Consider the following 68946-nt stretch of genomic DNA (forward strand, 5'->3'; position numbering starts at 1 on the left):
GGGGCTTGAGGCTCATGTAATCTATATTTTTCTTTTAATTTTAAAGCTAAAATTATAGAGATAGGGGCTTGCCAAGAGATTGAAGTTCCTTCCAAAGAGAAGCTTATTTGGGCTTTTAATTTTGATAGTAAGTCTCTCCCCAACAATGGGGTGGGGCATTCAGGAATGATGAAGGAATGAGTTACTTGGCTTCTTAAATTAACTTTCTTATCAGTGGTCCAAGAGTATGGTTTCTGACCAGTAGCCCCGATTACTACGTTTTTGTTTTTTTTTTTGTTGTTGTTGTTGTTTTTTGTTGTTGTTCCTCAATTTCTCCAGTGGCTCTTTCAGGACTGAAAACTCTGCTCCAGTATCAACAAGGAAACCCTCCACAGTTAGGGTTACCCTAGGCTAGGGGAGGGAGTCCGAGCCCCTTCTCCCCTAGTCATCATCTTCCAGGGTAAGGACCTTGGGCAGTCTGGTGTCTGTTTTTTTCTTGGGGCAGTCTATTGCCCAGTGTCCCTTTTCTTTACAGTATGCACATTGATCCTTATCTAGAGGTGGTCATGAAGGTCCTCCGGAGCTCTGAGGTTTTCTCGGTTCTGTGTTGCTGAGGTACCCTGTCTATTTCCTCCTCCTTTTCTATGAACTTCCTTATCACCTGCAAATGTAGCCAAAATCTTAGTTAAATTTCTTTTCTGCCTTCTATCTCATCTACTTTTTCTTTCCTCGGCCTCTCTGTTTTCTCTTTTTCTTTTTTCTTCTTCAGTCTCTCTCTTATGGTACACTTTCTCTGCCTCCTTAACCAGACATTGCAAAGATAATGTTTGTAGACTCTCTAGATGCTGTAACCTTCTCCTAATGTCAGAAGCAGACTGCCCAGTGAAAGCCATGGCAACTGCTGCCTGCTGGCCCTCTGACGTAGGGTCAAAGGGAGTGTAACGCTTGTATGCCTCTAAGAGGCGCTCTAAAAACACTGCTGGGGGCTCCTTTTCCTCTTGTAGGATCTCTCTTACCTTGGCCAAATTGATGGGGCGCCTGTCCTGCTACCAGAGCCCGGAAGAAAATTGTCAACTGCTCCCTACCTTCAAGCCTGTTAGGGTCCCTCCCAGTCAGGATGTGTCAGAGGGAAGCCTGCATCTATTTCATTTGGAAGTTGTGTTGGCCGTCCATTGGCCCCCAGCACGTTCTTTCTTGCCTCTAGCAGAATCCTCTCCTTTTCCTCTGTGGTGAAAAGAACCTTTAAAAGCTGCTGACAATCATCCCATGTGGGCTGATGAAAGAACATAAGAGATTCCATTAGATTAGTAAGGCTAGAGGGGTTTTCAGAGAAGGAGGCATGATTTGCCTTCTAATTATAGAGATCAGAGGAGGAAAAAGGCCAGTACTGAAGGGGGGCCATAAGTACATAAAGGCAGTGCAGTGGTTGAGTCTGGTCCCTCTGGACTCTGAGCTTGCCGGCTTTGGGTTCTAGCAGTTGGTCTCTCTGCTGCGTCTCTAGCAGCACCCTGTTGAGAGATCTGGGAGGGAACCGGTTAGAGATATATGGGGGTGGGGTGTTACACCATTTTGGAGGTTCTTCTATCTCTGGATAGACCTTGGGAGGAGCCAAGGGTTGTGGTTCAGCCCCCGCCATTTTTATCTTAGTTTTTTTCTCTGAGTCACGGATAGCTAGGACTTGGGAGCCCGGCTTGTTCTTTTGAACCCAAGGCTTCAACCAGGATGGGGGGTCCTGTGCTAAATTTTTCCAGATGAGAATGTAGGGCACTTGATCTGGCTGAGACCCTGGTATCCTCTGCAAAACAACAACTTTAACAGCAGAAATCACAACCAAACCAAGAGTGACCTCTGGTGGCCAACCAACATCAAAAGCTGGCCATTCCGTAGAGCAGAAAGTTCTCCAAAATCTCTTTCTGACATCCACAGACAGATTGTGAGCCCTAGTCTTAATTTCAGTCCAATGCTCGAAAGTCAGTCCAAGAGGAGTGCTAATAGTCTGTCCCATCGTCAGAGTCACATACAGGGAAACAAACAATATATACACACAAAAAGACTACGATAACTGAGACCAGGACCCAATCAGACGGCCGAGTGAGCACACTCTCACTTGGCACCCAGTAACAGAAACAGACGGCCAAGTGAGCACACTCTCACTTGGCACCCCGATGGGAGATCTCCAGGTGTCCCTGGAGCTCCCTCAGACCTCCTGGGACGTCTCCTAGGGTGGCAGCCGGTTACTCCTGACACATCTGTCAGTAACCCTCCCCTCCATCCTGGACAAGGAGTTCGTTGCTCTCACAAGCACGGACGACTGCAAACTGAGAATACCGAATTCAAACACAGTCGGCAGACAAAGGCACAGACAAAGACATAGACAAAGATAGGATCCTACCTCCAAGCGGGGTCTCTGAGAACTGGGGTAGGCCACAAATCCCGGACGAGCCCCCACATGTAAGACCCCTGAAGCTGGGCCTTGGCTCAAGTCCCAGGATGAGCTGGCCAGCACCCCAGTAACCCGAGAGAAAACCAGACCTGATGCAAACTGCAAGAGGTTTTATTATCAGATAGCTGAGGATGAACTCCTCATGCCTTGCAGGGCAGGGGAGTTCGACCCTGAGTGGTGACAGTAGGGGGCTTTTAACAGCTAGCTGAGGAATTGGGAGGAGTTGGGAAGAGTTGGGAAGAGTTGGGAGGAGAGTTCTTCTCTTTTAGGTGTTCTTGGTGAAATTTACAAGGCAGGAGTGGGGAGTGAGTTCTTTCTGAATTTTTATCTCCGTGTCCTCAGCACAGGAAGGCAGGCATCTCTGGTTGTAAAGTATAGAAACAAAAAGGCTTTTTGCTGGCTATAGAGAACAAAGAGCTTCTTTCTAGCTGTATTTTTAGAGATGGGGAAAACAAGCTTGGGGAATGTACAGGGGCTTCACCTTCTAGGGAGAAACGCTCTAAGTCGGGGTCTCACACTCATACACTTGATCTTTATGCTTCTCCATTTTCACAGCAGAATGTCCTGTTGCTCTAATAGTTGCTTTTCCCATAATGTAACCAAATAGTAGGCAGAGCAACAAAAGGGAGGATGATTTGTTAGGCTTATGGCTACCAGAAATGCAGGGGAATGAAGTCAGTCAGTCATGGTGAGAAAGTGTGACAGTGGGGTTTCTGTCTGTGATACTGTGTGCACTGGGGGTGTGACAGTGGCATTCCTGTTTGTGACACTGGGTATGCACTGGGGTGTGACACTGGGTGTGCACTGGGGTGTGACAGTGGGATTCCTGTCTGTGACACTGGGTGTGCACTGTGGTTTGCTCATTTCTGGACAGACCAGAAAGACTGGGCAGGAATCAGAAGCAGATGTCAACCCACTTCTACCTAAGTCACACCTAAAGCTTCCAGAGACTCCCAAAACAGTGTGGAGAGCAGAGATTAAGGATTCAAACACAGTCTGTGAGGAACTTCCTACATTTGGACATTGCTTGTCCACTCCACCATTATGCACCAAGAAGACTCTGTGCCTTAAGTCTAAGCCATCAGAGATTGATGTATCTCTTCAAACATCTGGAATTTCTTCAACCCCCTCCCCTCCATCCCTAATCTACTGCTCCCTCCTACACAGGAGCTACAAGACCTTTAAGAAAAAAGATCCAGAGACAGCTGAAATCTGAGGAGTTCTGACACCAGCAGAATCACAGGAAGGACAGGCTCCAGTCAGATATAGCGAGGGCAGGTGGCACTAGAGATAATTAGATGGCAGGAGGCAAGTGTAAGAACATAAGCAACAGAAACCAAGGTTACTTGACATCATTGGAACCCAATTCTCCCACCATAGCAAGTCCTGGATACACCATCACACCGGAAAAGCAAGACTGGGATCTAAAATCACTTCTCATGATGATGACAGAGGACTTTAAGAAGGACATAAATAACTCCCTTTAAAAATGTAAGAGAACACAGGTAAACAGCTAGAAGCCCTTAAAGAGAAAACACAAAAGTCCCTTAAAGAATTACAGGAAAACACAATCAACAGGCGAAGGATATGAATAAAACCATTCAAGATCTAAAAATGGAAATAGAAACAATAAAGAAATCACAAAGGGAGACGACCCTGGAGATAGAAAACCTAGGAACGAGATCAGGAGTCATAAATTCAAGCATCACCAACAGAATACAAGAAGAGTGCAGAAGATTCCATAGAAAACATTGACACAACAGTCAAAGAAAACACAAAATGCAAAAAGCTTCTAACCCAAAACATCCAGGAAATCCAGGACACAATGAGAAGACCAAACCTAAGGATAATAGTCATAGAAGAGAGTGAAGATTCCCAACGTAAAGGGCCAGTAATACCTTCAACAAAAGAAGAAAACTTCCCTAACCTAAAGAAAGAGATGCCCATGAACATACAAGAAGCCTACAGAACTTCAAGTAGACTGAACCAAAAAAGAAATTCCTCCAGTCACATAATAATTAAAACACCAAATACACTAGGCAAAGAAAGAATATTAAAAGCAGTAGGGGAAAAGGTCAAGTAACATATAAAGGTAGACCTATCTGAATTACACCAGACTTCTCGCCAGAGACCATGAAAGCTAGAAGATCCTGGGCAGATGTCATACAGACCCTAAGAGAACACAAATGCTGACCCAGACTACTATACCCAGAAAAACTCTCAGTTACCATAGACAGAAAAACTAAGATATTCCATGACAAAACCAAATTTACACCATATCTTTTCATAAATCCAGTCCTCAAAGGATAATAGGTGGAAAGCACCAACACAAGGAGGGAAACTACACCCTAGCAAAAGCAAGAAAGTAATCTTTCAACAAACCCAAAAGAAGATAGCCACACAAACATAATTCCACCTCTAACAACAAAAAAATAACAGGAACTAACGATCACTTTTCCTTAACATCTTAATCTCTTAACATCAATGGACTCAATTCCCCAATAAAAAGACATAGACTAACAGACTGGATATGTAAACAGGATCCAGCGTTTTGCTGCAAACAGGAAACACACCTCAGTGACAAAGACAGACACTATCTCAGAGTAAAAGGCTGGAAAACAGTTTTCCAAGCAAATGGTCCCAAGAAACAAGCTGGAGTAGCCATTCTAATATCAAATAAAATCAACTTTCAACCAAAAATTATCAAAAAAGATAAGGAAGGACACTTCACACTGGTCAAAGGAAAAATCTACCAAGATGAGCTCTCAATTCTGAACATATATGCTCTAAATGAAAGGGCACCCGCATTCATAAAAGAAACTTTACTAAAGCTCAACATATTGCACCCCATAATAGCACTCTCAGCAATGGACAGATATTGAAAACAGAAACTAAACAGAGACACAGTGAAGCTAACAGAAGTTATAAACCAAATGGATCTAACAGATATTTATAGAACATTACATCCTAAAGCAAAAGAATATACCTTCTTCTCAGCACCTCATGGTACCTTCTCCAAAATTGACCATATAATCGGTCACAACACAGGCCTCAACAGATACAAGAAGATTGAAATAATCTCATGCACCCTATCAGATCACCATGGACTAAGGCTGGTCTTAAACACCGACAAAAACAACGGAAGCACACATACACACGAAAGCCGAACAACGCTCTACTCAACGATAACTTGGCTAAGAAAGAAAGAAAGAAAAAATTAAAGGCTTTTTAGAATTTAATGAAAATGAAGACACATCATACCAAAATTTATGGGACACAATGAAAGCAGTAAGAGGAAAACTTCATAGCTCTAAGTGCCTCCAAAAAGAAACTGGAGAGAGCTTACACTAGCAGCTGGACAGCACACCTGAAAGCTCTAGAACAAAAAGAAGCAAATACACCCAAGAGGAGTCGATGGCAGGAAATAATCAAACTCAGGTCTGAAATCAACAAAAAGAACGATACAAAAAAAATCAACAAAACCAGGAGCTGGTTCTCTGAGAAAATCAACAAGATAGATAAACCCTTAGCCAGACTTACCAGAGGGCACAGAAACAGTATCCAAATTAATAAAATCAGAAATGAAAGGGGAGATGTATCAATGAAATATATTTTAAAATTATTATTCTGTTTGTTGAGTATTAACTGCTGAAAATATTAAAATCATGTTCTACAAGAAAAGAAAGAAACAAACAAACAAGATCCAGATGAAACCCCAGTGTCTTAGTACTCAGGAGGCAGAGGCAGATCTTTGTGAGTTTGAGGCCAGCCTGGTCTATATAGGGAGTTCCGGGACAGTCAGGGCTATGTAGTGAGATCCTGTCTAAAACAAAACAAACAATAAAGAAGAACCCACAGTCTCTCTTATGTTCTCCAAAGACCCTACAGTGTCCATGGACACTTCTCTACTTCTTTCCTTGTTCTCTTCCCTTTCTTCTTTCTTTCTTTCTTTCTTTCTTTCTTTCTTTCTTTCTTTCTTTCTTTCTTTCTTTCTCTCTCTCTCTCTCTCTCTCTCTCTCTCTTTCTCTCTCTCTCTTTCTTTCTTTTGTTTTTGTTTGCTTTTTGTCTTTTGGAGACAGGGTTTCTCTGTGTAGCTCTGACTGTCCTGGAACTCACTCTGTAGACCAGGATGGCCTTGAACTCAGAAATCTGCCTGCCTCTGCCTCCCAAGTGCTGGGATTAAAGGCGTATGCCACCACTGCCTCTTTCCTTAAAAAAAAAAAAAAGGTTTACAGTTTCTGGTTCTCTTTTCAGACATTGGTGCCACCCCAGAGAATGAGTCTCGGAAGAGTCTCCACTCCCTTTGCCACCATCCAGTCCCCATTGGCCTTGGCATCTCTTCTCCCTTCTCCACAATTCCGTTCTGCTGCCCTTCCTGGTATCTCAAGGTCTTTTGCTTCTCATAAAGGCCATGTCATACAAGTCTGTGTTAGGCTCATGCATAATCACAAAGCCCATTATCCAAATTCAAAGATAACAACTGGTGTGGCTGTGTACATTCAGCTTTAGCTGAATTGTCTGAATGTGTTTGGCATGTTGCCTTCCCGGGATGAAGGACATTCACGACTATTTGTTTCCTTGGTAGTAGACACTTACTTAGTCATGAACTTCCTGGCCTGGACAGCAACTGAGCCATCCGTGATGACACCAGTCCTCCAGCAGCCAAGGAGGGGAAGGAAAGGCTGCCAGTTTGAGTTTTGACTAAACTGTCTCTCTTGTTTGCTAGACACTGGACTCCTGGAAGTTAAGTATCAGTTTCTAGAAGTTCTTGCTTAGGTGGCCCATATAACTAAAGCTGGAACAAGACAGAGGAGATGAGCATGACTGCAAAGGATGTGTTCCATATTTCCTGAACACAGTTGTCCTGAGTACTGCAATAAATCTAGGTAGACAGACAGACAGACAGAAAGACAGACGGACCTGCAGACCGGTAAAAGAAATAAGTCACTTTTGTAACTCAGATTGAGCACAAACGTGATACGCAGCTGTATTGAAGGAATGAGTTAGTGATCTCATATCCTGTTCAAATCTCTTGCTGATCATCAATCAATCCTGCATGCTGTGTTCTGTGCACACTTCACTGCTGTAACCAGTCTTATGAAAGACTGTATTTCTCATCATGTACGTTAGTGGGGGAGGTCTGATGGCCCAGATTCTCCACACTGTTGGGAACGCAGACTTCTTCAATTCCATGGCTGTGACTATTCCCTAAAGCCAATGGCTGTCTGCATCTAGCCAGGAAGAGGCAGGCAGAGATATTCTCTTCTTAAGCATGTGGACCTGAAAATTGTACAGTCACTCACATTCTATGGAGCCAGCTTGCAAGGAAGAAGGCTGAGAAACACATGGTAGCCAGGAGCTCAGCATCGTCACCAGCGTGGGAAAAGGGGTCAATGACCATGGAAAATGATCTCTTCCATTGTCCACTCTTCTGTGTGCTTCAGTTCACAATCCCATGCACACTTTCTTCTCACACATGGAATGTGCATCAACCAATGCAGTTCCTGCATTCAAAGCAAAGTACGGGATGTGGGAGGCCGGAGATGGGGCTCTCCATGCATTGTAGATAGTGCCACTAATTGGTTGTCATCATAAATGAAAAACTAGCAATCTACCGTGGGATATGGGAACTTGGGTAGGGGATCTTCATTAGGTTTCCATCACTGCCAGAAATATTTGGTATAATCATCTTATACAAAGAAAAGGTTTAATTTAGCTCACAGATTTTAAACTGTCCCCATTTTTGACTGGTTAGTCCTGCTCCTTGGCACTTGTGACACAGTCCTGATATGAGATCACCATGGAGTGACACGTGGCTAGAAAGTCAAAGAAAGAAGAGGAAGGGCTGGACTCATGCTCTGCCCTCATGGGGCACCCCCACCCATGACGGAAAGGGTTCTCTATCCCTATAGGATCTTGGGGGGACATTTAGGAACCAAACTTAAGTGTCAGCTTCCATTCAGAAAGAGAAAGTGAGAAAAACAAATGCGTAGCACTGAGATGTAGCAGGACCTGGATGGACCGGACAAGTGTAGACCTTGAGAACACTTGATCGTCCTCTGTGGAGAGCTCACATCCTCCCCAGCCCCAGCCCCACCTTTGGGAGACTGGTGGGCACTCAGTGTGCACTGTCCTTTCATGACCCACTCCCCACTGATAAATTATGGGTCCCAAGAATTATCTTTTGGTTTGGATAATCAAAGACTTCGTTTCAAGCCAAGCTTATAGGGTTTTCATGAGAAGCTGCCAATGGCTCCTCCCACCCTAGCTTTTAGATCAATCTTCTCCTAACAGTGGGACTTCAAGGCATCTGGAATAGCACATTGGGGTAAGAAGTCACAGCAAATTAATCTTCAGCCAGTGTGAGTCCCTTTGTTTAAGTGAGAACCTAAGCTAACCTTTGCCATGGCTTCCTTGGGAATAGCTTCAGTTTTGGGACAGTCAAGAAGTACTTAACTGCCCTGGCGCTGTTTTTAGGTGCCACACGGTACCTGTAGTATCAGCAACTATGCAAAGCACCTGCCAGTGAACATGTCGAATGGGAGAACAGAGCGTGATTGTGATTGAGGGAGTAAAAAACCCGCTTACGATGAAAAGAGAATGCTTTGTAGTCAGTCTCTTCCTTTCCTGTGATGAAACCCTTAGAACCTGAGTTACAGATCACTGTGAGCCACCTAGTGTGAGTTCTGAGAACCAAATCCAGCCTCTGGAAAAGCAGCAAGCAGTCCTAACGACTGAGCCATCTCTCCAAGACCCATTTTAACCATTTTTAAAACTATAATTTGGTGGCATTAATTACCAACGACATTGTATAACTCCTCACTACTTCCAAAATGATTTTATCACTCCATTCAGAAATGCACTAACTTCCTACCCCCACACCGAGGCAAGCACCACTCCTTCTATTTCAATGAACTTAGTGTTTTTTATTTACAAAACGGGAATCGTCATATATCTTTTTATATAAAGTTTATTTTGCTTATCATAATGTTGTCGAGGTTGATCTATGTTATGTCATGCATCATAACGTTTCTCTTTTTCATGGCTAAATAGCATTTTCTGGTTTACAGACACCTGTTCTTTCATTCATTTATCAATTGATAGGTAGTTGGGATTTGTCTACCTTTCTGCTGTTGTGAACAGCACTCCTATGATTGATCACTGGTATGCAGGAATTTGTTTGAGTCCCCACTTCAGGTTTTTAAAAGCGTGTACTTGGGTGTGCAATTGCTGGGTTGTATGGTATCCTCTGTTTAACTTTACAATGAATCACCAAGCTTGTTTTTGCACAGCAACTGAATTATTCACACGTTTGCATGTGCATTTGTGTGCATATTTGCATACACATTTACATATGAGGGACCAAACTCTCTCCTCTGCCAATACTTCATCATGGCCAACAACTCTTGTTATTTTCTGTCCTCCTTCCCAGGCCCCTTTTAAGATAAGTGTTTTAGTGGGTGGAGGAGGGACTTCACAGTTATGATTAGCATTTCCACCAATGATTACCAACATCTGTTCGTGTGTTTTTGTCTACTCTGAAATCTTCTTCAGAAAAGGGTCCTAATTTTTTCCCCCAATACATGGGGTTGTTTGCCTTTTTGTTGGCATTGTTGAGTTGTAAGAATTTTTCTTATTGATAGATGTGAATTAAGCCACTCCTTACTAGATAGATGCAAGATTAACAAATAACTTCTTCCATTCAACGCTCTCTTAAAGGTGCCCTTCTGCCTACTGAGTCTGTTGTTGTTTGCTGCCATTGTTATCTGAGAGGTACTCTTGCTATGTTGCCCAGATTGGCCTCAAACTCCTAGGTACAAATGGCCTTCCTGCTTCCGTCTCCTGAGCCTCTAGGAGTACTTACTGGAGCAGACCACCATACATGGCTCAAAACGTTTATGAAGTCTGGTTGATCTGTGACCTCTTATTACAGTGCCCTTCGTGTCAGTCACATTATGCCAGGGCTGGGTATGTGGCTCAGTGGCAGAGCTCTTGCCTAGCATCAAGACCTAGACTGCATCCTCAACACTAGAAAAAAGTTCAAAAGAGGCCATTGTTAAAATCCAAGATTTATCCCATATCTTCTAAGAATGTTCTATTTTCACCATTTCAATCCATTTGTTTTTAAATTAAGGGTTTGGTATTTTTGGCTTTTTGTTTTGGTTTGTTTTGTTTTGGTTTGTTTTGTTTTGGTTTGGTTTTTCAAGACAGGGTTTTGCTGTATAGCCCTGGCTGTCCTGGAGCTCACTTTGTAGACCAGGCTGACCCGAACTCAGAAATCCGCCTGCCTCTGCCTCCCGAGTGCTGGGATTAAAGGCATGCACCACCATGCCTGGCCTTTAAATTAAGTTTTGATTGGCATACAAAGTAATGGGTTTCATTGTGCTATCGCCACACACACACCTGATTCTACCCTCCCTTTGATCCACGACAAGGTAATTTTGTTATAGTATTGGGAAAGAATTCAGCTTTTTTCTTATGTGCATGGATGTCAAATTCACACAACATCTTTTGGCTGAAGGGATTGGTTTTCTTCCCCTGTATTGTCTTAGCACCTTTGTCAAAACACAAGCCATATGCTGGGAAACATTGTTACTGGGCACAGTACTCTGTGTCACTGAGATGTCTGTCTGCCATTAAGCCAACATCTATCATGATTCTCTTGGTTACTTTGACACTTTGTAGTTACTTTGAAACTGGGACTATTTGGTGTGTTTTTTTTTTTTTCAAAATTGCTTTGAATATTCAGGGATCTTTGAGATTCCATATTGATTTCAAAATAGGAGTCATAATTTGGAGAGTTAGGGAGTGCCGAGCACCCGTGGATCACGTGGGGCAGTGTAGTTTTCCCAGGACTAGTGTCTTCCATTTGCTGAGGTGCCCTCCTTCCTTTCAGCACTGGTTTGCAGTTGTGATGACTTCCTTATCAAGGAACTCCTTTTTGGTGCTGTTGTAAATGGAGTTGCTTTTACATGGTTTGGTTTGTTGTTGTTGTTGTTGTTGTTGTTTTCAGTTACTTGCTGCTGGTGTATAAAAATACAACTGACTTTTGTGTAATTTGTATATGCTGCAACTTTGGTGAATGAGAGGATTTTTACGGATTAGCTGTGACCTTCTACAGATACGGTGATGTCTTCTGAATTAGAGGTAGTTGAAGGTCCATTTGAATACTGTAGAAAATTTATAAATTCAGCCACTTGAAAACAGCAGACTCTTTTTTTTTTTTTCACAGTTCTGGAGTCTGGGGAGTCCAAGCTCCTTCTGTCATGTGGTCAGGGCCCATTCCTCAAGTCTCATTTTCAGTATCACACCGTGCAAGGTCTAGAAGCTCTTGGGACCTCTTACATAGTTGAATCCCTGATGGCTCCGCCCTTGTGACCTAATTAGCTTTGAGAGGCCTCACCCTAAGATCATCCCACTGGTAATTAGGATTTTACAGATGGGCTCTGAGGGTAAAACACATCAGCACTCCAGCCCTTCATAGTTTGGTTATCTTTTATTTGTTTTTCCTTCCCCAATTGTTCTGGCTAGAGATGTCAGTACTGTGATGTTTAGAAGTGGGTCTCCTTGTCATGTTCCTGACTTAGTGGAGAAAAATGTGAGTATTTTACTGCTGAGTATGACATCAGCTGTGTGCTGTCATCTGTGCCACATGAAGTGACATACTCACAGGTACCTTGGACTTTATAGGAACGACAACTCTATCTTCTTAAGATGTCCTAACCCACGCTGGGTCCCTTCTCAACCAAAAGGGACCCAGCTTTCTGTCTAGAATATCTCCCTGTAGCGTTTCTATAGGGCAGGCTCACAGGGGCACTCATCTATCCGTTTCTGTTCACCTGAAATATCTTAGTGGCTCCTTTCTGTGGGAGACTAGTTTTGGAGACCACAGAAGTCTCAGTTACAGCTTTTTCTTCCAATGCTTTAAGAATGCTGCTGGCTGGCCCGGGCAGCTTCTGATGAGAAACAGCTTCCCAGTCTCCCTGAAGATCCCTAATGTGGGTAGAGCAGGTTTCAAGCATCTCTTTGTCTTTTGACACTGTGACTACAATGTCTCTCAACCGGGGTCACTTGGAGTCTCTCCTGCTAGGAGCTCCACTGTGTGTTTGTATTTTTCATTAGACTTGGAAACTGTTTTACCACTATTTCTCCAACTATTCTCTGCCCCTCATCACCTTCTTCTCCTTCTAGAAGCAGTTGTCTTTATAATGACATGTTCGATGGGTCCCCTGGGATGGTCTGCAGAGGTCTGCAGAGGTGGCTCAGTGCAGAGGACTCAGGTTTGATTTCCAGCACTCACGTGGTGGCTTACAAGGTTGTCAGTAAAGCCAGTCCCACGGGATCCAGTGCCTTCTTTCTGGCCTCTAAGGGTCCCTCCCCAGCGCACAGGTGGTTCAAGCACAGACATACATGCTCTTAAAACATTCCAACATATAAAATAAAAATAGATAGCTTTAAAAATCTGACATTGAGCCCTTCAATGACGTTTCCACATCTGTTATACTTTTAAGCCCTCAAATTTCTATTGAGTTTTTAATACCTTCCATGCTTTTATGATCGATCATCTCTTATCTGTTGATCTGTTGATACATGTCTCTCCTGACGTCCCCGAATCCTCCATCTACTAATCATGTCTAAGACATTTGACTCCAGAGTCTGAGTTCCTGATTAATAGTTTCCTTCTTTTTTTTTTTTTTTTTCGTGATCCCTATTTCTTCACATACTGTATCAGAGTTCCCTGAAGAAACATGACTGATAGAATTATATATTAAAAGGGGATTTACTAGCGTGGCTTGCACCATATGGTCTGGGTGATACAACAGTGCCTGTTGGTCACACTGGAGAGGCTGAAAATCTGATAGCTACTCAAGTCTAGATATCTCCACTGCCCTGGAATGGGGCTGGAGGAAAGGCTGACTTCTGGAGAGGCCCAGCTCTGATATCAGTGAAGAAAGGCAACTGCAGTGGGCAGCAGCAGAGTAGCTGAAGTTGGCATCCAGACAGAACCGCTCTGCTCCATTCCCACCCAATTCTCCGCCCCTGCTCCCTCCTCACATTCTGCCCCATTCCACGCCCCGCCCCCTCACCCGCCCCACGCTTTGCACTCTGCCCCGCCCCCATGCCGTGCCCCGCCCCCATGCCCCATCTCCACCCCATGTAGAGTTCTGGCTTCTCAGACCTTCATCCCCTCCTGCTCTCAGAGACAAGCAGACCAGCCACCATATCCCCTCACCTGCCAGCGGAAGCCGAAGCCTCCTTTACATCTGTTTCCCACGGGAGCAGCTCTGAGGTTGTTTCCTGACCCATGTGTGCTTAGTCCTAGAATGCACCCTCCACATCTAGTCCGGAAGAACGAAGTCTTGGACAAATGATCCCAGCACCTGGGAGGAGGCAGTATGAGGATCATGGGTCTGAGGGCATCATAGCTATACAGCAAGACAAAGGAGGAGAAGCAAGAGGCGCTTAAATCTTAACAATCTTGGAATTAGAATGGCCTGAGTATGAATCCCACTGAGTGGTTTGAGGCTGGAGCGTCCTTCTAAGCCTCTTAAATGTCATGGGCCGCAGTCTCCAAAGAGCATGCAACCTGTAATTTGGTCAAAACTCTGCCACAGTATCCTACAAAAGGTTGTCGATGATCTCAGATAGCTGTGGCATTTGTCAGGGTGGGTTCTGCTGTCTCTTAGTCTATCTCCCTCCTGTTCTCCATCCCCCAACACCCTGGTCACAGACCATTTCCTACCTTCTGACACCTCCCACTCACCAGGCCTATGGCCTGCCCCTTTACACAAAGGCCCGGCCAATTTCTAGTTCACTCTGCGCTAAGCAAACACTTGCAACACTCATTGGCCTCCATACCCCATTGCATCAGGGTGCCTGTACCTGGAACTAGACTAATACTGAGTGCAGCCAGAGAACAAGCCAGTTGGGGGGTGGTCTGGCATTGTGGACTCCCTGGCATCTGCTTCATTTTCCTCTAGATAAGGAGCCTGGAAATGTGGCCAATTTAACTGAGAATCTGGGCCTTGGACCTTTTGTTCAAAAAAAAAAATAGCTATACCTCTCTAATCTGTTATTTTTTAAACTTAATTTTAAAATAATATTCAAGCGATGTGTCCTGATTCCTGCCTTTAATCCCAGCACTTGGAGCAGGGCAGGTGAGTCTCCATGAGTTTGAGGCCAGCCTAGTCTACATAACAAGTTGAAGAAAATACACACACACACACACACACACACACACACACACATATATATATATATATATATATATACTCATTCACATCATTATGGTATAATATTTGTCATATTTCCTTCAACAAGCCCAGTTATGTTTTTAAAAATTACTTTCAAGGCGTGGAGACTTAAGACAAGTGGACTTTGCTCTCCTGCATGGTTTCTGTGGGTCCAGCAGGTGGCCTGCCTTACGGTCTCTCCTGAGATTTAGTCAAGAGAGTGGCTGGGCAGCAGCATCAGGGAGTAGGCTTGTGGCTGGTAGATCTGCTGCCAACATGGCAGATTATCAGTGTCTTCACTTTTTCCTCCCAATGTTATGGGGACACCTTCTTCCCATGTCATGTTCTCACCTGATGGCACTTGGCCTCCCTCAGAGGGAACAGACTAAGAGAAAGACAGGAACCACGGTGTTTTGTGGCATAGCTGCCATCATTTCTGCAAAATCCTATCCAATACCCAAGACAGACCTATGCACACAGGAGCTATAGCCTAAGTGTATGCCACGCCAGTGTCTAGTAGAAAATTACAGGATGGTGGCTGTAATCCCTTTAAACAGACCGTCATTGACATCTTTGCATACTGTGTTAGTTACCTTTTGCTGTGACAGTGTCTGCTAAGAAACAACTTAAAAGGAGTCTTATTTTGGCTTCTGGTTTTAGGGGACACATTCCATCATGGCAGGGAAGGAATAGCTCTAGGTCAGGAAGCAGCTGGTTTCACACTGAGTCCACAGTCAGGAAGCAAAGAGAAGACAGGAAGTGGGGTTGTTCTGGGGTCTGTTTAAATCCAATATAACTCAGACACCAGGCCAGTGCATATGATAAAACTGTGTTACAATCAAGCCAATACTACTGTATCAGAGCAGCAGAACAGACTCTGGAGTTAAACCACAACAGTGAGCCAGAATATTTAAGCTTGCAAATCACAAACATCTGTGCCAAGTTGTTACATTTTTCCATCGATCAGGATGGGAGTTGATTCCTGAACCTGAGAACATGAACTTAGTCTCACCTTGCCTGCAAGACGGAAGCTACCCTTGAGATGACTGAACTCAGACAACTCTGCCCTAACACGAGAAGCTGTTCAGCTGTTGGAAAGTCCCCTAGCACCTAGCACCGATCTCCCCTAGCACCTAGCACCGATCTCCCCTAGTACCTAGCACTGATCTCCCCTAGCACCTAGGACCTTGAACTTAGTTTCCCCCAAGATTAAATGGAGTCTGAAAACAAAATGGCAGTACTTAAAACAAGTTTCTTTTGCTTGTCCCTAACAGGGTCTGGCTATCAAACCATAAGACCTGCCGCCCAGGGACTCACTTCCTCTATGAGACTCCATCTCCTAGAGGTTCCACAGCATCCCAAAATAGATAGCACCCCCAGTTGTGAGGGACATTTCATGTGCTAACTTTAGAGATCAGCCTGACAAGCTGGAGAGAGGGCCTGTCACTGGCTGTTCTTCTGGGTTCCATCCCATATACATTTAAAAAAAAAAAAAGGTAGACCAACCTTACCTTTTGAAAACTATTTTTGACTTAAAATTTTAACTTATTATTATTATTATATGTGCTTATGGCACACTTGTCCAGCTCAGACAACAGCTCTGTGGAATACCCGCTCTATGGTATACACACATGAGTGTACACATACACAACCATGCAGTTCTCTCCATCTTTCTTTTTCTTTATTTTATGTTTTTGGATGCTTTGCCTGCATGTATGTCTATGCACTATGCGTGTGCCTGGTGCCCAGAGAGGCTAGAAGAGGGAAATGGAGTTAGAGAAAGTTGTGAGTTATTTCCATGTGGATGCTAGGAGTTGACCTTTGGAAGAGCATCAGAGTTCTACACTGCTAAGCCATCTTCCCAGCTCCCTCCCCTTCATCTTTACGTGGTTCCAGAGATCAGACTAAAGTCACCAGGCTTCCATGGTAAGTGCTCTACCTGCTGAGCTATCCTGTCAGCTTTCACGTGACCTTTGTTATAACTGCACGGAAGTGCTGCCCAATGCTGATTTTTTTTAATATTAGAATGAATAAGCTTGATTATCAGTTACTATCCTTGTCCTGCTGTTACCCCTTGAGGTAAATGAATAGAAAATGCAGCCACGCGTATGAAGTGACTTCTTGAACAAGGCACAGGGACAGGGGTGGGGAAGGGGATGCTCACTGAGCGAGAGCACTTGATGTGCAAGTGAGAGAACCTGAGTTTGAATCCCCAGCACCACGTAAAAACCAAGCATGGCTCTACATTACTAAAACACCAGAACTTGGAGGACAGGGACAGACAGAGCCCCGCAGTTCACTGGGCAGCCAGCTTAGCTGAAAACATAAACTTCATGTTCACTTCTGTCTCAAACAGAGAAGATGGCAAGTGATAGACAAGACACACATATTCTCCTCCTTTGTCCTCTTCTGCATGGCAGTGCATAGGTGCATGCACGCGCATATGAACACCACACACACACACACACACACACACATACACACACACACACACATGCTTGCATACACATGAGAGGAGAAAAAAGGAGGTGGAAGTCTACCAACTAGGACAGAAAATGATCCCTTCAGTCTACTCACTCCCTCTATCAAATGAAAGATGAAGATGGGAAAATGCTCTAACTCATGGCTGCAAAGCTCTGTTTTTCTCCAAATCCAAAGCAGACACAGTGTTCACGCAGCTTCCCGTGTCCTGTGCGTCCATCATGAGATCTCGTCCCTAAGGCACCTTCTGTCCTGTCCCCTCCTCTCCAGTCATGACTGTTGAGTGTAGGAAGAACATCGAGTTACGTGTCCTTACTGCAGAATGGTTCTCCTGGACGCCGTGGATTCACGGGGGGGGGGGGGGGGGAGATGCCAGAGTTGTCCTGGGTGCTTAGCCAGCTAGATCCCATTCTTCCCTCAAAGGTGCAGTGACTGGAGAGAGACCACTCCCTGGGACATGTTCTGGGAGGATGCTTGCTGCTCATGCACAGTCTGGCTGAGACAGAAATCTGCTCCGTTTGTCTCTGGCTTTGCATTGGTTCACACCCTTCCTCCCACCTCCCAGAGATTAGAGCTTGAAGATTTGCCTCCTCCTCCTCCTCCTCTCCCTTCTCTTCCTCTTCTTCCTCTTCCTCTTCTGTGCCGTGACTTGCCCAGGAGATGGGAGCAAGGCTCCCAGGCAGCTCCAAGACCAGCCACCCCAAATTCAGGCATGAGCTCAACCCCCAAAGCAAAAAGGGCTCAGAGCCAGGGGTTGGGTAGTCAGAGACTTGTCATATGAGTTCTGGTGAGGCCAGCTTTGCTCTATTTTGGGAAAGTGATCAATCGTGTCAAGGGGTGACCATACTGACCAATCTTGGGAAAACCTGGCATTCTGACAGGCACCCTATGTACCCTGACATACTTGCCAATGGCAGCTAATTTTAGCAGGGCTTGGAAATGCCAGCAAGAGCAGAGTATGTTGGGTCACTCCTGGCCAAACCCAAAGAAAGGTCTAGGAGGTGTCTGAACCCCGTAGAAGAGCCCAGAGTGTCCTGAGCATTACTGTCACAAAATTTAACGACCTCTTCTATTCTATTTCTTGCTGTTTGGGTTAAAGGAAATTTAAGAAGATTCCACAACAATTAAAAAAAATATTGTTTTACTTGCAGGGGAGGGGGTGTCAGGGAAGCCAGAGGACCTGAATCTTCTCCAGCTTGTATGTGCACAGATGTCCTTCCCATCTGCCCCAGCCCATGCTGTGACCAAACTCTCCCTTCCACAAACACTTGGCTTCCTTCCTTCCTCCAGCTTCTCCTTCCCAGCCAAGTTCTATGGTGGAGCCCCAGACTGTGTGGCTGTGCATAGTCAACCCTCCATAGATGAAACCCCATGAGGATCTCCACTAGTCTGAAGCCTCACTGGCACACACGGCTCCTCGTGCCTACCTGTTTGAAGGCATCCGATCATCATCTTCTGTGACAAGTCTGGAAGGTGGCATGTGAGTGGGCTAGCTCCAGCCACTTCATCAACCTCTCCACAGCAACTCCAACCAGTGTTCAGAGAACATGGTAGCCTGTCTCATAGCCCTGTCCCTGTGGCCTTTGTCAAACCTGATCCCACGTGGTTCTTTGTCCTGGCCCTGGCCCTGGCCCTGACCCTGACCCTGTGACAGTAGGCAGGGTATTTTAGGAGCCACCTCTCAGACTGACCCATTAGTGCAGAAGTTCTTGGCTGCCTGTCTTTTGCAACACTCAGCCAGACAGTCCTCACCCACAGCAGGTGGCCTCTGGAGTCAGGAACATCTCTACTTCCCCAAAGACTCCTACTTATCCTCAGATGGCTGTGGATACTACAAGGAGGGGAGCCCAGTCGTTGACTCTGGTAAGGGCCCCTCACAGGCCAAAGGCCTTGAATTGGGGGAGACCTGGAGGGCAGCATGCTCAGGTTGGGGAGAGGGATTGGTTCAAGGATGGGTGTGATCCTGTAGGAGACCTGGATTTGTCCCTTCTTCCCTGCATCCCTTCTCATTGGTGCTACGATTGTCCAGCTCTTGAGGAGTCCACCAGGGCTTGTTTCTGGAATGACAGTGCCTAGCCTCGGGATGTTTTCTGAGTGCTGCTCATCTCTAAGGGGCACCTCATGGCTGTACTCAGTAGAGTGTGGGGCTCTCTTCTCCGGGAGTATGTGGATGGCTGACCTAGGGTCGCTCACTCCTTTGTATAAAGCCACCACAGGACCTGGGAAAAGAGGATCCAGGCTAAGACTGGGCATGCGGGTGCTGACACTATCTCTGGACCTTCAGAACTGTAGCTTTGGTCTGCAGGCTGCTATGGCCATTGCCCAGATCCCTCTGTGGTCTACAGTTCCCTGGGGCCACCTCTCCCAGTGCTAAGATGGTAAACACAGCACTTGATGGTGTCTTCTTTTTTTTTTTTTTCCTGCATTATAAGGTGGGCAATCAGAGTGTGCTCAGCTCTACCCTGCCAGCTCTATCCCTCCTACTTTTGCTATTAGTTCCCTGTGACCTAATCCAGACTTGTAGCCTTAAGAACATCTCCATGCTAAGGGCTTGTTTCCCCACTGTTTCCCTGAACTGTGTCTGCACACAGCCAGCCACACATACTTGGGGCAGCTTTGTGCAGGCAGATGGGTTGTTTAGATGGGCTTCCCAGGATGCCCAGTCCCAGTGGATCCCTGCTGCAGCTGCTCAGGCTAGTCCATGTGATCCTCCTAATGTGTCTCTTCCTAACCCCCCTAGGCCAAGCTGTCACCAGATGTCTGTATGTTCTCTAGACCTTACCACATCTCTGTCCTGTGTGCACTGTCACAATACACAGATTCTGGAGACAGCCTAATGTCACCCAGTTTCACCCTATCTCAAGAAGTCCGAATTCTGTAGCCAGGCATCTCTAGCCTTCTCATGGTTGTCGGGGTTACTCCTTTCTCCCCTCTATGCAACTTCCTCACTTTCTAGGAAAGTGAAGAGTTGCATTCCCTCAGCCCACCCTGACACCCACTTCCTTCTCACCACCTAACCCAACTCTACTGTCATGTAATTCTCTTCCGTGACTCTCCGTGAGCACTGGCCTCGTGTGGTACTGTGCTTGGACAGACAGACAGACAGACAGACAGACAGACAGACAGCAAATGCTCTCAGCTCTTCTCTAACATCCCACACACCACATAGCACACTGGCTAGAACTGGCATCAGCTCAGGAAACCTGCCAGTGCTCTTCAGGGGATTCAGGGGAAGGGAGTCCTCCCACAGGAAAACCCCTGTTTGCTCGTGGCCATGAACCTTGGTTATGTGTCCTGTGACTTTTCAGACAAGGCCCACAAGAGAATCTAGTGAGCTACCAGGGTCTCCCTGCAGTACGAGGTACTTCTAGAGACACGTAAGAATGGCTAACTGGACACCTGCCAAAGCCAGCTCCTGAAGTCCTGCAGGAAGGATCCCAATGGGCGAGTGTCGGCTCCGAGTCCAGGCTCCTGCTTACAACCCAGCTCCACACTCTTGGCTCTGTAGGCTCTGCACACCGTGGCTTTGTGGGGGTGGGTTGTACAGTGTGTGTTCAGCAACCTGGGATTGTCTTGGAATGATTCAGGAATATGGGGTGTCCCAGGGATACCCACGATGGGCCTGGCCCACAATCCTTGCTCCTGTTCACAACTCACAGAGACTGTTGAGACTGACACAATGCCCGTTTCCCCCTCCCAAACCTACAGCCTGAGGGCTATGAAGCCTCTCCCCAGGGTTGCACACTGAGCTGGTGCCAGGAGTATGGGCATCTTCAGACCCAGTGCACACGAAGGGAAGAGGCGCTGTCTCCGAGGATGAGACTCGCCTTTAGAAGGCACTCTCCACAGAAGAGCAGAGCCCGTTAGCTACTGCAGCCTAAGCCTCTTCCAGCACCCACCCTCCAACCTGCATCGCCTGCATTAGGGAAGACAACGTGGGGAACGGGAGGTGTCCTTCTAGCCACAGTGGTCTGGGTCAGTATGGAAAGTACTGAAGCTTACCTGGTTTGGCCAAGGCTCAGAATGAGGGTTCTGTGGCCAGGTTCTACCACTTGGGGGCAGCCTCTCCACTTCCCTAAAGCCTCGTGAGCATGCAGACCTAGTTTGTTGGAGACTTCTGTAGAAGGATCTCAATTTTAAATAGATTTTTAAATGTTGGCAGATCCACAGGCCAGATGCAGTCCTGTTTATGAGAGTGGGGCTGGGCTCTCAGAAGGTCCTTTCTCACTTCCTCAATGCCAGAAAATTCTACCCTCTTCTCTGGAAAGGCTGCAGAAGGTGGCATGGTGGTGGTATGTGTCTTGGGTTTCTTCGTCATGGCCTTGTGAGTGAATGCAGTCTTAGGGTTTGTTTGTGGGTCTTCTTTCATTGTAGAGGAGGTCCTTGTGTCCTTCCTGTGATGTGTTCATATATTCTATGTCCTGAAGTTGCTGAATCAAAATTAAATTTTGATAGAAACAATACCTGGTCTTCTGGACATTTGGCATCAGTTTGGCTTCAGTCATGTCCAGGCCTTCAAGGTACAGTGGCATAGAAGCTGCAGAACCTGGGACCAGCCAGGACACGTGCTCTTTCCAACATCTGTATAAAGATGATGACACAAACCTATTGGCCCTGCCAATCCCTCGCCACAGTGAAATAAGAAACAGCAGGTACCATTCGCTACATTCTCACCGGGATGCTCTAAGCTCTGGGCAAGTTCTCCTCAACTCCAAGAGGAAAGTACAAGTCACTTGAAGCCCTCATCAGCCAGAGCGTCCAGCCATGTATTTACCCCGTCACCCTGAGCCATCTCCCTAGCCCTCATCCTTTGCAGAGACCCCAGCCTAAAGTGTTGGCTCCTTTTATGGAGAATCCTGAACTGAAGGCAACCTTAACCCTCACCTCCAACCTCAGCCTCAGCCAGGGCCCAGGCCTCTACGCACTAGGAGGAACTGCCACTACAGAGAGGCAGGGATGGGGCCCACCATGGCCAGAGGATTGAACCCTTGTTAAGATCAGCCCTCCTTGTTCCCCAAGACCACAAATATCTTACAATTGGGTCCCTTTTGGTTTTTGGTTTGTTTTTTTTTTTTTAAGATTTATTTATTTATTATATGTAAGTACACTGTAGCTGTCTTCAGACACTCCAGAAGAGGGCGCCAGGTCTTGTTGCGGATGGTTGAGAGCCACCATGTGGTTGCTGGGATTTGAACTCTGGACCTTTGGAGGAGCAGTCAGGTGTTCTTACCCACTGAGCCATCTCACCAGCCCTTTGGTTTGGTTTTTGAGACAGGGTTTCCTGCCATTGACTCCCAAGTACTGGGATCAAAGGCATGTGCCACCACACTTGGGCAGTCACTGGGTTCCTTTGCACTGCTGTACCTGAAGGGAGAAGACAAGTGTCCTGTGGCTGCTAGTTCTCAGGAAATCTTACAAATCTAGGAAAGAAACAGAGGAGGCCATCCACATGCAGGAATGGCAGTGTTGGATCTGAGCTATTCACACACAGGTCTCCCATGTCAGTATCCAGGGTGCCCTCCCTCTCCACTGAAAGCCTGCACACTGTGGGTGGCCATGCTTTGCTAGCCAGACCCGTTTGGCGCTAGAGGTCACTCCAGTTACTCTAGTCTTGGCTACCCTGTGCATCCTGACTGGCCTATTCATTCCATAAAGCCTTACAGCAGAAAAATATTGACTCTCCACAGTGATGCCAGCTCCAGTTCTGCCTCACCAAATTCCCACTTACAGCATCTTCTCCCCTCATCCACACTCTTAGGGACAATGGGAGGCAAGTCAAGTCATCGTGCTGTCAAGGTCCTGTTAAGGGCAAAGGCTACCCAGCTCCCTGGGCTCACCACCCCAGAGCTCCCAGGCCAATAACCATTGAGGGGCTGGCCTTGGAATGTTTGAAATCAACGATGGTAAATAGTCTGAGATGTAGACCATCCTGCATCGGGAGTCAGAGGACCAAAAGAGACCCTTGGTGTGTGGTGGCTTCTAGTGGCAGCCACAGCTGCTCCCATCCCCTCCCTCCCCGAATAGGTAGAGCAGATCCTGGCAGAGTTCCAGCTGCAGGAGGAAGACCTGAAGAAGGTGATGAGCCGGATGCAGAAGGAGATGGACCGTGGCCTGAGGCTGGAGACCCATCAGGAGGCCAGTGTAAAGATGTTGCCCACCTACGTGCGTTCCACCCCAGAAGGCTCAGGTACCTCAGGGCTCATCTGTCCCTAGACAGGACCCTCTAGGCAAATGATGACATCCTCAAATCACTGGACCTGTGTCTGTCCAGCTACCTGAAGCCCTGGGGTGCTCAGGTCCAGCCTAAAGCTATCAGTCCCTAGGAGAATTGGCTTCTTTTGTCTCTGAGGTCACCTGGGGAATCTCCTCCTCATCTAGAGTCTGGTCTGTTACTTTAGGTCTTGTGTAGCTCCCTACGTTCTGGCTGCCTCTACCTAAGGCAGGGTTTTCCCGCTGGTGCCCCTACTTCACCTTTGACCCTTCCACAGGTTGTTCTAGCATTACCCCACCCCCAGTGTCTAGGCTAGCACCCCCTCACCCACATTGTCTGGGCTCCCCATACCTAGTCCACCTGTCAGGTAGGCCACGAGACTGAACATCTCTCCCTTTGCCTGCAGAAGTTGGAGACTTTCTCTCCTTAGACCTGGGAGGAACCAACTTCAGGGTGATGCTGGTGAAGGTGGGGGAGGGGGAGGCAGGACAGTGGAGCGTGAAGACGAAACACCAGATGTATTCCATCCCTGAGGACGCCATGACGGGCACTGCGGAGATGGTGAGCAGCCAGAGGGGCTGGCAAAGGAGGGCTAGGGGTCAACATCACCCAGAACCTCAGGAGAATTGGTCCTGATGAGAAGGTTCCAAGGACAGGAGTGATGGAGGTCCACCCAACTTCAGAGACTCAAGAAGGTGTCTCAGAGGCTTAAAGTATCCCAAGTTGCGGGGGTGGGGGTGGGTATGGGGGACTTTTGGGATAGCATTGGAAATGTAAATGAGGAAAATACCTAATAAAAAATGAAAAAAAAATGTATCCCAAGTCCCAATCCCAGTCTGCCCAGAACAAGAAGGGGCTGAAGAAAGGTCAGCAGCAAGAGAAAACCCCAGCTTCTGTCCAATTTCCTAGTGGAAAATCAAAGCTTAGGACTGAGCAGCCAGAGCCATACTTGCCCCGCCTTCCTCACCCAATGCCATTACCCAGCAACAGGATATGCCAAGTGGCATGGCTGAAGCCACATTGCCTAAGCAGCAAGGGTCCCTAAGCATGAGAAAGACCCAGATGGGAGACCAGGAAATAGAAGGAGCCCGGGTTAAGATAGAGCCCCCCACAGACATCCCCAGGGACAAGGCAAAACCCTTTACCAGAGGGGCAACCAGGCAAGAGGTCGCCTGTAGCCACTCAGCCTTCCCTTAGCAGACCTTGAACCAGGCATGTCATGACCCAGCTCCCTCATCCATCTGCAGTGTGTCAGCAATGCCCAGTGATTGAGTGGTCCCACTTGAAGGGATTAGGATGGGCCTTCAGCGGGGGCAGGGGGCCAGGATACCTGGGAAACAGCAAAAGAGACAGAAATCATAGTCACAGCCAAGAATGGACTCCACCCAGAGCTTCACAGGACAGTCATCCAGGTTTAACACCAGCCAGTCCTGTGCTGTGTCACCTTGCTCTGGAGACTGCAATGTGCAGGGTTCTCCACCCAGGGAAGTGTAGGGCCTTAGTCCTGTTGAGAAGCAAACTCCAGACAGGTCCAGCATACAGTTGCAGGCTCAGGGGTCAAATGTCACTTTGGTACAGTCCCTGGAGAGAGAGAACTGCTACTGTCCCAGCCCTGACCTAATGCCACACTGGTGCACCTCCTAGCTCTTTGACTACATCTCTGAGTGCATCTCTGACTTCCTGGACAAGCATCAGATGAAACACAAGAAACTACCCCTGGGCTTCACCTTCTCCTTCCCTGTAAGGCACGAAGACATAGACAAGGTGAGCAGGTGGAGGAGAGAGGAGGGGATGAATGGGTGGAAACAGTCGGGAAGAACTGCCGAGACTGCCTTCAGTTGCAGCTCCCCAACCCATGCTGAGAAAGAGCCCAAGCCCAGTGGGGATTGCAACTGTGGCCCTGTCACTTCCTATCAGTAAAGCTTTGGCAAATAGACATAAATCAGCTGATTCTTACTGTGTGGCAAAGCCTCTCAGGAGACATGCTATGGTCACCCCAGTACCCATAAAGAAACAGGTCAAGCAAGTCGCTTGTAGTGGGAGGTGGCAACAGGCTGTAAGAGATACCGAGCTGCTTCACTCTGAGTCAGAAGTGGGAAAGCTCTGAGAATCTACCCACCAGCAAGCACAACCTTATGAGTTACATCACAAAGACACACAGACACACATAGACACAGACAGGCACACACAGAGACACAAACACACAGACACAGACACACAGACACAAACACACACAGAGACACAGACACACAGACACAAACACACACACACAGACACAAACACACACACAAAGATACAGACAGACACTCATGCACACATACACACACATATGTAAATGTAACTTTTATTCTCCTGATGTAACTGTTGTCTGGAGGCTTACCACCTCTGTCTGCTAACCTAGCTCTGTCTGCTAACCTAGGCCTAGTCCTAGAAGCTTCTAGCCTTCATACAATCTAACCTAGGCCTAGAATATTTTCAGCCTCTGGGAGTTACTGCTGAATAAGCTCACCCTTTCTTGTTCTTTCTGAACTCTAGCTGGCTCAACTCAGCTGTTCTGGCTCAAACTTCTCTCCAAGCTGACTGATTCAATTTGGCTTCTCTCTCCTCCTCTCTTAAATTACTCTGCATGGCCTCAAACTACCTCTAGCAACTTGTTCCAATCTTCAGGCTCCTTCTCATTCTCTGGCTTGTTCTATCTCTACCTGTGTCTAGCTTGTTCTCTCTGTAATCTGTCTCTGTAAAACTCTTGTAAAACTGACACTTTGTTCTCTTCTTTTCTCTTTCTGTGCTCTCTCAAGTAGCTTCCCTTTCCTCTCTCTTCTCTAATAACTGGGCAGATCCTATTCTGTCAAATCTTTCTCTGATTCGTCACTTTGTCTGCCACTCAATTCGACACCACTTTCAAACATGGGTGCTTCCTTTTACAAACTAACATCACCTTCATTGTTTGGGATCAAAAGTGTGAAAGTGTGTCCTAAGAGTATGTCTGTATTCCAGCCAGAAAGACTAAAGGTGCGTGAGCCACATCTTAACTGAATATAGGTTTATTTTTTTCTTCAGTAAATAACATAATCTCAGGGTTCACAGTATGATAAAATATCCTACAACAAACACACACACACACATACACACACACACACACACACGCACGCACACATATCATAAGATCTCTGCTTTAGCTTCCTTCGTAGTTACCGTGAATAAGTAGTCTTCTGACAACAGAGCTGTAGGGGAGAAAGGGCTCAATTTAGCTCACTGTTCAGGTTATCACAGCAAGGAAGTCTCAGAGGCAGGAGCTTAAAGGTTGGTTGTAGCACATCCACAATCAGAAACAAAGAGCAAAGAATGCATGCTTGCTTTTACTGAGACTCTGAGACTCCCTTCCCAGGTGATTCCTCACTGCGGACAAGTTGACAAAGCAAATCATTACAACCTCTGTCTGAGACAAAACCAGGTCACACCCACAGGGACAAAAGCAACAGCCAACCTCCCACCTCCTGTCGTTTTTAAAGCCCTGAGATCCACAGAGAAAGGCACATTTGGTTCATCCATGTGCATCAGGGTTCAGTGTAAGAGAGGAGCCCAGTGTCATTCAGCACTGCTCTCCCAGGCTCTGCCTGGCTCTGCCTGGCTCTGCTCTGAAGTCGTATCCCTGAGCTTTCCTGCTCAGCATTCTTAGACTGGAGTTATAGAGCATTTACTCCAAATTCTCACGGTCCTGGGTTCACTCTTTGTGTGTGTGTATGTGTGTGTGTGTTTGTGTGTGTGTATGTGTGTGTGTGTGTGTGTATAGAAAATTGCTCCCAGTGCCTCTCAAAGCTGCGTGAATCTACTTCCTCAAATGTGAAACAAGGCGTTGGGAGTGTCATGGCCTTATGGCCTGGTTGGTTGAAGGCCACAGCTCCCTGTCAGTGCAGCAGCCATGAGGCTATCCTACCCTACAGGGCATCCTGCTCAACTGGACCAAGGGCTTCAAGGCCTCCGGAGCAGAAGGGAACAACATCGTGGGACTTCTCCGAGATGCTATCAAGAGGAGAGGGGTGAGCATAGCTTTGCCTGCCCTGAGGGGCTGTCCGCGGATGTTCTCCCTCACCACAGGGCCCTCTCCTCAGCTCCATGTCCACAGTCTCTGTACTTCTTGGCAGGACTTTGAGATGGATGTGGTGGCAATGGTAAATGACACGGTGGCCACAATGATCTCCTGCTACTATGAAGACCGCCAATGTGAGGTCGGCATGATTGTGGGTAAGGGCTTCTCCCCCTTGCAAACCTTGCAGGCTGCACAGGCTCATAGCACTCAATGCCAAAGCATTAAGAAGAGCCAGTCAGAACAGGCCTGGTGCCTGAGCCAGGCGGCCGGCCGTTGGGTGCGGTGACCTGGGAACTGGATGCTGACAGGAAGCACTTCAACGTGTGCAGCATCGAGGCGTTAGGTGGCCTGCCAGCTGCACACCTGCCCTGCCCATCTGGATGTAATTAAACCTCTTTATCTAGTCAAGTGACCACACTGTACAAATCTGTGCGAGTGGGAGAGAATCGGCAGAAATGGCGCCATTCATGTGGCTTGTCACCCCTGCCCCAGCCTGGCCCTGCCGCCAACAGCAGACCTAGCTCTGAATCTATGAACTGCCAGATCCTAAATCTACTCTGGAGGGAAGGAGATTCTAGAAAAAGAAACCAAAGCTAGCTCAAGCTCATCCCGCCCACCTCAATCAGGGGTCAGAGCTCCACACCAATGCCCTTCTCCCGCCCTGCCTCCCACTGTCTCAGAAGTTCCTGAGTTCTTCCAAAGCAGTATTTCAACCAAATCAGTTATCTGCTCTGCACACCGGTGTAGGGATGTATGTTTGGACTCTCTGGGCACTGATTACCCAGAAAACCCGTGTTTTAGGTGCTTCAGAGACAGATCTCCAATAATGTGTTTATATTCATAGGCTCTCATCTGTACTTACACTTGTGCAATAAATCCTGGAACTCATTTTGTAGACCAGGCTGGCCTCGAACTCAGAAATCTGCCTGCCTCTGCCTCCCAAGTGCTGGGATTAAAGGTGTGCGCCACCACACCTGGCTTTATAAACATCATTCATCTTATATTCATACATATATAAAACATTATAGGTGTACATATACACATACACACACATACATATACATATATTTGTTGCTGTTGTTGTTCTGAGACAGGGTCTCATTGTATAACCCTAGCTGTCCTAGAACTCACTCTGTAGACCAGGCCTCGAACTCACAGAGATCTATCTGTCTCAGCCTCCAGAGTGTTGAGACTAAAGGTACGTGCCACCACACCCGGCTACGTGCATATATTTTAGGCTCTAGCCTGACCCCTCTGCATCTCTTCTTATTTCCTACTTTTTTTAAAGATTTATTTATTTATAAATAAGTACACTGTATATAAGTACACTGTAGCTGTCTTCAGACACACCAGAAGAGGGAGTCAGATCTTGTTACGGATGGTTGTGAGCCACCATGTGGTTGCTGGGATTTGAACTCTGGACCTTCAGAAGAGCAGTCGGGTGCTCTTACCTGCTGAGCCATCTCACCAGCCCCCTATTTCCTACTTTTACTTTCAAACTTGGTAGTGAAAATTTCTCTCTCCAGATGTCCTTGGCTGTCCCTGCCTCTATGTTTCCTCCTTAACTTCTCCTGGGGCTCCCAAGACACTTCAATCTGAACTTAGCCCAGCCACCCGCAGCTACTCTGCCCAGGCACAGCTCCTCTGTGGCATGATCTGAAAGTGATGGGTATCTTTTGTTGGCACATGACAAACTGCAGCAGGCCCTGCCTACAGTGGCTTCTGGATGGTTCTGAGGTACCTACATGGTGCCTCACCATGGGGGGTTCAGGAGAGAGACTTCAAGATGTGCCTGCAGCGTGCTAGAGAGCAAGGGGCTGGAGAGATGGCTGAGCTGTTAAGAGCACTCAGTGTTCTTCCAGAGGACCTGGGTTCGATTCCAAGCACCCACATGGTGACCCACAACTGTCTGTAACTCTAGTTCCAGGGGATCTATACCCTCCACTGGCTTCTCTAGGAGTCAGACAGACACACATGTAGTGTGCAGACAGAACACTTATATACAGAACATTTTTAAAAATTTAAAACTATGACACCTCACATTCATTTCTGGTGTCAAACCCACATTGGCACACCTGGTTTTTCCTCCATCCCCCTGACTTTCCAGGTAAGGAGCTCTTGTTGGAGTGGAGGGCCATCTGCAGACTGACCCAGCTACTCTTCACTGCACAGCTGCTCCAGCCATCCAGCATCCACCCCGCCCCCTGGGTCTTATACCGTAAATGTGCCCCATCCTGTAGGCACTGGCTGCAAAGCCTGCTACATGGTCTTATAGCATAAATGTGCCCATCCCGTAGGCACTGGCTGCAACGCCTGCTACATGGAAGAGATGCAGAACGTGGAGCTGGTGGAAGGCGATGAGGGGCGCATGTGTGTCAACACAGAGTGGGGCGCCTTCGGGGACTCCGGTGAGCTGGACGAGTTCCTGCTGGAGTACGACCGGATGGTGGATGAGAGCTCAGTGAACCCCGGTCAGCAGCTGTAAGGATGCCCCCCCCCCGCCCTCCTAGCCCACCCCGGTGGCTGTGCTGGCTGGGCATGCCAAAGCTGACTCACAGCACATGATAAGTAGCCTGCTTTTAAGCAGCTCTGGGGAGAAGCAAGTTGATGAGCCGTCTGTGAGCTGGCTCTTTTCTTCAGCTCAGTTATCCCCTGACCTGTGAGGTGTGGAGCTGTCGTGGTGGTTAGTATAAAGTCCCACCTCTCTACTCCTATAGGTGGCCTGCCACCAGATGGCCCTGAAAGACCCTTAGCAAGGTTTATCTGGTTTAAGGAAGAAACCCCCAAAGTACATATGCATGCCAGTTCCACAAAATAAGTATTGGCATTTAGGGGAATGCTGTGGGTTGGCAGAGCATAGCTTGGGAACCAGCTGCCTTGAGTCATAGCTACTGCGGGGTATTGAGGTATACTCCTCTAATCTTGCCACTTAGGAGGCAGTCAGACAGATTTCTTTGTGTGCCAGGCCAGCCAGGATATATAGTAAGACCCTGTCTCAAAATAAAAGTAACTCAGTAAATAAAATGAATCGTGCCTGTTACCAGTTAGTCACCTATGTGGTACCATTCTCATGCTAACTATTTAATGAGTTTCCTCACAGACCCTCACGGGCCTCTGTTAGGTCATTTAATATCTGCTGGATTTCAAGACGAAAATATGGAGCCTCACACATTAGACAAAAATATACCAGGCTGCATGTGCCGTGCCGGGCACCAACCCTGTGAGCCACTGAGAATGGTTGTCACTAAATTCCAGGGTGTGGGCTTCGCACAAGGCCTGTCACCAGTAAGCTTTCAAAGGACCAGTGGCTCCTTAACTCTTTGTCCCTTTAATATGCCAGGGTCAGCACAGGGCCAGTTGTGCCCCTCAACTGGGTTAAAACTGTGCACGTTCTTAGGACCTGAGGTTTCTGAAGCCTCTATTTACAAATTGGGGGGTGGGGCAGGTTGTGAGGACAAGGACCTTGGATAATGGCTTGGGGGTGGGGATGAGAGGGATCAGTGCCCCACGTGGCCACCTCCTAACCAGAATAGGGCGCTTGGGGATTTCCCGATGGTCAGCTGGCATAACCGACTGTTGTGTATCCAGGTACGAAAAGATCATTGGTGGAAAGTACATGGGCGAGCTGGTACGACTTGTGCTGCTGAAGCTGGTGGACGAGAATCTTCTGTTCCACGGAGAGGCCTCAGAACAGCTGCGCACACGTGGCGCTTTTGAGACCCGTTTTGTGTCGCAGGTGGAGAGGTGCCGAAAAGGGGCAGGAGCAGGGGCCGAGTGCGGGAGGAGAAGGGATGGGGTGGGGACAGAGACTGGCTCAGTGGACACAGAGGGATGGAGCGGGGTTCTAAGGGAAGCAGAGTGTTACGTCAGGGGCGGGGGGGGGGGGGACATGAAGCTAGGGCCAGCGCTCCTGGGCCTCTGAGTGTAGGGTTTTATAAAAAAAAAAAAAAAAAAAAAAAAAAAAAAAAACTAAGGATATGTTTTGTAGAGCGTGGTATGGTGAGGTGGGAGGGGTGCCTCGGTGGGTCCACGCTGAGGCATCCCTTCCCCGTGAGGTACCAGCCACATGACGATGGGTATAGTGTATAGTAGAGTTTATTAAGGGAAAAGGAGTTAAGAAAGGAGGAGAGAGACAGAGAGTCACAGAGAGAAGAGGCCGCCAGGAACACGTGGAGAGAGAGGGGAGGGGAGAAAGGGACAAAGGGATGAGGAGATGAGAGTCTGAGAGAGAGCTGAGGAGAGCCCAAACAGTCCCTTTTATAGCAAGCCAGGCCTATCTAGCTGTTACCAGGTAACTGTTAGGCAGAGCCTAAAAGGAATGCTAACACTGAGTGTCCAGTGACTCAGTGTCCACGTTCCCCAGTCACTCCTCATTACCCAGAGTCAGCGTCTTTCAATTTCATGCTACAGCTCGGAGAATGTGGCATTGTCATCCTCACGACAGAGAAAATCCGAGGCTGACCAAAGGACTGCTGGGCAAGGCAGGGCATTCCCATTCCCCCAGGACCCTCAGTGACTTCCCTCCCCAATACCGCCCGCAGCGACTCTGGGGACCGAAGGCAGATTCGTAACATCCTGAGCACTCTGGGGCTTCGACCCTCTGTCGCCGACTGCGACATTGTGCGCCGTGCCTGTGAAAGCGTGTCCACTCGCGCCGCCCACATGTGCTCAGCAGGACTAGCGGGGGTCATAAATCGCATGCGCGAAAGCCGCAGTGAGGACGTGATGCGCATCACGGTGGGCGTGGATGGCTCCGTGTACAAGCTGCACCCGAGGTCAGCCTCCACCTTAGCTCGCGCTCCAACCTCCCGGGCTTCAAGGGAGGCTCCAAGGGTGCGGCTTTCAACTCCAGGCTTTTGTAGGCCGATCCTGCTTGATTCTCCCAGGGCCTGGAATACTGAATATACTGCAGTCTGGGGTGAGGGGTGGGAGTGAAGAGGTGGGGCGTGGGCTGCCGTGGCGTGGCGGGGTGGCAAAGGTGGAATCTAAAGGATGGGAGTAGAAATAGCAGCCCCATTTTCCTCCTGTTCAGCTTCAAGGAGCGGTTTCACGCCAGTGTGCGCAGGCTGACACCCAACTGCGAAATCACCTTCATCGAATCAGAGGAGGGCAGCGGCAGGGGAGCCGCACTGGTCTCTGCAGTGGCCTGCAAGAAGGCTTGCATGCTGGGCCAGTGAAATCCAGGCAAGGACAGGGACCTGAGTTCCACGGGGACTCCACACCCCGCAAATGCTCCCAGCCCACTAGGGCAGGAGACCTATTCTGCTGCTACCCCTGGAAAATGGGGAGAGGTCCCTGCAAGCTGAGTCAGCCAGTGAGACAGCCCTAGGGCTATCAGCCTGGGACGAGGGGCAAGAGGATCAGCGGCACCAAAAGCCTTTCTTGCTAGAATCAACTACAGAGAAAGGTGGAACACACTCAGGACTTGCTCTTCCAGCTTCTGGCCTCCCACAGCTGTGGGTCTGGCCTCCCAAGGGAGTGCCTCCTGGACTTGCAATGGCCTGGCTTCCCTGGGAACACACCTCCATGGGGAGGTAGCTTCAGCAGCTTTGCCAGACCAGACCTGGGCCCCCAGAAGAGTAAGGGCTGCTGGCCACCCAGACCTGGCTGTTTTCTTGCCTGTGGCTGAAGAGGCTGGGAAACCATGGGAGACCAACTCTCCAGCTACATGGAGGGGACTTTCCAGGCCACGAACATTCCAGAGACAGTCTCCTTCATATACCTCCACCCCTGAGTGGCTTACAGTTCCGGGATGAACCCTCCGAGAAGATGCCAGAGGATAGAGGCTCAGAGTCCTTGCTCTAGGGGACCTGAAGGGGGCGCCTCACTCTGCACTGTTAGGCGCTACCCCCTCCCTCAAGCAGGATGGCAGCTTCAGCACTCGAATCCGTGATCCAGGAAGAAAAGCAAGCCACCCGCAGCATCTCTCCAGGAAACCACCCAGGTCCCTCTCTCCCTCATCCCTGTCAGGTTTCCCAGATGCCATGCCGCCCTCTCTACACCAGCTTGGCACCATGGGGGAGTTTTTAATTAAATATTTAAAACTACTTAAACATGGCCTGCTGATTGTTCTTTGGCCTCTGTGCATACTGATGGTGGTGAAAGCATACGAAGAAATGTCACTGATATACACAGATCCTCCCTAAACTTGGCCGGGTCTCAATTTGCTGTGTCCTCCAGACACTATACCCAGGGGCCTGTGAGAGGTAGGCTATAGGAATGTGGAGGCATGGGGACACTAGGGGTACTGAATAGCCCCTGCTGGGCCCAGACCCCACCCCCACCCCCAGCTGCCCTTGCAACACGTGAAAGATAGAGGCTAGAATGCCAGGCTAGCTGCCACTCTGCAGAGGGGAGGGGTTGGTCCAGCTCTAGGATGGTCTCAGCAACATTCTATCTCAGAACCAAGGAGGAAGCAATATGGGCCAAGGCTAGGAGCTATTGAACAGTTTCTAAGGTCCCTCCGGAGGCTCTACCTCAGATGAAATCTACCTAATGCTTTTCTATGCAGCATGAATATGCCTTCAGGTGAACAGACTTGTATGTGTTTAATGTACATTTATCTCTCAATGGGACTACCCAGGAAGTCAAAGACTTACTCTGTTCTCTGCTTCAGAAAAAAAAAAAAATCCCAAATTGGTGGTTCTGTGGGAAAGTCACATTTTCCTTGAAACCTTGCTGTTTTCTGGTAATTCTCGTGTAGAATCGCTCCTGATCAGCTTTACTTTCTTGAACCAACACGAGCATTTGCACTAACAGAGTACAACACCCCTATTGGCACACTCACACTCACACATTGGAACAGGCTTTCAGTCTTTCATCTTCTCGTCCATACTGGGATCCGAGGCATTGTGCTGGATTGTTTGTTTGTTTTGTTTTGTCTCTCTTTACACATCCAACTTGAATGACTGAACTTTGTTTTCAGATAGGTAGGAGGGTGTTATAAAATATTCATACAAAAGGAGGCCTTGGAGTTGTGTGCGGTACAGACTTGTAATCCCAGCACCAGCCTGGGAAACATCGAGAGTTCCAGGCTAGCCTTGGCTACATAGCCGACCCTATCTCAAAATAAAAGAGGATGGAGTGGGACTTGAGTCCTAGCAGGAGAGAATGGCCACATCCTAACCCACCTTCATAGCCACATCGCGGTGAAGACGAGCACTGAACCTAGTCAGAGACCTACTCATGATCTCCCCTAAGCCGCCCAGCTTCTCTCACTCCTCTGCCACACAGAAGTTGACTGCTGCACAATTCAGAGACACGAGATGGTCTTTGTGGCCAGTTTCACAAGAACCCAAAACTTTTCCCGTGAAACAGCATCATGCAGGCCTGCCACGTGCCAGGGCCTCTGGATTCCAGATGTGGAGCAGGCTGGGTGCCCAGAAGGCTACAGCTGTCAGCTGGGAATGTCAGAGAGAATTTGGAGGAGGAGGGTAGAGTTGAGATGGAGCTTAAGAAGCACAAGACTCTGAATAGGGTGGGTACGCGTGTCTCAGCAGGACAGGCTGCGTGAAGAGTGCATGTCTGAATGTAGGGAGAGCAGCATTCGGTCACTCCAATCCTGAGTTACCCCCAAATCAAGCAAATGGTCCTGTGGGGCTCACAGCCTGGTCTGTGAACTGCTGTCTGTCCATTGTCAGATGGCCAGCAGGCCAGAACTCAGGGGTTTTATCTGACCCAGGGGATTCTCAGAATCATGTACTGCTTCCCAAGCCCAGAGTATAGACAGCACTAGTCAGGTGAGAGGACGGTCAGATGCAGGCATCAGAGGGAATCACACCACCATGGCCTGGAATAGCAAACGTTTGGAGCGACTCTGACCAGGGAAGACATGAAGCCTGGTCACAAGAGATGGACGGATGGACCCTAGGATGTTACACTTGGGGGCCTGAAGGTTACCAGGAGTGTGAATGGGATCTACTTGGGACCCTGTCTCTCTCCACCAGCAGGGGCTTCCAAGTTTAGCCCAGTCATCCATTCCTCTCCTTATTTGGGCCTCTGGGTGATAAGGCTGAGACATAAAGAGCTGGGTGGCATGATCACTCAGTCAGACCGCCACAGATCATGGTGAGTGCTGGGTGGGGAACAAGAGACCAGGTGCTAATCTCTGAGCTGCCAGGGACAGAGCCAGGGACTTGTGTGCCTGTGCTGGACTCAGGGGAGTGATCTTGGGGTGGGGAAAGGCACCTCTCCCTGGCACTCCCATGAGACTACATGAGGTAGGGAGGAGGTCTTTGGAGAACTGGAGAGAGGACCCCTCTGATCATCAGTATTACAGGCCAGTAGGAAGGCTGGGACCCGAGGCAAGGCTGCAGCCACCAAGCAGGCGCAACGAGGCTCTTCCAATGTCTTCTCAATGTTCGAACAAGCCCAGATTCAGGAATTCAAGGAAGTGAGTAGCCTATCTCAAACAGCCTCTCCCCGATCCAGGGGAGCCACTTCATACCCCATGCACACGGCTCTCCTCTGAGGGTCAGTGGTCCTGCCTCCAACCTCGATCATACTACCTGAGACTCCCCTTACCCACCTTCCCTGGAAGGGATGGGGTGAGCAGCTCCCACCTGAAGGCCATCTCCTCACAGGCCTTCAGCTGCATTGACCAGAACAGGGATGGGATCATCTGCAAATCAGACCTGAAGGAGACCTATTCCCAGCTCGGTGAGTGGATCCAGGAGCAACCTCCAAGGGACCAGGCTTGTTCACCTCAGGCACTTGCTCCGAGAAAGGACAGTGCCTCGCCCTTTCTCTCCTCCATAGCCTCATTCAGGCAGGAATCCCCCTTCCCCACCTGCCATCCAGCTAGAGCTGCCCCTGCCTCTGCCCTCTGCCTGGGAAGCCTGGGAGGGCGGCCTGGGTCACCTCAAGTCCTACTCTCCTAGGGAGGGTAAGTGTCCCAGAGGAAGAGCTGGACGCCATGCTGCAGGAAGGGAAGGGTCCCATCAACTTCACCGTCTTCCTCACACTCTTCGGGGAGAAGCTCAATGGTGAGTTGGCAGGAGGTCGGAGTCTCCTTAGCCACAGCGCAAACCCGACCTCACCTGACCCGGGAGCCCCACGTGAGGCTCAACGTAACTCCCCTGAAACCTGCGCACCCTGCCTGCCCAGGGCCAACGCAGAGGATGTGGAACGCCTGAACTGACTTAGGTTCAGAAAATATCCACTTCCTAATCGCAGTTTTGACTTCCCAGCCCGGCCTGCCAACCCCTTTGATGCCCAAGAAACACTCTGAACCCCGACACACGTCTCTTCTGCACCCTCCATTCTACCCCACCCCACCTTTATTCACTCGATATAGCCCGAGCCCTTCAGGCCCCAGTACAACGAAGCTCCCTTGTACTCCAAGTTCATCCTGGGTGGGGCCTCGCGGCAGGGGATCTGAGAGTTCACTTGGCTGCCTCGCCCCGCCCTCCCCCTCCCCCTCCAGGGACGGACCCCGAGGAAGCCATCCTGAGTGCCTTCCGCATGTTCGACCCCAGTGGCCAGGGGGTGGTGAACAAGGAAGAGTAAGTGAGGCCCTTTCATGCCCCAGGGCCGGCGCCATGGGGAAACCCAGAGGGTGGTGAGGTTTTGTGCGCCTCGGGCAGGTGCACCTCAGTTCTACCCTGGGCCCCAGCCTCGCACTCCCAGCTCAGGCATTCTCTTTCCTCAGGTTCAAGCAGCTTCTCATGACCCAGGCAGACAAGTTCTCTCCTGCTGAGGTGAGACACCCAAACCCACCAACTCCTGTTCCTGTCATGACCCGCTGCCCTTCCCTCACGCCCCCCACAGGGCTGTGTTGGTGGGAGCCAAATGGATAACAGGATCTTCTGAGAGGAGATATAGGCTCTGTTAAAACCCAAATGGGAGGATGCAGACTCCCAAGAGGGTGGGTTTATCTCTGTGGTGAGCCCTTTGGCCCCTTCCCCATTGGGCCTGTTTCCTAATCTGTTCAGAAACAGGAAAATCCAGCAGACTGCAGTTTGGGGTTGAAAAGGCTGAGTCCGGAAGCACAGCTGTTGGGACAGGGTATCATAGGGTGACATCTCTGCTGTCCCCCTGCAGGTAGAGCAACTGTTTGCGCTGACACCCATGGACCTGGCCGGCAACATCGACTACAAGTCTCTCTGCTACATCATCACCCACGGGGATGAGAAAGAGGAGTAGACAGGCTGAGGTCACCTCAATAAACTCGGTGTCTGAACTAGAACTGAGGTGTTGGCTTGACTGTGGCAGATGGGCTGGAGGGGGACCCCACAGGGGACCACCTTGAGTCACCCTACACCACCAAGTAAAATATGAACCTCTATTTTGCCCACTGCTGAACTCCAAGAGAGGAAACAGGGTACACACAACCTCCATGAGGCCCAGGAATGAGCCACAAGTGGGCAACCCAGTTCTTGATGTCTGGGGAAGGAAGAAACAAACTTGCTGGACCCTTTCTGCCCAACATCCAGCTAGAGGATGCAGCCCCAGGGACTCCCAACCACATAGCCTTCCTGTGCACTCAGGTCTACTGCCCACTCTCCTCTTGATGTGTTGCCTGCCTGTGTGGGCCTATGGGAAAACCACAGGCAGAACTCGATGCTGGCTCTGCAGCGCAAGCCTTGCCTAGCATGTTCTATGTCCTGGATTCCATTCCCAGCAAGCACCTCTCCCTTAGGTGGGGGAATCACAATCATATTGGGATTATAGGAACATTTTGACATGATGGGACATGACGCTGGACGCAGAGCCAGATCACATGCAAATGCTGAAAACTGGTCTCCTGCTTAATGAGGCCCTCACTAAGGGTTCTGTCACTGGGTCACACAACTGGGGTTTAGGGACTGCCCCTACAGAATTGTTAGTCTCCCTGGTATCTCCCTTCTCTGTCAAACCACAGGTTGCAGAAACAGGTGATTCTCCACACAAGTACCTAGGAAGAGTCAGGAAGCTAGTGAGCGCTCAGGCAGGCCGGAGCTGAGCAGGTCTCAGAGCTCTGCCTCCCTCTAAGCCTGCCACAATGGCCAGAAGCTTGGAGCTGGGATGAGGTGAGAGGAGAGGGAAAGGGGGGGAGTGGGGAGGGAAGGGAACTAACGTTTACACCATCCCTTCCTGAAGGCAGGCAGGAAAAGGCCTTTTTACCTGGGCAGGTGCTTGGCACTGGCCTCTATCCGAACCTGACAACTTAACTAGAGACTTGAGGTTCAAATCAGTCATTTGGTGGATCAGCGGATAAGAACACTGACCGCTCTTCCAAAGGTCCTGAGTTCAAATCCCAGCAACCACATGGTGGCTCACGACAACCCGTAATGAGATCTGACGTCCTCTTCTGGTGCGTCTGAAGTCAGCTACAGTGTACTTATGTATAATAAATGAATCTTTAAAAAAAAAAAAAAGCAGTCATTGCAGTTTCTGTGGCTCATGGGGTCATAAAACCACAGCCTTTGCCCACCCTTCCATCCAGAGGGAAGTGCAGCCGTTTCCCTGGGAGTGCTAACCGGCACAGGGTAGATAACCTAGGAGCTGTCCTGATCTGGTGACAGGCTTACAGACTGCTTTCACCTCGCAAGGAATATGTGCAACCCACGGCTCTTTGCAGACATTGCCGAAGACTGGAATGCACAGAAAGAAGGTCTCAGGAGTGAGGCCAGTGGTGAATGGCCGTTATCACAGCACCCAGAAGGCAGGGCCGGGGGGTTGAGAGTCAAAGCCAGCCTGGGCCAAATAGCAGAACCATCTTTCAGAAAGCGAATCTATAGGTTGGATGTGGTCTTCGCATTTTGCATTGTCTTTGAGCAGTTTCAAGCTCTGGAGTCATGAGGAACCAGTAGCCAGCCCCTGGCTTTCAGATGCAAGGAGCTGGTGCAGGCCATGTCCTCTCCGCTCAGTCAGAGAGGCCAGGCTTCATCTGCAGAGCAGATTCAGCTCAGCCTTCCAGATTGCCCAACATGTGGTGCTCCTTGAATCTGCTTCCAAACTATTTGTAAAATCTCACTGTGTCTCTCATGAATGAGCAAATAAATCTTCCCCGGGCATTCATTTTGTTTCATACTTGAGTCATATGTCCTACTTTGCACCTGTTAAAAGGCCAGAGAGAGCTCATGTATGATGATGAGGATCTTAGAATCCCCAGAACCTACAGGGGAAAGCTGGATGTGGTGGTGAGTGCTGGTAACCCAGTACTGTGGAGTCAGAGTGCTTGTAACCCAGTAGGTACTGTGGAGTCAGGGGCAGGTGGATTCCTGGGGCTCACTGGCCAGCCAGGCTAGACTAATTGGTAACAAGCCAAGTGAAATACTCTGTCTCAAAATCAAAAAAAAAAAAAAAAAAAAAGGCAGACATTCCTGAGGAATGGCACCCAAGGTTTCACACACACATTAGTGTGCATGGCTCCAGGACACACTCACACCCACACAGCCCTGGGTCCCACCTGCCATTGCAGCTTCCCCTGAAAAGCAGACCTAAGACATACAGCAGGGCCTCAGGAGCCCATGCTTCAGGCTGCACCCAAGTTCTGTGTGGCTTGAGATTAGGCCTCTATACTCTGTACTCCCACCCCCCCCACCCTGCACCCCAGTTATTCCTGAGGCTTCTTTAAGGGGCCTTATCAGACAAACCCTCCACCTCTGATCCTTCTGTCTTCTTGAATCCCAGGAAGCCTCCTTGTTCTGAAGACACTGTACTCCAATCCAAGGTGAACATTCCAGATTCTCCAGAGCTCTCTGGCCTCTAGAACCTCCCAACCTATTTTACCCCAGGGCCCCACATCATGACCCTGCCCCCAAGCTTCTTGCTCTACATCAGCACCAGAGTTCCCCATCTCCCTGGATGGACTCTAGTCACCTTCTGCCCCTCCTCTTTTAGAGAAGCCCACCCATCCCCACCTGTGCCCCAGCAGACCCTGGATGTAAAGGCCCGTGGGAGCCTCTTTTCCCTACAATGTGGTTACCTAACAGCAGCTGTTGGTCTTCTCTGGGCATTCAGGGCAGGGCCCACTGCAGAGCACCGTGCCCTAATATCATCTTTAAGGGACAGATGCAGAGCCATGTAGAAGATGATTCTTAAAATAAGAAAAAGTTAAATTTTGCTCTCATAGAAGGTGAACATGAAGCCGTAATGGGGGGGGGGGGAAGTGGAGAGAAGAACGAGAGCTGAGGTCACTTCAAGGAGAAATAAGCTCTAATTGCCGTGGCACAGGAAGGGGCTACAGAGAACAACAGGGGCCCTGGTGTCTCACAGAACCTACAAGGGTGGATGCTGTGTGCTGTTAGAAAAGGGGACAATGACACAACCTACCAAGATAGAGACAAACAAATAAGGACTTCAGAGATGGCTCAGCGGTGACAAGCACCGGCTGCTCCTGCATAGGACCCTGGTTTGTTCCCCAGCACCCACATGGGGACTCACACCTGCCTGTAATTCTAGTTCCTGGGATCTGGCCTCCTCTTCTGGCCTCTGCAAGCACCAGACACACAAGTAGTGCACAGACATACGTCCAGGTAACACACACACACATACACACACACACACACACACACACACACACACGAATAAATATTAAAGTTTTAAAAATAAACAAAATAAAAACAAGTTAATCCCCAGGCACAAAGGAGGTGAGGGCATCCCCTTGTCTTCCGGGGCATTTGTTTAGAAATCTTGTAACTTCAGCACCTTTCTTGGATTCAGTTATATAAATCTATCTGAACATTAAATGAGTCTCCTTCCAGAGTTACAGCCCAGGACTGTTTCCTAATGACCTGGCAGCCCCACTGAAAATGTCATCACCATGGGAGACAGCATCCTTATCTCGCAGATCCCCAGGAGGGCTGAGGCCTAACTTCAGCAGGCGCCTGGGTGTGCTTGTAAATGCACTCCCAGTCTTAAAGATAAAGAGTTTATTTTTTCCCTTTGGATAAAGGCAATTAGCACAGTCCGATGGTCCAGTCCTAAGGGGGATTCAGGATTCACTGCGTGTAACATATGGCTCCCATATCTCTCCAGGAAGTGAATGGAAGAGGTTGCCTCTGGCAGCAGATGGCTGTCTTCAATCTCTTCTGTGTTGTCAGAGACAAGTATTATGGAGTGTTTAGTGGTTCTTCTCTGTATTTTTGTGGAAGGGCTTTCTGGATTGACAGGACATTTTGTTTGTCATTATCTTATCAGCATGGCCCAGTGATCCATCCTTGCAGAGCCTTACAAGCCAGGGAAATGCAATGCAAGCTGCCCCCTAAAGACCCAGTTAGTGGAGGCTGGGACAGACGCTGGTGTTTTCATGCCCTCTGATCTCACGCTGAGACACCTCCAGCCCCAGAATCTCAGCTCCTGCCTTGCTTCAACGCAGCCTCTCTCCACATTTTCTCTTCAGCTGAATTAACACCACGGATTCAGTGGGAGCCAGACTCTTAGATTGCTGCCCTAGTGTGAGGACTATGTGACCCCACGTACTTCTCCAGCAGGCACGGGCTACTCCAAGCCCCACACTGCCAAGGCTTGATGGATGCCTGCTGGCTATCCACATGCCCTCTACAGACTGGCATCCACGGGCTGGGGCCCCACCTGCCACTAACCCATCACACCCTTCACTGCACTTGAGCTCAGAGGGCCCGAGGATGCTGCAGAGACAGGAGTAGGCTCACATGTGCAGTGAAGCTGCTGGAATCTTCTAGGTGTGGCGATATAGAGGGAATCGTGGCCAGGGTGAAGAAGAAGGCATCCTCCATGTATGACCTCACCCTCTCTGGGGTTTCATTTCCTCATCTGTCAACTGACTGGGCAGCACCTTAACAGCCCCCGATGGCTGACCACAGTGCTCTCTTCTCGGGGGTCACTCCTCAGTGCCCACACCCCCACGGCTGCCCTCTCTTCCTCCACAGTAACTAAGTCAGGTTGGGATCTTGGCCCCAGAATAAAGACTCCACTTTCAGCAATTTTGCTGACAAATAACAAGCAGACGGTAACAGTTTCCTGCCTAGAAGACAGACATAGGAATGTCCTTTTCGCCTCAGATATCTGACATTCTTAGCTTTTGGTAGGTGAAAGCTAGTGATCTGTTGACACATTCCAAAAAAGATTTACCTAAATAGTCACAAACACAGAGATGACCATTCGTGGATATCAAGGGGCTAAAGATAGCTCGAGATAACTTGGCTCCAGCTCTCAACAATCACAGCTCCAATCAGTCCCTCTGATTGTAGAGCCTGCGACATGGTGTGTCTTTCCTGCCTTGGGGATTTCAGGTCACATTGCATTGCTATTTGTGCACAGGAATCCCAGAGCAGAACAGAGCAGAGCAGAGCTGCTAGGCCTAAAGGTACATTTGCCAGCAGGACAGATCCCATGGTGCAGCTGCTCCCTACACTTGGGGATTTTTATGACTCTCACATCCCCAGAGGCTTCAAATGAAGACACTGGAATTGCACAGGCTCTAGACAGCACCCATCCAACCCCTGCAGCCTCCTCTTCCAGGTGGTCTGCCTGGAGTAGTTTGACTTGGGTTCAGAACTTCTGGGCACATACACTCTCTGGGCCTGGGTGAGTACCCACATCTCCTCGCCAGGGAAGCCATAGTCCTGTGTGAGCGGCACCCAGGAGTGAAGACACAACAGAGTTTAGTGGTGAGCCACTCTTCTCACCCAAAGCCAAAGCTGCAGCTCCACCCAGAAGGCAAGACAGCCTGAGGCTGACCCCAAGCTGGAAGTTCTGCCCTCGCTTGCTTGGTGAGGAATCCAAAGGCACTATGTTGATATAATAATAATAATAATGTGGCATAGGGGCACACATCTTTAATCCCAGCAGGCAGGAGACAGAGGCCGGTGGATCTCTATGAGTCTGAGGGATCTGGTCTACCCAGTGAGTTCCAAGTCAGCCAAAGCTACATAGTGAGAGTTTTCCTATCAAACAGGAAAACAGAGTAAGAGATTATATACAGACAGCGGCCTGGCCCTTATCCATTCTCCTAGAGCTCATAGAAGATTCGCATGGACCCTTATCTCCTGTCAAATGGCCATGCCCAAGCTCAGGCAGTAAGGCACCAGGAGCCACATGGTCACCTACAGCATCTTGTTTTGAGCCAACAAAATCTGGCCAGGCCTGTCCTGCAGATCTGTGGTCCAATGTCCCAGTGGAGTCTATCAATAGCATTAGCCAATGAGAAAGATCAACACAAATTTGAGACTCTAGCACGTGTTGTAAGGAACACAATGTCACTATCCTCTCACCCACCCCAGTTGCTGGTTGGTCACTAACTCCACAGGAACCTAGGGCTCTCTGTGCAGTCACCTGAAGCCAGAACTGAATGGAAGGCATGAAGAACCAAGGCCAGAGAGCTCAGGCCAACCCTGAGACAATGGAGCACCCCTGGCCAGCTCATCCGTGTTGGAAGAACTTCAGTAGCCCACAGTGAATTCCTGTGTCTGCTGGCACGTGTCCATGGTCACATGACAAGAGACTTCAACCAGACCTTCCCTCCTAGTCCTCCTTCTCTTAAAATATATATATATATATATATATATATATATATATATAGTCAAGCTGAGTAGGGAAGCTGAGACAGGAGGATTGCCACTAGGCTGAGATCAGCCTGGGCTATAGAACAAGACCCTGCCTTAAACAAACAAAAAACCTTCAATGATAACCGTTAAAGCACAGTAATACAGTCTTTACTCTGGGACATCATAATAAGTGTAGGAACCACAGCAACAGATTTTGTAGCAGGGACAAAGACTGGGCTTGACTCCAGATATATTGTGTTCAAGGAGCCAGAGGCAGTATCTGTGGTGGAAAATAAATGAGAGGGAAGACCAGAGCAGGGAATTCCGACTAAGTCCACTGTCCGGAATTTTTGTTGAATACAAAGCCAGAGTGGCCAGACAGGGAAGGGGTGAGAGGAGGAACCTGGTCAGGTATGGGGCGTGGAGGATGTGACTGAGCTACCTGTGCTAAGACAGGGCCCATGGAAGTGAGCACCAGAGCTTCCCAGGGCTCACCCGGCTCACCATGACTTTGAGAGAACGATGTGAGTGTAGCCCTCGATCCCAACACAGAACAGGCACTCTGAGTAGGTTAGTAGTGAATAAAGAGAAAAGAAAAGTGTCCAGCCAGATACGGAGGCAGAAGAGCCTTTAGAGACTGTGTCCACAGACTTCGCATCTGGGAGCAGTTAATGTTCTGCTTCCTCTCTGGGTAGCAGACTGTGTCTCCCTTCAAAGGCTGTTGTCTCAGGACCTGCTTCTGCAAGCAGAGCTGGTATATGGCAGAGGCTTTGCAGAGGAAAGGGCCTCTCTGCTGCCTGCATCTGCACTGTATGGTTTACATGTGTGCACTAGGGTGAGGTAAGGTGTGTGTGTGTGTGTGTGTGTGTGTGTGTGTGTGTGTGTGTGTACACCCTATACATCTATGGTCCCATTTCTCCAGGACATTGTCTCTACAACCCCAGGCATCTGAAGTACTTCCCATCCTTCCATCTCGTCCGAACCTTAGCCCTACCTCCCATCCTTCCATCTTGTCCTACTCGTCCTAACCTAGCCCTGCCTCCCGTCCTTCCATCTCATCCTAACCTAGCCCTACCTCCCATCCTTCCATCTCGTCCTAACCTTAGCCCTGCCTCCCCTGACGGGAGATCATCCCCCGGAATGTGCTGCTGATGTGCAAAGCCCCACAGCTCCAAAATAGAACCTTATCTCCCCTCTTGGCCACGTGCCAACAGCAGCACATCCACCCCACTTTCCTCAGGACCCCTTGAACTTTGACTTCCTCTGCATCCTCTCCCTTCTGGAAAAATCGAGTGAATTCCAGTTAGCCTGGAAAAATACCCTGACGGTCCAATGAGCTCTTTTATTACAAACAGCCATGCTCCTGCCTGCTGCTACTTATATCCTTATGACTGTCAGAAATATATCACAGCTTCCTGGGAAGAAGCTGAGGAGACATAATCAGAAACAGAAAAATCAACTGCACATAAAACACAGGTGCAAATGGCTTCATCACTGAGCGTGGCCAAACAGCCCAGAACACTGCTGATGCTGGTGCAGGCATAGCTTTGAGGCTCAGTGTGCCAGTGGTACATGAAGCAGAGCCTCTCAGCTGCCTGCATCCGCACTGCCCAGTAGTCTTGGGCTCTTTACTCCTTACTCTAAGGCAAGTCTGGAAGGAGCCTGGAGTCTGATGTGATGTATCTCCTTGGTAAAATGGTTTCCCTTATGAAAGTCTCATAAAAGCAGAATGACCCTGTCTATTTTTTTTCTGTTTTTTTTTTTTTTTTTTTGAGACAGGGTTTCTCTGTATAGCCCTGGCTGTCTTGGAACTCACTTTGTAGACCAGGCTGGAACTCATGGTTTCACTTTGTAGACCAGGCTGCCCTTGAACTCAGAAATCCGCCTGCCTCTGCCTCCCAAGTGCTGAGATTAAAGGAATGTGCCGGCGACCCTGCCTATTTTAAAATTGATATTTTGAAAGTGCTCCCATGTTGATGACACTCAGGGACTTTTCTCAGTTTTTGCTTTGCTGTAGCAACCAGGTAGTGAGAAAGAGGAAGGAGACCTCCATTTCCCTGGCTCTCTAGGTGGGTGTCAAGCACTGTTAAAATCTGTTAAGATCACTATTTGTATTAATGATGTCATTGTTGAAGATTTTCCTGCTATTCCTGTAAATAAGCAAGGCTGGGAGCAGACACATGACTCCTTAGACAGCAGCTTGTACTCTTGGTTGCTGTCCTGGCTGCTTTGAGCAAAAGGACTGTCAGGGGCTGGAGGGGCTGCTCAGCAGTTAAGAATACTGGACACTCTTCTAGGGGACTCAGGCTCAATGCCCAGTACCCACATGATGGCTCACAATAGTCTATAACTCTAGTTATGGGGACAAGATGCCCTCTTCTTGGCTCTAAGAAGACCACATGAACATTGTGCACAAACATCTACATAGGCAAAACACCCATGTACATAAAAAACTTAAATGATAATAATAAATAATAACAATAACCACAGTAATAGTGTATTTTTAAAAGGACCATCAGCCAGTCTTATACCCGCATTCTGAATGTTCCATGGATACCTTGAAAAAAATGCCCAACAGAGGCATCTGGTTGCTCTAGCTCCTGAAAGTGCCACCTTCTGCAGGAATAGTTCACAGTTTATACCAGACTCTGTACTCTCAAAGCCTTAGTGAACTCTAGATGACCCTGCAACTATGCCGACCTCAGGGCAGAGGGGAGGCTTCCCTTGGTGGCCCAGTGGGGATTTGATTGTTTGGAGTGATGCTAAAGGGCAAGGTTGTGGTGTGCCTGCAAGAATGTGTCATTCAATACAGACCTTCATCTGCTTGTGAGATGTGCGACGGTTGGTCCAAGCTCCCCGAATCTGACTCTATTCACAGGCTGCTCAGAATCAGTGAGGGGGCTTAGAGGTACTCTCCTGGGATACCCGGGGGCCCCCAGGACCAGCAAACAGCAAGCTCCACAGAAGACTTCTGAGCAGTCTTTCTTTCCTACTTTTAGTACTGTAGGCTGAGCTGATAACAAGAAGAAGACCAGGGAGCAGGCAGGGAGCCAGCAGTGGATGGGCTGGAAGACCGCTCAGGGGTTAAGAGTGCCCTGTTTTTTGCACAGAACCTGGCTTTGATCCCCAGCACCCACATCAAGCAGCTCACAATCTCCAGAAACGCCAGCTCCAGGGGACGGGATGCCTCTGGCCCTCTCAGCCAGCTGTACTCATGTGTGCATGCACGATTAGAAGTAAAATAATTTGAAGAAGAAGAAGCAGAGGTGCAGCTGCAGCCGGTGGCGAGCTTAGCAGATGCTAAGGAGGAAAGCATCTGGCTCCTTAGCAGCTGGAGAAGAGCTGAAGAGCTCAGGTGTGGCCAGGGCAGAAACAAGGGAACAAGCAGGAGTTGGAGGACAGAAAGTGCAGGCTCTGGTCGCTGGCAGAGTTCCTGAGAACTGCCATACCTTAAGGCCAAGGGCCTCAGGCCCTGAGCTGGAACCCTGCTGCCCCTGAGGGACTTGGGAATCCTCATGCTTAGGCCTGCCTGCAAGCTGCAATAACAAGCTGCAGCCACTGTCTGGGAAAGCACAACTTCCTGGGCCCACACCAGAGCTAAAACACAGGGCTGCAGAGATGGCTAAGCAGTTAAGAGCACTGGCTGCTCTCTCAGAGAACTGGGATTTGATTCCAGCTGACAATCATCTGTAACTTCATTTCCTGTGGATCCAACTCCTTCTGGCCTTCGAGGGTAACAGGCATATACCTGAAGCACAGAACATTCATACACTAAAAAGTAAAATAATAATACAAACACTTAAAGAGCTCTAATGCTTACAGTCAAGGGTCCCTCTAGTGGAGAACTGCACACACTCCACTAGAGGGCGCCAGCTGTTAAAATTCCTACTTGCTCACTGCTGCCATTCCCTGAGAACACCAAAGCTGTCAATCACCAGCCCTGGAAAAGCTTGCCCTTGCCCATCAACGGTTTAAGCGAACGATCCTAGCCAGGTGATTGGTCGTGGAGGGGCTTCTGAAGGCGAGATCCTTGAACGGTGTAGGGTTTCCTTAAGACTGAACTTCCACCAGAACAACCAACATCCTCCAAGGCCCTCGAGATGTTAGCGGCCAGACCCCACCCCTGAGGACCTCTAACCACCAGGTCCCCCCAAGCACTCTAATGTCATCCTAAGGGATGGACCCAGCCCCTCCGGATGCAGATCAAGCTTTGCCCTTCAGAGTAAAAAGCCTGATCGCATGCCCTGGGCATGAATTCCCACCAATCTCCACCCATCCTGGAAAGCTCCGACCCAAGAAACCCTACATAAAACCCGCTTCCTGCCTAGGTTTTTGCTGCTTCTCACCCTAGCAGAGGCAGCCACCCTCTTGTGTCCTTTCCAATAAATCTCTCGTGTGAGGCTTGCTGTGTGGTGTGACTTTGTGGTACTCCTTATGGCTCCCCACTGGCATTGGGAAAACCTCCCCACTCTGAGTTGTAACATTCCACTGGGGAATCCTATCCCTTTAAGAGCTTCAACACTTGTATTTGGGAAACCTTAGCCTCAGAGCTGTGACACATATACATTCCATCAGGGAAGGGGAAGGGACTCTGTCTTAGTCAGGGCTTCTATTCCTGCACAGACATCATGACCAAGAAGCAAGTTGGGGAGGAAAGGGTTTATTCGGCTTACACTTCCATACTGCTTTTCATCACCAAGGAAGTCAGGACTGGAACTCAGACAGGTCAGAAAGCAGGAGCTGATGCAGAGGACATGGAGGGATGTTCTTTACTGGCTTGCCTCCCCTGGCTTGCTCAGCCTGCTCTCTTATAGAACCAAGACTACCAGCCCAGAGATGGCACCACCCACAAGGGGCCTCCCCCCTTGATCACTAATTGAGAAAATGCCTTACAGTTGTATCTCATGGAGGCATTTCCTCAACTGAAGCTCCTTTCTCTGTGATAACTCCAGCTGTGTCAAGTTGACACAAAATTAGCCAGTACAGGACTCATAGGCCACCCCTCCCTGAGGAGACAAGAGCAGTTAATGGCGGAGGAGGAAGAGGAGGAGGAGGAGGAGAGAGAGGAGAAAAAAAGGAGGTGGCAGAGGAGATGTAGCCTCCCCTCCCCCAGCCTTAATGGTTCCACTGTTTACACCTGGATGGAGCTTGCCACGCCTGCTGCTGGAACCTGCCGCTTTGCTGTTTCGAAGCCATCACGTGATCACCCTGCTACTGGACCCCAAGATTATTTGGCGGGAATTGGGCCCCTCTCCCTTCCTTTATAACGGAGTGCCGGAATAGTAAAAATTAAACCTTGAGCAGAGACTTTTGTCTTGGTTCCTTCCTTATCTCGCACAGCCAAGCAAAATGCCTTTCCAGGCTAGAACCCAGGTTGTGATCTACTGGCCAGACACAACAGAGGAGAACATTAGTAATAGTAGTAGTAGCTTCACATAAAACCAGAGACACTGAAACTTATAGAGGAGAAAGTGGGGAAAAGCCTTGAAGATATGGGCACAGGGGAAAAATTCTTGAATAGAACAGTAATGGCTTGTGCTGTAAGATCGAGAATTGACAAGTGGGACCTCATGAAACTGCAAAGCTTCTGCAAGGCTAAAGACACCATCAATAAGACAAAAAAACCACCAACAGATTGGGAAAGGATCTTCACCTATCCTAAATCAGATAAGGGACTAATATCCAATATATATAAAGAACTCAAGAAGGTGGACTCCAGAAAGTCAAATAACCCCATTAAAAATGGGGCTCAGAACTGAACAAAGAATTCTCACCTGAGGAATACCGAATGGCAGAGAAACACCTGAAAAAATGTTCAACATCCTTAATCATCAGGGAAATGCAAATCAAAACAACCCTGAGATTCCACCTCACACCAGTCAGAATGGCTAAGATCAAAAATTCAGGTGACAGCAGATGCTGGCGAGGATGTGGAGAAAGAGGAACACTCCTCCATTGTTGGTGGGATTGCAAGCTTGTACAACCACTCTGGAAATCAGTCTGGCAGTTCCTCAGAAAATTGGACATAGTACTACCGGAGGATCCAGCAATACCTCTCCTGGGCATATATCCAGAAGATGTCCCAACCGGTAAAAAGGACACATGCTCCACTATGTTCATAGCAGCCCTATTTATAATAGCCAGAAGCTGGAAAGAACCCAGATGTCCCTCAACAGAGGAATGGATACAGAAATTATGGTACATTTACACAATGGAGTACTACTCAGCTATTAAAAAGAATGAATTTATGAAATTCCTAGCCAAATGGATGGACCTGGAGGGCATCATCTTGAGTGAAGTAACACAATCACAAAAGAACTCACACAATATGTATTCACTGATAAGTGGATATTAGCCCAAAACTTAGGATACCCAAGATATAAGATACAATTTGATAAACGCATGAAACTCAAGAAGAATGAAGACCAAAGTGTGGACACTGTGCCCCTTCTTAGAATTGGGAACAAAACACCCAGGGAAGGAGTTACAGAGACAAAGTTCGTAGCTGTGATGAAAGGATGGACCATTTAGAGACTGCCGTATCCAGGGATCCATCCCATAAGCAGCTTCTAAACGCTGACACCATTGCATACACTAGCAAGATTTTGCTGAAAGGACCCAAATATAGCTGTCTCTTGTGAGACGATGCCGGGGCCTAGCAAACACAGGAGTGGATGTTCACAGTCAGCTATTGGATGTATCACAGGGCTCCCAATGGAGAAGCTAGAGAAAGAACCCAAGGAGCTAAAGGGATCTGCAACTCTATTGTTGGAACAACATGATGTACTAACCAGAACCCCAGAGCTCTTGTCTCTAGCTGCATATGTATCGAAAGATGGCCTAGTCGGCCATCACTGGAAAGAGAGGCCCATTCGACTTGCAAACTTTATATGCCCCAATATAGGGGAATGCCAGGGCCAAAAGAATGGGAATGGGTGGGTAGGGAAGTGGGGGGTGCTATGGGGGACTTTTGGGATAGCATTGGAAATGTAACTGAGGAAAATATGTAATAAAAATATTTAAAAAAAATAGTAGTAGTAGCATTTTGACTCCTTGAAGAGTCTTTCTACATAGCACTGGCTGTCTAGGAACTCACAGCTCACTATGTAGACCAGGCTGGCCTTGAACTCATAGAGATAAACCTGCCTCTGCATGCTGAGTTCTGGAATTAAAGGTGTGTACCAGAACACCAGGGTTACTGATGCAGCCACTAGGAAACTTTCTAGAACCTTGCTCAAGTAAATAACCCCTCACCCACTCACCCTCATACACACAACCCCAGTGAAATGCAGTGAGCACCCAAAACACTAAACAAAATGCAACACATCTGCCAGGCTGGGGACTGATGGGAAAAAGGGGTTCAGGGGGAGGGGCGAGAACAATGGGGGAATATTATGAAAGTATAGTATATATGTATACAACATTAACAATTGAATATAAACAATCAAACAAACAAACAAAAACCCAGCTGCCCGAGAGGTTCAGGAATATGGCGCCATGTGAAGCCCCGACTAGCCCTCCTTCTGCTGGGATTACAGCTGCTCACAGCCACACCTGGGTCCCTGGCTGTTCTTTTCTCCCCTCAATATTGTCCATATTAGGGCCAGGTCCAGTGACGTCCGCTGTAACGCCAGCACTTAAGAGGAGAGGGCTGGAGGCTTGTGGGCTTCCAGGCAGTGAGACTGTCCGTGTTGAATCTAGTAATTTGCTGATTCCGGCCTGAGTCTGGCTCTAGCTGTGGGTAAACTGTGGTTCTCGGACATTGGTTTACCCTGAGACCTCAAGTCTTTGAGGGCTCTAACACAAGCTGTTGATTTTCGGTTTGCTCAGCATTTTTCTTTATTGTGTAGACGGAGTGTGGTCACTTCCCAACTCTTTATATGTCTGACCAGAAACCAGCTGTTAAAGCTATTATTTTAGAGATGGAGAGATGACTCGGTGCTTAAGAGCACTTGTTGCTCTTAGGGAGGACCTAAGACCTGGGTTCGATTCCCAGTACCTACATGGTGGTTCACTACTATCCATACGTCTGGTTTCAGGTGATCCAATACCTTCTCCCAAAGCCTTCTGGCCTCCATGGGCACCAAGCAAGCATGTGGTGCACACACCTGTATACAGGCAAAACATTCATACGTATAAAATAAATGAATCTAAAATAATTTATTTTTAAAAGGTCTTAGTCAGTAAAGAGGACATGAATTTGATCTCCAGAACCCACATTTTTAAAAGCCCCCTGGGGAGGGGGCGTCACACACACACTTGTAATCCCAGTGCTAGAGACCAACCCAAGCAGACCCTCAGAGCTTGCCGCCGGCCATCCCAGCCTACTTGCCAAGTTCCAGGCTGGAGAGACTCTAAAAATGTAGGCAGCACATCTAAGGGGTGGCACTCAAAGTTGTCCTCTGACCTCCGTATGTGCCTGCACACACAACAAAAGTCTTCGGATAAGGGTTTGGTTTCAGACCCCGGGACAAGGGACTAAGGTGCATATTTTACATAAACAAAGCAGACTGGGTCTCCAGGTTCTCCCAGAATCCCTCAGTCCGTATGTGGCATGCCCTGCTTCATACCTGACTGCCCCTCCCCCAGAGACTCTTCCCTAAGTAATCCAGACATTTTGGTCTCTCTCCCTCTTCTCCTCTCTGCCTGTATGCACCCCCTTCTCTCTTCCTCTCTCCTTCCCCTATCCACCCCCTTTCTCCATGGCAACCTCCCTGGCCTCCGTCCTTGGGGCCAGTAAACCACCCACCTGAGAGCAGTTTCCCAATAAACCTGCCTTTAAAATAATCCAACCTGGTTACAGTTGGCTCATTTCACCGACGGCAATGAAATCCCCTATTAATTACTTTTCTTTGTAAAAGTTTGAGAGCTTGGTACGAAGCTCAGTAGAGCTCTTGCCTAGCGTGCTCAGTGCTGACATGAGTTCAGTCCTCAAAGCAGACAAAATAGTGAGCACTGGGAAGATGGTGGCACGGGAGCACAGGTGCCCCTCTCTCACCTAGGAGACAGAGGGGCAGAGCCTGTCTGGTACAATGTCCTAACTGCACTTTCTTAGGCTGTGTTTACCTATTTGGTGTTGTCTCATCACAAGGTGAATTAGATTTACCATATTTCCTTTCTTATAATTTTTAATCTTACTCTCATGTGTCTGCTTATGCACATATTTGTGAGCCATCACACGTGTGGAGGTCAGAAGCCGACTCTGTGAGTCGGTTTCTCCTTGCACCTTTATGTGGGTGCTGAGCATGGAGCTCAGGCTGTCGCGCCTGGGCATCAGGTACCTTTACCTGATGGGCCATTTGGGGCAGCCCTAGATTAACTGCATTTACTTCGTCTTGATGCCTGGCATTGGAGCCTTCTCGAACTGCTCCTCCCAAAGCTAGCCAATCATTCCTAGAGTTATCAAAAGAGCTCAGCTACCAGCCGGGCGTGGTGGCGCACGCCTTTAATCCCAGCACTCGGGAGGCAGAGGCAGGCGGATTTCTGAGTTCGAGGCCAGCCTGGGCTACAGAGTGAGTTCCAGGACAGCCACGACTACACAGAGAAACCCTGTCTCGAAAAACAAAAAAAAAAAAAAGAGCTCAGCTAGACAGGGGTGGCCCTTCCATACACAAATCAATGGTTCTCCCAACACTGATTCCAGAGAACTGGAAACGATGTTAGTACTTGGGTGAAGTGGCCTAAGGTAAGAGACTCTTCCAGGGTACTTTCTCAGACAAAAACCCAGACAGAGGCTAGAAGAAACATTAAGGAAACAGTTAATGAAAGCAGGGCTCAGGAAACGCCGTGTGAGTTACAGCAGGGCAAGACTGTGGATGACGACAGAGGACAACAGAGGACCAGCCACAGAAAGTCTGTCTTTGGAAGCTTTCACTAAGAGCATGAAATGTGCACTCTGCCCAGAATGATATGAGCACTGGATATGAAAACCACACTCCACCTCCTCAGGCCAGCCAAGAGGGAAATGACTACACTCTACGACTGCTGGCTTAACTCTGCAGTCTAAGGCTCTTCTGCATGGCCCCAAACTCGGACAGAGTGTGAGACAGGAAGTAACCAAGCGCCCCCCTGACCACAGGTTTTCCTTACCTCTCGTTAGCCATGATGGCACAGCTAACTGTATATATCCTCACCATCTTTTCGCTTCTGTCTGTCTGCTGTGACGTGAACAGCCTCCTCCCCATGCTCCTGCTAGTATGACTTCAGCCCACCACAGGCCCAAAGCTATGAGGCCTCAGACTGGTTACCTGGTTACCTTTTAACTAAGCAGTGACAAGAACTTCCAAGACCAGCTTGCTAAGTGGTAACATTTCAGTTTAACACGCCTCTTAGAGAGCCTGCCTCCTCGCTAGCCCCTTGACTGTGGTGGGTTGAATAAAAATGCCCCCCCCCCCCCGGGCTTGTATGTTTGAATGTTTGGTCCCCAGCTAGTGAACTGTTCCGGGAGGATTAGGAGTCTTGGAGGAGGTGTCACTGAGAAGGTGGATTTTTAAGTTTCAAAAGCCCACAGCAGGCCCAGTCTCTCTGCCTCTCTTGTGGATCATCAGATAGAAGCTCTCAGCTACTGCTCCAGGCCATGCCCTCATGTCTGCTGCCAGGCTTCTCACCATGATGGGAACCAACTAACCCTCTGCAACTGTTAGCAAGCCTCCACTTAAATGCTTTCTTTTATAAGTTGCTTTGGTTATGGTGTCTTCCTACTGCAATAGAACACAAATTAAGATACTGACTGTTGCCGGGCGTGGTGGTGCACGCCTTTAGTCCCAGCACTGGGGAGGCAAAAGGCAGGTGGATTTCTGAGTTTGAGGCCAGCCTGGTCTACAGAGTGAGTTCCAGGACAGCCAGGGCTACACAGAGAAACCCTGTCTCGAAAAACCAAAAAAAAAAAAAAAAAAAAAAAAGATACTGACTGTCTCAGTAGCTTCTCTTCTATCAACACACCAAGCTTGTATGTCCCCAGTCCTGGATCCAACTAGAACCGGTTTCTACCACTGGAACAAAATACCAAGATAACCAATTTATGAAAAGGCTCAGTCAGGAACAAAGGTACATACTTATAGTCCTTGCTACTTCAAAAGATAAGGCAAGAGGATAGTTTGAGCCTACGACATGGGGGCTAGCCTACGACATGGGGGCTAGCCTTAGAAACATAGTGAGACCCTGGGAGGGCAGAGAAGAAGAGAAAAGAGAAAGAAACTTTATTTTAAATTTTGGTTTCAGAAGTGCAGGCTCATTATCTGTGGGTCCTATTCTTTTAGACCCATTGCAAGGCAATGCACCATGACAGGAATGCATAGTGGAGCCCAACAGTGACCTCATAGCTAGGAGGGGAGACAAAAAGGCCAGTGGCATGTCCTCTGCCACGCCACACCCCTGAAAGGTTCTGCAGTCTTTGACCAGCCCCTCCTAGGGGACCAAGCCTTTTAGAGACCTTCCAGGTCTGTGTAAGCTATCTGGCCATTCATTAAGTAACCAACATATCATAGCTAAGGGGACAGTTTAAAAGAAGATGCTGTAAGCTACCATGTGGGTGCTGGGAATTAAACCTGAGCCATCTGTAGGATCAGCAAGCACTCTTGTCTACTGAGCCATCTCTCTGGCCCTGATTTCTAGAACTTCTAACTGTGGGGTTGAGACGTTCAGTTTTTGTATATCAGAGAGAGATGGTGGGGAGAAAGGTACTATGAGGAGGGAGGAGAGAGATATACATGACACGTGACATAAAAGCACAAGTGGGGGCTATTTGGAGGCACAGAAAAATGGAGGCCAGAGAGAAAGGGACAAGGAGGATGAAGAAGAAGAGCACAGGGAGGTGAGAACTAGCAACTTGGTGGCACATGCCTCTGACCAGCACTCAGGAGGCAGAGACAGGTGAGTTCAAGACCAGCCTGGTCTACAGAGTGAGTTCTAGGACAGCCAGGGTTATGTAGGAGATCTTGTCTCAGAAAGCCAAAGGCGGGGGGGGGGGGGGGAGGGGGGACCAACATATAATGTCATTTATATATGAAAATGCCATAATAAAATATATTATTTTGGATTCTAATTTTAAAATTATTACACAGAAATATCAAAAGAAGCTTTCAAGCCTCCCCCCAAATTCAAAGATCACAAAGTATACAAAGAAACAGGACAGTCTGACCCAAGGGGAGAGATCAACAAATTCCATATCGGCAGAGTTCAGGGATGGTGAGGAGGAGGAGGAGGAGGAGGGACACATATGCCAGGGAAAGGCCAGATGGCTGACTTGTTAGAGAAGTGCTCTGAAGCAACTGTATGACTAGTGAGTTAAGTGGTGTTGAGCTAAGTGAGCATGCCCACGGTCAAGTAAGTGATGTACAAGCAAATGGAAGCATAGACAGAGAAGCCTTTGACGGTTTTTATTTAGGTAGCAAAAATATTCTGAAGCTGGAAAATAGTGACTAAAATACAACCTGTAGCAGACTTAGATTTAAAGTAATTAGAGCAAGGGCCACAATAAAGAACAGCAAAGGTGAAAGTCAGATAAAATGATCAAATGTAAGGAATGGGGAGCTGGAGAGACGGCTCAGAGGTTAAAAAACAAAGCAAGGGCTGGTGAGATGGCTCAGTGGGTAAGAGCACCCGACTGCTCTTCCGAAGGTCCAGAGTTCAAATCCCAGCAACCACATGGTGGCTCACAACCATCTGTAACGAGATCTGGCGCCCTCTTCTGGAGTGTCTGAAGACAGCTACAGTGTACTTACATATAATAAATAAATCTTTAAAAAAAAAAAAAAAAAAAAAAAAGCAAACTACACTTGCTGCTCTTGCAGAGGCCTGGGTGCCAGAACACATGACAGCTCACAATGGCCTGTAACTCTGCTTCCAGGGGATCTGGTGCCCTCTTTTGGCTGCTGATGACACTGCATGCACACGGTGTGCAGATGTGCACGCAGGCAAACACTCATATACATTTTTTAAAAAAGGAGGAAAAAAAAGTATCTAAAGAACAGAAAAAAAAAAAACTAAAGCGAACAGATCTTTCCAGGTGCATGAACATCATCAAGGTGACCAGCACACCTGTCCTTCCTTGACGTCCCTGTAAGGTGAAATAAACCTTGTTCCCCAAGTCGCCGTTAGCCATGTTTATCACAGCGATAGAAACCTGACTAGAACACCTGTAATCCTAGCTCTCTGGAGGCAGACGTCAGCCCTGGAGATTAGCTGGAACACATAGCAAGATACCTGACTCAAAACACAAAGTGGACGTAGGGCCAGGCAGGGATGTGGTTCAGAAGGCAGAGTGTTTGCGTAGCCTGCATGAAGCCCCGGGCTCAGTCTCCAGCACTGCATAAAACTCAGGGTAGTGGCCCGTGCCTGTAACCCCAGCGCTCCAGAGGTGTAGACAGAAAGATCAGGAGTTTAAGGCCCTGTTGCTACACCATGAGTTCTAGGCCAGACTGGAATATATTAGACCAGTCTCAAGGAAAAAGTAGAAATAAAGACATTCTGGGATAAAATTTGATGAGTCCATTACCTTAGACATTTACTGTAAGGAATCCTAAGGAGAGTCCTGCAGACCAAAGGGAACAGCAACCAATGAGACAAACTGGACAAACTGGACAGCTCCAGTCAAGGGGCTGCACAACAACGAGCTCTGTGTCATTGTAACTTTGGATTTTAATTCTACAAAGTGGTTTCAATTCCATCAAATGGGGTTTGTTCCTGGAACACAAGAACGTTGCAACATAATCAAATATGTAACAGACTACTTGAGACAGTAGGCAAAAATCCCCACTCACCCCAGCTTACAAAGGAAAAATTACTCAGCAAACTGAAACATTAAAAACAAATGATTTAGCCAGGGGTGGGGGGTGCACGCCTTTAATCCCAGCACTTGGGAGGCAGAGGCAGGTGGATTTCTGAGTTCAAGGCCAGCCTGGTCTACAAAGTGAGTTCCAGGACAGCCAGGGCTATACAGAGAAACCCTGTGTGTGTGTGTGTGTGTGTGGTGGTGGTGGGGGAGGGGGGGGGTGGGAGAACCAAACCCAAAAACCAAGCAAGCAAGCAAACAAAAAACCCAAATGATTTAATTCATTATTAAAACAGGAACGAGGGAAACCTTGTCTCAAAAGGCAAAAACAAACAAAAACAGAAACAAGGGGCTGGAGAGAGCTCGGTTGAGAGCTCTTTCAGAGGGCTGGTGTTGGGCTCCCAGCCCCACTGAATGGCTCACAACCATTTGTAACTCCAGTTCCAGATGACACTGATGACGCTCTCTTCTCGCCTCCGAGGAGGCTGTCCTCACATGCATGCAGGCAAAACACCACACACACAAAACAAAACAAAATAAATTCAAAATAAAACAAAAAAAAAAAAAACTTACTAAGCCAGAAGAAACCTACCTTAAGTAATAAGTTTCAGATTGAATAATTAGGCATTTTAAAAAAGGAACAATGTCACCAGTGAAGTCTGAGGCACTTGCAGTCAGGGTGTCTTAGTGTGAATTCTAGCTTTTCTCACTAGCTGGGTCATTTTGCCTGTTTCCCTGCCTGTGAGATGGGAGAAATTGTTCATGCTTCCAAGGGAATCTGAGAAGTCAGAGTGAGAATCACAGCGCAGGATAGAGTGGGAGGGTAGCTTCACCCACACAGGAGCCACCAGACCACCAGCGCTCGGGGAGAGCGGGATGAGCCAGGCGCCCAGCCTCACTACGGCCCACGCTACCCAAGGAGTTCACCCGATGAGGCCCAGCCGCAAACACCGCATGCGCACAGGAAACCCGGAGCTAAGTGGTGGGTTGTCCGGGGAACCGGAGGCGTGACTCCGCGTTTCCTCGGTCCAGAGGCGGGGCGCACGGGGATTGGCCGGATGAAGCGTGCAGCGATGGGCGGGATGGGGCGGGAGGCGATTGGCTGGATGCGCCGATGGGCGGGACGAGCGCGCGGAGATTGGCGGGATGCGGCGTGGCGCGGTGAGTGTGCTGCTGAACGGGGTCAACGTGGGTCCTGGGTCAGACTGGGGGGTACCTGGACAGCGGGCCGGGGTCTTGAGGGTGCTTCGAACTGCAACATGGGCCCGAGCTGGGCGTGTCTGCTTCGGGGCAGGTCTCCCGTCGCGTCCGGCCCGGAGCACCGTGTGGGCCGCTGCCACCACCGTGCGTGTTTGGCTTACATCGAGTTTACATGTGCCCATTTGGCAAATTCATAGGGTCCGCTCCCTAAGCCAGAGCTGCGCATTAAAGAAAGCCGAGCCAGCTAGGGGAATTTGAACTTTGTAATAGCTGTACCAAAAAAGTAAAATGAAAAAGAAAGCTGTGTTCAAAACTTCCGTAACTACATCCAGCCTGTTGTCATCTCAACTACGCATGAAGAATATGTTGAAATACTTTATACTATATACTAAAATCCGCTGTGCATCCATCCCCCAAGCACATCTTAGTGGGAAGGGGTGCAATACATCCTTGAAGAAAACAAACCTCTGCGCTGCCGGAGCTTAGGCTACAGCTGGAGGAGGCAAAGTAAATGCTTGAGAGATGATAAATGATGCAGACAGTTGAAGTAGCAGTGCAGTTAATTAGATATGGGAAGGTGAGTTTTAAGGAAAGACTTGAAAAGGAAGAGCCAGTAAGCCTTGGGGAAAGGAGAGGACCCAGCAGGAGAGGCCTCACTTGGAGCCCCTGCTGTGGAAGGGACACTTGGAAGGAGAAACAGGTAGGAGGGGGAGCTAGCTGTTCTTAGAGGCCCAGAGCTGATCTTACAGGTCGTGGTAAGAACTTGGGGATTTATTTACTGAAAAGCAACCTTTGGGGAGTTTTGAGCAAAACAGGGACAGCTTTATGCTTTATTTTTATCACTAATTATATTATGACAGGCTTCTTCAGTGATGCCTGATAGCATCCCTAGAGGTAGCGGAGGTCCCAGGGAGCTGGGCAGAGGCAGACCAGTAATTCCATTTGAGGGTATGCAGAATTTGAGACCGTGGTGATTGGGTAGAAATGTGGAGAGGAGGAGGTGATGAACAAGGTTTGGAACGAGCTCCGGGTTGTATCTGACTAGGTTATAGGATGACACCTCCGGACACGTGTGCACATTGTGGACAGTGTGGTTGGGACACCAGGGGAGCTTTGGGTACAAGAAGGGATTGCAGGAATGCCTTTGTGTGTCTCTGCAGTGATAACTCCTCGGCCTGGACACAGCTGCTTGGACCAAACAAGCCAGGAGTGCTGCCATGTTCTCAGAGCAGGCAGCACAGAGGGCCCACACTCTGCTCTCCCCGCCCTCTGCCAGCAATGCCACCTTTGCCCGGGTACCTGTGGCAACTTACACCAACTCCTCACAGCCCTTCCGACTGGGAGAGCGCAGCTTTAACCGGCAGTACGCCCATATTTATGCCACCCGCCTCATCCAGATGAGACCGTTCCTGGTGAGCCGGGCACAGCAACACTGGGGTAAGTTTGGGGTACGCTGCTCCCAGCAGCCCAGCACCTAGAACTAGGACCTTATCTGACCTGGAATACTTTCCAGCTACCATGGAATGGCCCCTTCAGCTCTCTGCTTCTTCTTAAAAGCAAGGATTAAATTAACCTGTGTGGTTAAAGTTGGGTTTGGCCCAGAGGCTGGTCAGAGGTAAGGGCTGGGTTCTGGCAGTGATGGCTACTGTTCCATCCATGGAGGAAATGGTTTTCCTATCCTCATTGTCTTCAGTGTGAATGGGTCTCTGGTGTGCACCCTTTAGCTAGAGAGCTCCTCATTGCGGCAGGCTGGGCACCTTGGTCTTTGAGGGATGGACCACACCCGGGCCATAGCAGAGCCACAGGTGGGAGTGCGGAATCTGCAGTTTATGTTGGCATCCGATGGTTCCGTGTGGTGTTAGTCCCCTTTTCCTCTGTGGATGGAGCTCAGGGTGGAGCTCTGAGGCATGTTCCTGGCTCTTCCAGGGCATCAGTGTGGTTCTGGCCCAGCCTCCACTTCGCCCTGCCTCCTCAGCAGTTTGTCCCAGGATTGGTCTGTGCTGATGAATCCCTGGAACCCTCTGGAACTTGCTTTCCTTCTTCCTGCCCAGCGTGGCTTGCCACATCTTTCGTGCTGGGCGTGTGGCGCCTTCACACGTGTTCTGGTTTTCCTCCTGGGGATGTTGAATGAACAAGGCTGCTAACTCCACAGAGAATAGAGTGGGCTGGGGTGGAGGGGACACAGAGGTGAAGGGTCGGGCAGAGCAGGGGCTGGCATGAGAATCCAAAGTCTTAGCTAGGCCTTTAATCTTAGTAGTGGAGAGGCAGAGACAGGTGGATCCCCGTGAGTTCAAGGCCAGCCTGGTCTATGGAGTGAGCTCCAGGACAGCCAGAGTTATTTCATAAGACCCTGTCTGGAAAATAAAAGACTGCAGAGTCTTAAGGACATGGTAGTTGTCAGCACAGAGCATGTGACAGACATGTAGGTAATATACTTCAGTTACTCCCCGTGTCCATGGTAACAAAGTGCTGTATGTAAACAGGGGACTTAGGACAACACACATGTATTCTCCTATGGTTCTGGAGGTGTAAAGTCTGAACTCAAGTCAGCAGGGCTGATTTCTTGTAGAACACTGGTTCCCAGCCTTCCTAATGCTGCGGCCCTTTAATGCAGTTCCTCATGTTGTGGTGACCCCCAACCATAAAGCTATTCTCATTACTGCTTCACAGCTGTGTTTTTTGTACTGTTTTGAATTGTAATATAAATATCTGATGTGCGGATATCTGATATGCAACCCCGTGAAAGGATCATTTGACCCCCACAGGGTCACGACCCACAGGTTGAGAACCATTCTGGCTCCTGGTGGCTCCAGGAGTCCCTGAGCTTGTTCCCTGTCTTCACGTGGCCTTGCCTCGGACCTCCCTGTTTCTTTGGATGTTTGGTGTCAAGGTCCCATTCCACCCAGAGCCCCTTTATCCTCTCTGCGTGTCTTCAGGGTAGGGTTTAATCGCGTGACTCTACCCTCATGTCCAGGCAGCCGAGTTGAAGTGAAGAAGTTGTGTGAGCTGCAGCCTGGGGAGCAGTGCTGTGTGGTGGGCACGCTGTTCAAAGCCATGCCTCTCCAACCCTCCATCCTGCGGGAGATCAGCGAGGAGGTGAGCCCTACCACCCCTGATGTGCCAACCTTGTCCAGTGGATTGATGCTGGGCCTCTGACTGTGGGCATGAGAAAGCCAATCCAGGCAGGCAGGGATTGTAGTGCCCCTTCATAACACAGAAGCCACGGCCACGTGAGCTCTGAGACTCCTTCCCTCTGTCTCCCAGCACAACCTGATCCCCCAACCTCCACGGAGCAAATACATCCACCCGGATGACGAGCTGGTCTTAGAAGATGAGCTGCAGCGTATCAAACTGAAAGGCACCATTGATGTGTCAAAGCTGGTCACAGGTGGGAGCCCAAGGGATGCAGTGGGCATCCTGAGGTGAGGGTGACTGTGCGTGGCTTAGCAACAGTGCGTTTAGAGAAGCCCATAGCAGCATCTCAGGGGGTTGCCTATGCATTAAAGGCTGGTACACCAGACCTTGGAAGTAGGTTTGGGTTCACATGGTCAGAGGCTGCCTGTCCGTGGATGACCATCTGGGAGGTCAATCTATCTGTCTACCCAAAAGCAGTAAGCTTGGGAAGTAGGCGTCAGTGCTGAGATTCCTGGAGTGGTTGAGTGGGGTGGCTAGGCAGTAGGGGAGCCTCAGAGGCTACTGTGGGGTTCTGACTTCACCTTTCCCCAGGAACGGTCTTGGCTGTGTTGGGCTCTGCGAAAGATGACGGGAGGTTTCAGGTTGAAGACCACTGCTTTGCTGACCTGGCTCCACAGAAGCCGGTACCCCCACTTGATACAGACAGGTGAGGAGCCCCACTCGGGTACCCCAGCGCCTGTATTGGGAGGACTTGTCTCCTCCCTCTGGCAGCCCACAAGGCCTCACCTTCCTCTGCAGATTTGTGCTACTGGTATCCGGACTGGGCCTGGGCGGCGGTGGCGGGGAGAGCCTCCTGGGCACCCAGCTGCTGGTGGACGTGGTGACAGGACAGCTTGGGGACGAAGGAGAACAGTGCAGTGCTGCCCACGTCTCTCGAGTCATCCTCGCAGGCAACCTGCTCAGCCATAACACCCAGAGCAGAGACTCCATCAACAAGGTATGGCTGGCGGGGCCTGATGTTCCAGGGCTGTCCTCCAAAGGCCCCACTCTCTGAAGGCCCTGGGTGGAGTTCAGGGCCTGTCAACCACTCCGTATGTGCCCTGTCTACCTGCTGCTGGCCTTTGCCTTTCTCAGAGTCAGGGTCCCTGGTGGGCTCTGGGTGCCCCCCTAGTCAGCCTCACTGAGGACCTGACCACATTCTGGGCCTCTTCTCCCAGGCCAAATACCTCACCAAGAAAACCCAGGCAGCTAGTGTGGAGGCAGTCAAAATGCTGGACGAGATCCTTCTGCAACTGAGTGTAAGCAGCCTGGGGGCTAGCAGGCGGTGGACGTCCAGATGGGGTAGCGGCTGTTAGATGGGGAGGGGAAGGTAGGGTGGCTGGAGTAGGAGGCCTGTGAGCTTTCCCTGCCTTGTGCCTCTAGGCCTCGGTACCTGTGGATGTGATGCCAGGCGAGTTTGATCCCACCAACTATACACTCCCGCAGCAGCCCCTGCACCCCTGCATGTTCCCGCTGGCCACCGCCTACTCCACACTCCAGCTGGTCACCAACCCATACCAAGCCACCATTGATGGAGTAAGGTAGAGACGGAGTGGGGCCTGGGGGCAGAGGAGGTAGGAGGGTGCAGGGCTGCAGGAGGCCCTCCTGGCATCTGTCCGCCTTGCAGGGTTGGCTCGGGCACCCTCACGAGGCCATCAGGTGGGATCTCAGATAGTCTGTGTAGGTGGGGTGATGGCCCCCCCCTTGACACACACACACACAGTCCACAATCAGCAGAGCCTTTGCCTTGCAGGTTCCTGGGGACATCTGGACAGAACGTGAGTGATATCTTCCGGTATAGCAGCATGGAAGACCACTTAGAGATCCTAGAGTGGACCCTGCGGGTTCGTCACATCAGCCCCACGGCTCCAGACACCCTAGGTATCTGCTCAGCTACACGTGTGGGACCAAGGGGCTGGGGTGGGTTCCCAGCACAGCTGTGTATTCAGGAGCGCTGTTTTGGCAAGCACCCTGGAATGTTGATTCCGTTCATGGCCAGTGCCTGTACCATACAGACTAGGGACATACAGCTCCTAATTCCACAGATCACGTTTGTCACAGTTGGGGTACTGTTGGCATTCAGTGAGAAGGGAGGGACCCCTTAGCGGGACAGCTCAAAAACGGGCCTTTCTCCAGGGTGCTACCCCTTCTACAAAACCGACCCGTTCATCTTTCCGGAATGCCCTCATGTCTACTTCTGTGGCAACACCCCCAGCTTTGGTTCCAGAATCATCCGAGGTAAGTTTCATCTTTTGGGGGCTCCAGGCCTAAGTTGTGAGGAACAGTTTTTCCTTGCCTGGGTACAAAGGTCCCTACCGGATTCGACAGTCTGTACAATGGCTATTGTGTGTGACATGGTGTAGCTGACTGAAGAGGGTCTCAGATGGCTCTGAGCACATGGTCCAACTGTGGCTGTTCTTTCTGGGGCTTCCCTGTAATGAACCTGAGATGAATGAATGTAACCTGAGATGGACCCCACATGATTGTTTTGCAGGTCCTGAGGACCAGGTAGTGTTGTTAGTGGCTGTTCCTGACTTTAGCTCCACACAGACGGCCTGCCTAGTGAACCTGCGCAGCCTGGCCTGCCAGCCTATCAGCTTTGCGGGCTTCGGGGCAGAGCAAGAGGACCTGGAGGACCTGGGGCTGGGTCCCTAGTGAGAGGCAGCGGGCTCAGGACATCACCCGTGCAATGCAAGCCCTGTAAATAAATAAAACATGAATTTTTCACAGGTCTGAGCCTTGTTCCCTTGGGCATGTGCAGGATGGGGCAGGTAGGGAGAGCATCCAGCAAGCCAGCCTCTCGTCAGCCAGCCAGACAGGGGAAGGTGGTGTCGTGAGCTTGTTTTATTGATGTGACGTTGGCTTCCTTGCCTGCCCCTCCCCAAAGGCTGGCAGGTAGAACTGGGGCGGGTAGACCAGAGTCTATGCAGAGTCCCGGTGGCTTTGATGTCCCACACTGGGGGAGTGGGGTCCACCCAGGGACACCTGATGGCTATGTGTCTGCCGGCACAGGCTTGGGAGATACTGCCTTGGTTTGAATTGGGCAGGACTTGGAGATCCCGGCCTCAGAAGTCCCCAAAGTTCACTGTGTAGGTCTCCACTGTTGTGAATGGAAATGTAAGGCCTGTGTCCATCCCTTCCTCTTCCTCCTCCTCCTCCTCCTCTATCTCCTCCACCTCTAGGTCAGTCCCATACTCTGTCTCAAACTCTGTCACTACTTCTGTATAGGTCTCAGTCTCTGACTCCTCCCAGCCTGCAGTGGTAGTGGGTAGAACTTCCCAGGGCCTCGAGGTAATGGCTGGTGTAGGGGAAGGGGAAGGCATAAGGGCAGGAGTGAGGCTTGTGGCAGGGCCTGCGGTAGAATTGAGGCGACGCAGTCGCATCTGTTCCCTCATGCGGAGCCGGTACTGTAGACGGCGCTGCTGCATGCGCCGCTGCTGGGGGGTCATGGGTCGTGAGGGGTCAACTCGGAGAATGGGACGGTTCCCGTTCATAGCCAAGATCTCCCGAATGCGCTTCCAGTTGGATCGAGCCAGGATGAAGTTGCACTGAGTGGCCCCAATATCATAGTCCACGTTGCAGATCTTGGCACTTGAGGTGTAGCCCTCTGCGTGAGCTGTCACACGGTACTCACCCGGGTTCAGAATGCGCCAGTAGTCACCTCCACTTGCTGTATAGGGAAGGTGGGCCTGATTGTCCCAGGGTCTCCCAGCCCTGTCCTCTTACATTCCCCAGGCCCAGTGCTCAGGTATCTCTCCACACCCTGTCCTCCTGAGTCCTGGGCAGGGTCCAGAAGGCCAGAGACTTGCTGCACAGGCCAGGCTTGCCTTGCTATTTGGGGAGACTCGCTACTACTTTGAGAGGACAAGGTGAGCCCACCTGGGAAGGCAGGTAACGCTGTACATGCAAGAACCAGGTGTCATGACACAAGCTCTGACCTCCGTACTCAAGGGCTGTGAATTTAAGGCTAGCCTGGGCTATACAGCAAGTTCCAAGCCAGCCAGAGGTACATGGTGAGACCCTTAAAACACACACACACACACACACACACACACACACACACACACGCAGAAAGTGCATGCAAAGTACCTGTCTTCACACCATGGTTGATGCCACTCACGGAGATGGTGGCATTGGCAATGGGGATGCCTTGCTCATCTGTCACCACACCCTTAATGCCACGGTGCACCTTCAAAAAGGGAGATACGGTGGGAGCCCACCTAGAGATTCGATGTCTATGCCCCTCCCAAGCTTCACCCCACCTTCTGTGCAGACCAGGTTATCCCACCTGCTCCATGAAGGTGAGCAGTGCTTCTTTGTTGTTCTCCCACTCTCGGGGCAGCTCACTCTCGTGGGGGAACTTGTCACAGCCCAGGTATACGGAGAGCTCCAGACAGTTCGTGTGCAGGTAGCTGAAGTCATTGAAAGCTGGACAGACAGACAGACAGACCTGTGGTCATCCTCTCCCCGTCCCTTTCTCGCGCCTTTCCCAAACTCTTTCCCAGGCTTACTCCCGGAGCGAGGATTCCACTTGGCCCCGTTGACAATGCCCATGCCGCTGGTGTAGTCCTGGGCCTGGCACCCTCCCCGGTAGGGCTCCGTCATGGTGAGATGGGCAGAGGCAAATGAGATGGCCAGCCAGCGGAAAATAGCGTGATCTGGAGTCTCCTGGGCCTCAGATGCCCCGTCATCATCTTCTCCACGGGCAGCTGCCAGCGCCTCAGCCAACAGCTGCTCCTGGCTAGGTGTCCGGGCCATGTCATAGGGGTAAGACACAAGCCGCTCACCACCGTTCAGATTTGCACCCAGCACAAAGGGGTTCTTCTCCATCCAGGAAATAATGGCCCGGACTTCTGTGGAGACCTAGGGATGGGTGGTATAGGCCGTGTCCCCTTCTGTCTGTGAGCACATCCTACCCATGGCCCTCTGCGTCTTCCTCTTGCCCTCCAGGGTCTCTGTGTCAGCACCTCAGCTTCCTGTCAGCAACCCCCTCCCCAACATCCTACCCCCAGGGTGCACCTCTCACCGTGGCATCTGGGGACAGGTAACGTTCAGGGATTGGCAAGTTATTGTTCGGGACCCTGTAGGGGACCCATTTCTTCTCCTCAGCTGCCCAGAGCACAGAGTTGAGATCTGGGAAGTCCTCGAAGATGTCAAAGCCTTCCTCAGTCCACAGCCCCAGTGCCCAGTTCCCAAACTCTGAGCCCTGCAAGCAAGACCATCAGTCACTACAGGCTGGGAAGTCAAGGAGCCCCTGCCTCTGAGCTCTGCCCACCGCTCGCCAGCCCCACGCTGAGCGCACCATCTGCGCTGCCACCTCATAGCCGTCAGGGTTCAGCGAGGGCACCAAGTGGATGCGCGTGTCCTGCACCAGGTTGCGCACTCTCGGGTTCCCATTGCGGTACTCCTGGCACAGGTATTGCATGAGTAGGAGCAGGAGCTCTCGGCCTAGCACCTCATTGCCGTGGATCCCGGCTGTGTAGCGGAACTCAGGTTCCCCTGCAAAGACAGGAGCCACAGCAGGCACTGAGCCTGGCGAGGCCTGGGGGCAACGAGGCTTGTGGTGCTCAGCAAGGCAAACCTGGATCCCCTGGGGCGTCCAGGTCAGGCAGGAGATGGTGAGTGAGTGTGGCAGGCATATCCACTGTACAGACCCAGCAGGAGCACAGCAGTGCAGGACCCTGGTGCTCTGGCCATTGGCAAAAACAATGACCCCGGGCTCTCACCCAATTCATGATCCCCAGGGTTGTCTGAGATTTCCATTGCGTAGATCTTGAGCCCTCGTGAACTCTTGCCCAGGCTGTATGTGCGGGTGATTGTGGGGCACTCCTCATTGACAGCCTTCATCAGCTGGCAGGGAGGAGATATGACGTCACTGACCGGGATGCTGCTCCCCTGATGGGTTCTCTGGGAAGAGGCAGGTAACTCCAGCCCCTCTCAGATGCCTCCAGATACTAGTTTTCTCCCTTAAGCAAGGGGTGGCCAAGATTCCCCGAGGGGAGACTATGCCTTTGGAATCGTAAGGACAGGGGTACATAAGTATAAGCTCTCCTGTACCCCAGCAGGGCCCATCCCAGCCTGTGACTCGGGTTCCTAACCTGGCGCATGTCCTTGTAGCTGTGGTGCCGGAAGTCCAGGCTGTCAGTAGTTACCACCTCATTCTGTGCGTAGTAGCTGTAGACAGCTGCAGGAGAGCCGGCATACAGGGCCTGGATCAGTTGCCCTTTGGTCCATATCCAAATCACATGCAGCTACCCCCAAAATCACAGTCAGCCCCCCTCCCCTCTTCACTCACGGGTCACGGGGCAGCCTAGCACCTCCAGGCGCATGCACAGGCTACCGTTCCAGGTGAGTGGATAAATGCGGATGAAACGGGCCACAACTGGCTCGGGGAGCTCACTCAGCACAGGTGTGTCCTTGTCCACATTTCCATGGAAGGTCTAGAGAGAAGCAGGCTTCTGGGTCCCAGCCTGCCTCTCCCAAGGGTCCTCCCAGGTCCAAACGTGAGAGCCAAGCAGCTCTCGGGCACCCACCATTTCCTCGTAGCCATTGGTGTACATCACCCAGGTCTGGCTGTCATTGCTGAAGCCCACAAAGAAGGTAGTCACGAAGTCGTCACTGTGGAGCAGACACAATCAAGACAAAGCTGCTGCCACCCAAGGCTCTAGTGCCCCAAGACCTACTTCTGGGCTAACAGGGCTATGGAGCATGACCTGGACCCCTGGAGCCAGATTCTGTGACTGTCTGGCCATGGGCAGTTGCTGTTGCAAAGCCTGTCTGCCCATCTGAACATGTGGAGTATGTGAGTAGCCATGACTGAGGGATGGAGACTTGGTTGGACTCTCATTGATTTTCTGGCCTTCCCAGTTCAGGCCAAGGGCTGTCCTGAATGCCCCACACGGGACTCAGAGCG

General features: G+C 49.6%; 4 protein-coding genes across 4 annotated transcripts in view; 3 read left to right on the forward strand and 1 right to left on the reverse strand.

The window, feature by feature from the left end:
- The first annotated feature begins 18848 nt into the window (after nt 1–18848).
- Nucleotides 18849–33490, forward strand: Gck (glucokinase). The gene is made up of 10 exons (XM_021176872.2): nt 18849–18999; nt 23161–23323; nt 23754–23908; nt 24992–25111; nt 27292–27387; nt 27493–27592; nt 29735–29918; nt 31026–31181; nt 31979–32212; nt 32470–33490. The coding sequence occupies exons 1-10, from the start codon at nt 18955–18957 to the stop codon at nt 32612–32614; spliced, it is 1398 nt and encodes a 465-aa protein (XP_021032531.1). The 5' UTR covers nt 18849–18954; the 3' UTR covers nt 32615–33490.
- A 1979-nt stretch (nt 33491–35469) lies between these two features.
- Myl7 (myosin light chain 7) lies at nt 35470–37623 on the forward strand. The gene is made up of 7 exons (XM_021177609.3): nt 35470–35504; nt 35716–35829; nt 36020–36095; nt 36317–36421; nt 36862–36940; nt 37087–37135; nt 37479–37623. Exons 1-7 carry the CDS (start codon nt 35502–35504, stop codon nt 37578–37580), a joined length of 528 nt encoding a protein of 175 aa, XP_021033268.1. The 5' UTR covers nt 35470–35501; the 3' UTR covers nt 37581–37623.
- Nucleotides 37624–58760: 21137 nt separating this feature from the next.
- On the forward strand, nt 58761–64756 carry Pold2 (DNA polymerase delta 2, accessory subunit). The gene is made up of 11 exons (XM_021176480.2): nt 58761–58820; nt 60020–60296; nt 61834–61955; nt 62124–62247; nt 62586–62700; nt 62793–62991; nt 63212–63292; nt 63417–63574; nt 63787–63914; nt 64170–64271; nt 64528–64756. Exons 2-11 carry the CDS (start codon nt 60077–60079, stop codon nt 64686–64688), a joined length of 1410 nt encoding a protein of 469 aa, XP_021032139.1. The 5' UTR covers nt 58761–58820; nt 60020–60076; the 3' UTR covers nt 64689–64756.
- Nucleotides 64757–64785: 29 nt separating this feature from the next.
- Nucleotides 64786–68946, reverse strand: part of Aebp1 (AE binding protein 1) — a 10333-nt gene continuing 6172 nt past the window's right edge. Inside the window, exons 12-21 of the mRNA XM_021176478.3 lie at nt 68567–68651; nt 68329–68473; nt 68132–68217; nt 67760–67883; nt 67336–67532; nt 67060–67239; nt 66545–66896; nt 66322–66461; nt 66123–66222; nt 64786–65703 (exon numbers count right to left, since the gene is read on the reverse strand). Coding sequence (XP_021032137.2) covers nt 65099–65703; nt 66123–66222; nt 66322–66461; nt 66545–66896; nt 67060–67239; nt 67336–67532; nt 67760–67883; nt 68132–68217; nt 68329–68473; nt 68567–68651 — 2014 coding nt within the window. The 3' untranslated portion in view covers nt 64786–65098. The remainder of the gene's footprint in view (nt 65704–66122; nt 66223–66321; nt 66462–66544; nt 66897–67059; nt 67240–67335; nt 67533–67759; nt 67884–68131; nt 68218–68328; nt 68474–68566; nt 68652–68946) is intronic.

This window comes from Mus caroli, unplaced genomic scaffold (assembly GCF_978045245.1).
Source record: "Mus caroli unplaced genomic scaffold, Mus_caroli_1 scaffold_13, whole genome shotgun sequence".
Classification (NCBI taxonomy): domain Eukaryota; kingdom Metazoa; phylum Chordata; class Mammalia; order Rodentia; family Muridae; genus Mus; species Mus caroli.

What these genes read in the sequence shown, in the direction of transcription:
- Myl7 (XM_021177609.3), top strand. An exon ending in AGATTCAGGAATTCAAGGAA is followed by an intron (nt 35,830 to 36,019) that starts GTGAGTAGCCTA and finishes ATCTCCTCACAG; the next exon opens with GCCTTCAGCTGCATTGACCA. An exon ending in CTTCGGGGAGAAGCTCAATG is followed by an intron (nt 36,422 to 36,861) that starts GTGAGTTGGCAG and finishes CTCCCCCTCCAG; the next exon opens with GGACGGACCCCGAGGAAGCC.
- Pold2 (XM_021176480.2), top strand. Translation starts at nt 60,077, where the DNA reads ATGTTCTCAGAGCAGGCAGCACAGAGGGCCCACACTCTGCTCTCCCCG. An exon ending in GCAGAGACTCCATCAACAAG is followed by an intron (nt 62,992 to 63,211) that starts GTATGGCTGGCG and finishes CTCTTCTCCCAG; the next exon opens with GCCAAATACCTCACCAAGAA. An exon ending in TGGTTCCAGAATCATCCGAG is followed by an intron (nt 64,272 to 64,527) that starts GTAAGTTTCATC and finishes ATTGTTTTGCAG; the next exon opens with GTCCTGAGGACCAGGTAGTG.
- Gck (XM_021176872.2), top strand. Translation starts at nt 18,955, where the DNA reads ATGGCTGTGGATACTACAAGGAGGGGAGCCCAGTCGTTGACTCTG. An exon ending in GTGAACCCCGGTCAGCAGCT is followed by an intron (nt 29,919 to 31,025) that starts GTAAGGATGCCC and finishes TTGTGTATCCAG; the next exon opens with GTACGAAAAGATCATTGGTG. An exon ending in GTGTACAAGCTGCACCCGAG is followed by an intron (nt 32,213 to 32,469) that starts GTCAGCCTCCAC and finishes CCTCCTGTTCAG; the next exon opens with CTTCAAGGAGCGGTTTCACG.